Source organism: Furipterus horrens, unplaced genomic scaffold (assembly GCF_987537825.1).
Source record: "Furipterus horrens unplaced genomic scaffold, mFurHor1.1.pri manual_scaffold_8, whole genome shotgun sequence".
NCBI classification, from domain to species: domain Eukaryota; kingdom Metazoa; phylum Chordata; class Mammalia; order Chiroptera; family Furipteridae; genus Furipterus; species Furipterus horrens.
Window position 1 is genome coordinate 68,509,476 of NW_028327178.1, and position 72,089 is coordinate 68,581,564.

Here is a 72,089-nt window from a genome sequence, read left to right on the forward strand (position 1 = left end):
CACACACACCAAGGTTCCATCAAACAAAAATGCATAACTGGGCCATGGAGAGGAGCCCATATGGGAAATCTGCAGTGGAACCCCAGATTCGAAGGCCAGCCATAAAAGAAGATTTGAAACCCATGGAATTTTGACCCGGGGGCAGGGGGCTTGTCAAAAAAAAAGAAGACAGTGCCCAAAGGTTGTACTGGGAAAAAGCTCTTTCTTTCCTCTGTTCCCTATCTTCTCTCCCTTTTATTATTTTTCTTTAATTTTTTTGTTTGTAAGTTTTGTTTATCTTCCCTCTCCCACTAAATATATAACATATAACTGCTATATAAACCTAATACTATACACTTCTACTTTGTCATTTCATTCTGCATTCTTCCTTCCCTTTTTCAACATACAATGTAAATATGACTTACTGTCTTGCATAGTCTTGACCTTACCTGCTACTATTATTATTCTACCATCTTCCCTCTCAAAAATTATCTTTCTTTCAGTCAAAACAACTTTTATCTGTTTTTCACATAGTATAATAGTCTTAAACTCTTTACATCTATATTAATACTGGCCCATTTGCTGCTTACAGCATGATTTGTGGGTAGAAGATATTTTTGAGGGTGTGAGTTTCTTGCCTGGTTTGTATGTTTATGTTTTAACAGCATCTTCACAAAATAACTCAAGACAAGGTGGGCAGAGTGACTCTCAATCAACTAGCCAGAGGGAAAGTTCCATGAAAGAGTAACTCAAATGCAACCAGACAGCTTAAACAAATGGCATAAAAGGCATTCCAAGAGCATCAAGCTCAGGAGATCAAAGAGACTGCACCACTGAATTCCTCCCAGACATCCTATACAGAATCTTATACCATAAAGGTGGGAAATCAGAGCAGGCAAATCTGAGAAACAAAAACAAACAAAAAGCTTCCAACATGAGGGGACACAAAAACAACCTCCCAATGAAAGGAAAAGAGAAATCCCCAGAAAGAAAGCTAGATGGAACAGAGGTAAGCAAACTATCAGACATGGAATTCAAAATAATGGTTATAAGGAAGCTCAAAGAATTTGGCAAACTCAGAGAAAAGTACAATGAACTCCAGGGGAATTGCAAAGAACTCCATAGAAACTACAAAGAACTCCAGGGAAGCTACAAGGAACTTATAGACAACTATACCGGCATTAAAAAAGGACATAAAAACTATCAATAAGAACCAGGAAGAAATGAAGAATACAATTTCTGAACTGAAGAACACAGCAAAAGCAATCAAAAGCAGGCTAAATGAAGTAGAGGACTGGATCAGTGAGTTAGAGGATAATGTAGAAAAAAATTCCCAGAAAATACAACAAAATGAAAAAAGATTTTTTAAAAATGGAGAGGGTTTAAGAGAACTGCAGGACAACATGAAATGAAACAATACCCATATCATAGGGATATGATAAGGAGAAGAAGAGGAGCATGGGATAGAAAGCCTGATTGAAAAAGTAATGACAGAAAATTTTCCCAACTCGATGAGAGAAAAAGTCATGCAAGTCCAGGAAGCACAGAGGGTCCCAATGAAGATAAATCCAAAAAGGCCTACTCCAAGTCACATCATAATTAAAATGGCAACATTCAAAGACAAAAAGATAATTCTAAAGGCAGCAAAAGACAAACAGAAAATAACATACAAGGGAGCTCCAGTAATGCTATCAACCGATTTATCAACAGAAACACTGCAGGCCAGAAGGGAATGGCAAAAAATATTTCAAGCAATGAAAAACAAAGGCCTGCAACCAAGACTACTCTACCCAGAAAGGCTCTCATTCAAAATAGAAGGTGAAATAAGGAGTTTACCAAATAAAGGAAGACTAAAAGATACATCTCCACCAAACCAAGTGATGCTAAAGGGAATGCTTTAAGAAAAAGAAGAAAAAGAGAGGGAGAGAAACACAGGTACAAAGGCAAATAAATAAATACCTGTCAATAATAACCTTAAATGTAAATGGATTATACGCTCCAATCAAAAGATTGGAGTGGGAAGTGGAATGGATACAAAAACATGACCTACATACATGCTGTCTACAAGAGACACACCTCAAAACAAAAGATTTATACAGACTGAAAGTGAAGGAATGGAAAAAAGTATTCAAAGCAAATGGACATGATAAAAAGGTGGAGTAGCAATACTTATATCAGACAAAACAGTTTTCACAGCAAAGCCCATAAAAAGAGACAAAGAAGGGCATTTCATAATACTTAAGGGAACAATCCATCAAGAAGATATAACACTGATAAACATATATGCACCCAACATAGGAGCACCCAAATATATAAGGAAAATACTAGAAGACTACAAGAAGGATATCAACAGAAACACACTTATAGTAGGGAACACCCATTAACAACAATGGACAGATGTTTGAAGCAAAGAAACACAAAGGATATTGAGGCATTAAACAACACACTAGATCAAATGAACTTAATTCATAGATATAAAATTTTCACTGAAGAAGTTAAATGTACATTCTTTTCAAGTGCACATGGGACATTTTCAAAAATAGACCACATGGTAGGACACAAAACAAGCCTCAACAAATTTAAGAATATTGAAATTATATCAAGCATCTTCTCAGACCACTTGAAACTACAAATCAACCTCAAGGAAGAAACTCAAAGACATTCAAATTCATAGAGAATGAAGAACAGGATGTTAAATAATAAATGGGTAAACAATGACATCAAGGAAGAAATAAGGAAGTTTCTGGAAACTAATGATAATGAACACAAAACAGCCCCAAACCTATGAGACACAGCAAAAGCGGTCCTGAGGGAAAAGTTCATAGAAATATAGGCCTACCTTAAAAAAATAAAATAATCTCAAATAAAAAATATAACCCTACACATACAAGAACTAGAACAATAACAACAAACAAAGCCCAGAGCGAGTAGAAGAAAGGAAATCATCAAGATCAGAGCAGAATTAAATGACATAGAGACTAAACAAACAATTCAAAAGATCAACAAAATAGGAACTGGTTCTTTAAAAAGTTAAACAAAATCAACAAGCCTTTTGCCAGGCTCACCAAGAAAAAAAGAGAAGACCCAAATAAGCAAAATCAGAAATGAAAGAGGACAAATCACGACTGATATCACAGAAATACAAAGGATTGTAAGAAATAACTACAAAAACTGTATGGCAAAAAATTTGACAACCTAGATGAAATAGACACATTTCTAGAAACATAATCTTCCAAAAATGGATCAAGTAGAAAACCTGAACAGACCAATAACAAAGAGTGAAACTGAAATAGAAATCAAAAAATTCCTAGCACACAAAAGCCCTGGACCAGATGGCTTCACAGGTGAATTTTATAAAACATTTAGGAAAGATCTAATGCCTACCCTTCTCAAACTATTCCAAAAAAGTCCAAGGATAGGAAAAAATCCCAAACTCTTTCTATGAAACCAGTGTTACCATAATCCAAAAACCAGGTCAAGGCACAACAAAAAAAAGAAAACTACAGGCCAATATCACTGATGAACATAGATGCTAAAATCCTCAACAAAATATTGGCAAACCGGATGCAGCAACACATCAGGACTATTATACACCATGATCAAGTGGGACTCACCCCAGAGATGCAAGGATGTTTTAATACTCACAAGTCAATAAACGTAAAACACCACATAAACAAAATGAGAGACAAAAACTACATGATCATACCAATAGATTCAGAAAAAGCATTTGATAAAGTACAACACCGATTTATGATGAAAACTCTCAGGAAAATGGGAATAAAGGGAGCATACCACAACATAATAAAGGCCGTATATGAGAACCCTGAAGCCAACATCATACTAAATGGGCAAAAAAGGAAGGCATTCCCCCAGAGGTCAGGAACAAGACAAGGATGTCCATTGTCTCCACTCTTATTCAACATAGTCTTGGAAGTTCTAGCCACAGCAATGAGACAAGAAAGAGAAATAAAAGGCAGCCAAAATGGAAAAGAGGGAGTAAAACTGTCATTATTTGCAGATGACATGATAGTGCACATAGAAAACCATATAGATTCCATGAAAAAACTACTTGACCTAATAAGTGAATTTTGCAAAGTAGCAGGGTACAAAGTCAATATTCAGAAATTGAAGTTGTTTCTGTCCACTAACAAAAATATATCAGAGCTAGAAACTAGAAAAAAAATTCCATTTACTATAGCAGCAAGTAAAATAAAGTACCTAGGAATAAACTTAACCAAGGAGGTAAAAGACCTGCATTCAGAAAACTACATAACACTTAAGAAAAATTGAGGAAGATACAAATAAATGGAGCATATACAATGTTTATGGATGGGAAGAATCAACATCATTAAAATGTCCATACTGGCAAAAACAATTAATAGATTCAATGCAATCCCTATTAAAATAATAATGACATATTTCACAGACCTTGAATAAATAGTTCAAAAATTTATATAAAACCAAAAAAGACCCCGAATAGCAAAAGCAATCCTGAGGCAGAAGAACACAGCAGGAGGAATCACAACACCAGATATCAAACAATACTATAAAGCCACTGTGATCAAAACAGTCTGGTACTGACATAAGAACAGACATATAGATCAGTGGAACAGAATAGAGAGCCCAGAAATAAACCCAGGTCTATATGGTCAACTAATATTTGACAGAGGAAGAAGGAACATAAAATGGAGTGAAAAGAGCCTCTTCAACAAATGGTGTTAGGAGAACTGGACAGGAACATGCCAAAAAATAAAACTAGACCAACTTATACCATACACCAGAATAAACACAAGATGGATCAAAGTCTTAAATGTAAACCATGGCACCATAAAAGTATTAGAGGAAAACATAGGCAGGAAAATTTTAGATATCCTGCATAGCAACATTTTCACTGATATATCTCCTAAGGCAAGGGAAATAAAGGAAAGAATAAACAAATGGGACTACATCAAACTAAAAATTTTTGCTTAGCAAAAGAAAACATCAGCAAGATGAAAAGGGAACCAAACATATGGAATAATATATATGCCAATGATACCTCAGACAAGAAACTGATTTCCAAAATATATAAAGAACTTATAAGACTCAACACCAAGAATACAGACAACTCAGTTTAAAAATGGGCAAAATTCCTGAACAAATAGTTCTCCAAAGAGGACATACAAAGAGTCCATAGACATATGAAAGAATGTTCAACATCACTAGCCATCAGAGAGATGCAAATAAAAACCACAATGAGATACCACTTTACACCAGTCAGAATGGCCATCATCAACAAATCAACAAACCACTTGTGCTGGCAAGGATGCAAAGAAAAGGGGACCCTGGTGCACTGCTGGTGGGAATGCAGACTGGTGCAACAACTATGGAAAACAGTATGGAATTTTCTCAGTGACTAAAAAAAATGGAACTGCCTTTTGAACCAGCAATTCCACTGCTAGGATTATACCTGAAGAATCCTGAAACACCAATTCAAAAAAACTTATGCACCCCTATGTTCATAGCAGCACTGTTTACAATAGCCAAGTTCTGGAAACAGCCTAAGTGCCCAACGTAGATGAGTGGATTAAAAAACTGTGGTACATTCACTCAATGAAATATGATGCAGCAGAAAGAAAGAAGAAACTCCTGCTATTTTTGACAACATGGATGGAACTAGAGAGAATTATGCTTAGTGAATTAAGCCAGGCATTATAAGAAAAACACCACATGATACACCTAATACAGGAGACTAATGAACAACCCAAATAAATGAACAAATTTGAACAAGGAACAGAATAACAGTTTTCAGGGGAAGGGGGAGGCAGAGAAGGGGGCTAAGTAGGAGAAGGGTTTAGTAAAGGAACTAGTATAAATAACCCATGGACATTGACAACAGGGTGAGGAATGACTGTGGAGAAGGGGTGGGCTGCATGGTGGAGGAGCAAAGGGGAAAAAAATGGGACAAATGTAATAGAAAAAAAAATTGTTTTGGAACTTCCGGCCAAGTTTGAGGTCTAGACAGTCATGCTGCATCTCCCTCCACAGCTAAGAAGAAAAACAGCCACCTCAGAACTAGAGACAACCAGAAGTTCCGGAAAATCAAGCTGTATGGAATTCCAACAAACAAAAATATAAAAAAGAAATACTCATCTGGACAGGTAGGAGGGGCAAAGCCAGGGTGGAGAGGATTGTGGTGTGGTAGTGGTAGCAGCAGAAGAAGCGGTGGCAACAGCAAACTGACAGAAAGCACAGTCACATGTTTTAAAAAGTAGAAATGGAAACCTGGGGTGTGCTCCCAGCACCAGACCAGACCAAACAGCTCAACGTTCCAGCGCCAGGGAAAATAAAGCTTCATTACTTCTGACCATGCAAACCAGTGGAGGTTGGGCAGTGGCAGAAACTTCCAGTCTCTCAGCACAGTCTGCTTGTTTAAAGGGTGCTCATGGTCCTAGAATGTCTGCAGAGCCACCCACTCTGGGAACAGTGGCCAGGGCAACAGCTAGAGAGGTGCCAGTCCCATACGGAAGTGGGAGAAAAGCCTGGAAAAGGGTCCAGTGCTGAGCAAGCTGCACTTTCCCCCCTCAGACCCCTCCCCAACACACAGTGCCACAACGTGGTGAAAAGTGTCTCCCTGTATGGAGGAATAAGTAAGGCTCCACCCTTTACAACATAATAGGTGCAACAGCTCTATCTAAGACACAGAGGTGAACAAACATAGGAGCCTGTCAAGATGAGGAGATAGAGAAGTAAGGCCCAAAACGCAGAACGGATCAAAGTTCCAGTGGGAGAACTAAGTGATGAGGATATAGCCAGCATAATAAATGAGGAGATAGGTAACCTAATAGATGTAGAGTTCAAAACACTGGTGATAAAGTTGCTCACACACTTGACAGATATGCTTAAGTATGGCAAACACATAAGGGAAGAAGTGAAGGCTATGGCTAAATAAAACAAAGAAAAATCTACACAAAACCAGTGGTGAAGAAAAGAAAACTGGGGTTCAAATCAATAATTTGAAACATAAGGAAGAAAAATGTCAACCAGTAAAAAATGAGGAAACAAGAATTGAAAATAATCAGGAGAGTCTTAGGAACCTCTGGGACAACTTTAAACATACTAACACCTGAATCATAGGGGTGCCAGAAGGAGAAGAGGAAGAGCAAGAAATTGAAAACTTATGTGAAAAATAATAAAGAAAAACTTCCCAAATTTGGCAAAGGAAACAGAAGTCCAGGAAACACGGAGATTTCCAAAGAAGCTAGACCCAAAGAGGACCATACCAAGACACATCATAATTAAAATGCCAATGGTTCGCCCTGGCTGGTATGGCTCAGTGAATTGAGTGCCAGCCTTGGAACCAAAGGGCCACGGTTTGATTCCCAGTCAGGGCACATGCCTGAGTTGCGGGTCCGGTCCCTGGTTGGGGGCACACGAGAGGCAACCACGCATTGATGTCTCTCTCTCTCACTTTCTCCCTCCCTCCCCATCTCTCTAAAAATAAATAAAATCTCTTAAAAATTTAATAAAATGCCAAAGGTTCAAGATAAAGAGAGGATCTTAAAAGCAGCAAGAGAAAAGCATAGAGTTACCTACAAAGTGGTGCCTATAAGTCTATCAGCTGACTTCTCAAAAGGTATTTTGCAGGCAAGAAGGAACTGGCAAGAAGTATTCAATGTGATGAAAAGCAAGGACCTACAACCAAGATTACTCTATCCATCAAAGCTGTCATTTAGAATGGAAGGGCAGAAAAGTTCTTCCCAGAGAAGGTAAAGCTAAAGGAGTTCATCATCACCAAGCCATTATTATATGAAATAATAAAGGGACTTATTTAACAAAAAGAAGATCAACACTATGGAATAACAACAAACTCACAACTATCAACAACTGAATCTAAAAAATAAAAACAAATCCAACTAAGCAAACAACCAGAACAGGAAGAGAATCATAGGTGTGGGGATCATTTGCAGGGTTATCAACTGGGAGGGGGAGGGGGAGAAATGGGGAAATGGTGTAGGGATCAAGAAGCATAATTTGTTGGTACAAAATAGACAGGGGGAAGTTAAGAATAGTATAGGAAAGTGTGAAGCCAAAGAACTTTTGTGCAAGACCCACGGACATGAACTAAAGGGGATGGGATTGCTGGAGGGAAAGAGGGTACTGGGCAGAGGGGAGCAAAGGGAAAAAATTGGGACTACTGTAACAACATAATCAATTAAATATACTTTAAAAATGTTTCTAAAAATGTTTAATGATGTGGATTGTGGTTAAATGACTAAAAATAGTACAAATCTACATTCTTGTTTTATTAAAACTATATTGTAAAATGTAACTATTTGTGCATTTTAAACTTCAAACTTTCATATGTATAATTAATCCACTAATTAGAGTGATAATTGATTGTTGGTAGTATAATTTTGCCAGACACTACTCTAAGTGTCATTTCTTCAACATGACAACCCCATGAGATAGATGTAACTAACAGGATGAATAAAGCGTGGCTTATACGATGTAATCCTAAAGAGCTCCATTTGTACCACCGCCTTTTGATAGTTATTCCTTTGGACTTATTCTCCTGTTGTTCATAGATAAAAATTAGGGTGTCTTGTGCATTTTTTTGGCTACTTTTGTTCAATAGAATGCTGCCCTGGCTGGGTTACTCAGTTAGTTGAAACGTCCTCTCAGACACCAAGAAGGTTCTGGTTCAATTTTTGGTTAGGACACATAACAAAGTTGTGGGTTTGATTTCTGGTAATGGTGTGGATTTTCTCTCTCATCTCTCTCTCTCTCTCCCTCTCTCTCTCTCCCTCTCTCTCTCTCTCTCTCTCTCTCTCAAAATCAATAAACATATCCTCATATGAGGATTTTAAAAAGAATGCTCTAGTCAATAATTAATATCTCTAATCCAGGATGTAACCAAAACTTTACACATGATTCATGCTTACTTTTTTCTCTTCCAGCCTGGAAGAGTGAGCTCTGGGAGTAGGTGGAAAAAGTTGATTGGGGAGGAGGGAGTGGAAGAGGCAGAACAGTTGTTACTTATCACTGCCTAAAGTGGAGAGCTGATGTTGGCACTCTCTGGGTCAGCAGGTATTTAAAAGTTAACCTTTTCTTCAATGGCAATGTTGGTGAGTTCTCTCATTTCCCTTCAGATCTGAAGCCTTTGGTTCCCTTATTGTTGATAAATACATCTCTCTTCAGATGGTTGCTTATGATTCCTTCCTCAGCCAAAGGTATCTGATTGTATTTCTCTCCTTTTTAGCTGTGATTTTTTTTGTTGTTCTTGTTTGTTTCTCCATATGACTCCCAGGCAGCTTCTTGGATGATATCATGAAGAATCTCTTTCATGGATGACCTATGAGAAGTACACATGACTCCTATGTTCCTCCAGACTCTGGGAGTGAAAATCTTCAGTGCAGCCATCTCAGTTTGCCTCTGCCATCGGAACAGCTAACTTGTCCCTTGCTACTTTATGATCTCAGGCTCAGGTGAGACTAGTCTTCTATGTCTCCATGACTACAGGAGACTCACTATGCCCTCTGACTTTTCTGTAAAGGCTGTTGCCTTGACTTGAGGTGAATGGGAGATCACCCAACTCTTTCCATTGTGAGCATACAGAACGTAGAGCAGCAAGTACTCTTCCAAAATTTCTCTCCTTCCTTCTCCAATAGCCTCCAACCCTTTATTTCACTTCCATGGGTGAACAATTAAAAGTCACATAACCAGCCCTGGCTGGTGGGGCTCAGTGGATTGAAAGTGGGCCTGTGAACCAAAAAATAACCAGTTTGACTCCCTGACAGGGCACATGTCTGGGTTGTAGGCCAGGTTTCCAGTCAGGACGTGTGTGAGAGGCAAGTGATGGGTGATTCTCTCTCATATCGATGTTTCTCTCCGTCTCTTTCTCCCTCCCTTACCCCTCTTTAAAAATAAATAAATAAAATCTTAAAAAAAAAAAAAAGAGTCACATAGTCAGCATCCCTATCCTCCTTTGCAAAACCTACATCATGGTCTTGCAGCTCATTTGGAATGAGCATTGATTGTCTTGGGCTGAGAGCCATTTGAATATCTTGTTTTAAAGTTGAGAACTCAGGAGCAGAGAAGAATGAAATACTTTGTTAAAGGTAAGTGGTGGAAGTGGAATTCCAATCTGAACAGTCTGGCATCAGATCCCAGACTCTAAATTCTTCTTCTGAACTGAACCATATGCATGTGCAGGGAAAGAAAAAATCTGGGAATAAACTCATCAAGCTATTAAAGAATAGAGGGACTAATTTTTTAATTACTTTCATATATTTGTCTGTGTATTATACATTTTCCTAAATATATGTATGTATATAGATATTTTTAATAAGAAAAGATATGCTTTAAAGATTACTCTAGGGAAAGCATTGAGAGGTTATTTGGTGTGATGAGAAGTTAGAGACAATAATAGTAGATTAGATGATTTCAAAATAGTCAAGAAATAAGAACACACAATATCAATTATAGTTACACTCACTGAGTATTTGATGAGGGCCACTCAATTGATGCCATTCTAACTTGACCCTCTCAACAATCCATGACACAGGTACTCCTGTTATTCTAAATTTACAGTTGAGAATATAGATGTAGATAATCAAACTCTGTCTAATCCCCTCAATAGATTACAAATGCCTTGAGGGAAAGAACAAATCATATTAATTTTTTTCCTCAGTGCCTGCAATAGAGCTGGTACATTGTGTGTGCATGTTTGTTAAACGAAAGAAGACAAAGTAATGAAACTTAGAAGTGGAATTGATGACAGTAACTACATGGGAGGACCCTATGATGAAACCAGGCAGTTGGGTGAATGGTAGAACTAGAGATGACCACTACCACATTCAAAAACCAAATCTCTACCAAACCCCATACAAAAAAAAGAAGACTAAATAAAATTTTAAATTACTTGAGTAAGAATATAAGTAGACAGGAGCAAAGTGAAGAAAGATGATTTGACTTTGGATGGTGGGTACACAATGGAATATACAGATCATGTATCATAGAAATGTATACCTGAAATCTATATGACTCTGTGAACAAATGTCACCCCAATAAATTTAATTTAAAAACTATATGACTATCTTAAGAAAAGTACAGGGGTCCTGAATTTTTTTTTTTAATGCATGCTCAAAGGTTAAATAGTGGGCCAAAAATTTGATCTGAATTTTGTGCTGGTCAGTGTAAAGAAAGTGGAACCAGTCATGATTCACAATCTAACAAAAACTTCAAGTTCTTTAAGAGATTTCAGTTGTCTCTGGTACTGAAGCTAGAAACAATTTCCCATTCCTGACATTTCAGAGAACATCCTAACAATGTCCTTACAGCAGATGCAAGAACAACTGTTATGAAAGTTTTTCATGTGACTTCCTCCAACTTAGATTGATGTAGTAATGCCAAAGTACAACACAATAGAAGTTATTCTAGGATAATAAAAACAATTCATTTCTAGGGCATAGCTCTCTGCCACCTGATATTAAAGCAAAGAGATCACTTAGAGAATTCGGACATTGGATGGGTGACATAACTTTCAGGCATCCCTCTGTAAATATTGTTTGTATCAATCAAACCTTTCATAAATATTAAGAGGCAGGGAGTTCAAGGTTGCCTGGAGTAGTTTGAATGTAGCTAGTCACTATGTGCTAACTTTAGCAATCCGTTTAGTTGAGAGTAGCATAGTTATGCTTCTAGGTAGATCGATAAGCTTGATAAGGACACCTCTCTCTATTGTAGCAATCAATCACTGCCACAGTAATGCTGCATAACAAATCATTCCACCACCCATTGGTCTAAAACAATGATTTATTCTAAAAATATCCAAGTCTCAGCTGTGTTTAGTACTGAGCAGCAGTTAGGGTCTAGCTCTTCTCCACATCTCATCTCCCTGTTGGATCAGTAGATTAGCCAGGACATCTTGTCATGGTATTGACATAAGTGTTAGAAGGCAAGGCTCACTGCACAAGGGCATTATACACTTTTGCTTCCATCATTTCCAGTAATCGTCCATTGGCCAAACCAAATCATGTATTCAAGTCCAATATTAATGGGGTGGGGAAGTATACACTGTTTACCATTAGGGGATCATTAATATCCACCCTAAGCAATAATCCAAATTTTCCTTAAAGAGAAAATTTCCCACATTGATGAGAATGACTAAAATTAAAAAAGATGTAAAACCAAATGTTGGTAAGAAAACAGAACAACTCGAACTGTTCTATATCTATTTGTGGGGATGTAAAATGGCATAGTCATTTTGGAAAACAGTTTTTAAAAGTTAAACCACCAGGCATTCACTCCTAGGTATTAACCCAAGAGAAATAAAAGTGTGTATCCCTTTATATACACACAAAGACTTGTACATGAACGTTCATAGCAGCTTTATTAATAATAGCTCCTAAATATAAGCAACACAAATATTCATCAACAGGCAAGTGGGTAATCAAATTGTGATGTATTCAAACAATGAGATACTACTCAGTGTTAAATAGAACAAATTATTGATACATGCAACAAACGTATACGCCTCAGAAACATGTTGAGCAAAAGGAGCTAGACACTAAGGACTACATATTCTATGAATATGTTTACATCAAGTTCAAGAACAGACCAAACTAATCCAAAGTAATGGAAGTCATATCTGCTATTGCCTTTGAGTAAAAGGGGAGTGGGGGAACTCTTTGGGGTATGGAAAACATTCTCTATTTTAACTGGGATGTTGGTTGCATGGGGTATAGATATATCAATACTCATTGAATTATTTGTTTAAAATTATATATTTCCTTGTATGTAAATTTATCTCACTTTAAAACAAAATCCTGGCATTTTGAGCTTGATGTGGCACATACAGAATATTGAACTACCAAGGCCACGTTTTTAGAGCCATCAAGACTGGTTAACCCAGTGCCAATGTCAGCCATAAACTCTTTGCAAACAATGGTCAGTAGATCTTGAGTATGTTATAGTCTTCTAAGAAAACTGCTGTAAAATGCCTGTCTATACAGCTCTCTTACTGTGGGATTCTGAGAAAGCTGAGCCTGAGACAAGGACTTTGATGCAGGGGGTTTATCTGGGAGGTGAGCCCAGGAAGTAGAAGTGAGGGAGCAGGGAGAGTGAACCAGGAAAAGAAGGACTGCCAGCACAGTGAGACCATGCTGGAGGCAGCTGAAACTTGAGTTCACAGGGAGCTCTGAGAAGGACACAGAGTTCCTCCAAGAATTTTCCAGAATAGAATAGAGGCTAAGGCTCTACCACTAACTCTTATCTGTGTTGATTGGGAAGTTCTTTCCCCTGTATTTCCAGGTTGTGCTTATGAATTTGAACTGAGCTCCCCTGCCACTTTAGAAAAGGAGCCAAGGCAGAAAATGAAGGAGCCATGGACCATGATCTTGAAGGTGAAATGTTGTGTGTGTGATTCAAGTTCAAATGGAATGGTCTATTTTGGTGGCAGCTGACATGGAAGTAGGATGAGGGGATGTGATGCAAGACACTAAAAGTGTCTGCCTCAATCACTGCATTGCTTAATTTGCTGTAAGAAGCTGGCAGGTAAACTTGGGGAATCTGCTAAGCCCAAATGACAATGCTGGTATTAGAATCATTGATCTTTAGCTCTTGTTTTCAGAACTAATTATACAGCAGGATTAATTTCTTGTTATTACTACTATGACAGTATAATCTTAAGATGTACACGTAACAGAATACTTATTGTTCTGTTATTTACTAGATGGCAACTAAAAATAAATTTAGTTCATCCATAGGTATCATTCAGTCACTCAATGAATAAATTCAGTAGACAGTTGACTGTGAAGAACAGGGGCATGGTGAGGGGAGAGAAAGAAGAGGGAAAAACAGCTGTTTAAAAATGAAGTGGCTGGTGTTAGTTCCCTATGCAATGCCCCAGTACTGTGAGGGTTGGCTTCTCACAACACATAGACTTCCCTTCTCCAGAGCACTATCCTCAACAGATAGAGCCCTTTGCACAGGAGATACACCCAAGGCAGCTCATGGCCAATGACTGACTGCTATAACAACATAAGAAGCTTATTCTCTTGCCTAAAGATGAAACCAACTCAGCGGTAGAATTCATGCTCTGGAACCCTTGTGAGAACCATCTGAAGTTAGTCTTCACCTGAGACTACGTCCTTCCTTAGCTTATTTCTTTGGTTCCTTCTGCTCCCCTTCCTCCCCTTTCTTGAGAGCTCACCTTCAGTAAATCATTGGAACAAGAATCCTTGTCTCAAATTCTGCTTCTAGGGAATTTGAACCAAGATAAGTGGTGTTATGGGTTGAATTGTGTCCACCCCCAAAGATATGTTGCAGCCCTAGTCCCAAACCTGTTAATGTGACCTTACTTGGAAATAGAGTCTTTGTAGATTTAATCAGGTTAATGTGAGTTCATTATGGTGCATTCTAATCTAATGTGACTTGCCCTTGTAAAAAGAAAATGTCACATGAAAACAGAAATAGATGAGGAGAAGACAGACAGAGGCAGGATTAGAGCAATGTTGCCATAAGCCAAGGAACACCAGGAACCACAAGAAGCTGCGAGAATGCAAGGATGGATTCTAGTCACAGGGAGAATGGCCCTGCTGCCACTTTGATTCTGGTCTTTGAACCTTCAGAATTGTGAGAGAATAAAATTCTGAGGCTTTTACAAGACATTTCTTTGGTTATTTTTTTTAAATCTTTTTTTCTCTTTATTGAGCAAAAAGTACATATAGAAAGGGACAAATATCCTTCTACTGACTGGATGAATTTGTACAAAATGAACACTCTGTGTCACTAACATCTAGTCAAGAAATAAAACATAACCACCCCCAGGATGCCCCCTTGTGCCCCCTCCCAGTCATTAGCCCCACCAAGGGTAACCACTATCCCGATTCCTAACACCACAGACAGTTTTGTCTGTTTTGAACTTTAAGTGAAAACATACTGTATGTGTTCTTTTGTGTCAGCCACCTGTCTGTCAGCATCTTATTTGTGGGATTCACCTATGTGGCCATGAATAGTAGGTCTTTGTTCTCATTGTTCGAGTCTTTCACTGAGTGAATGTACTTCAAACTGTCCTCCTGTTGACAGAAGTGTGGGTTGTTTCCACTTTGGCACTATTATGGAGTAGTGCTGCTATTATGACGAACCAAGGACATGTCTGTTGGTGAACATGAGACACACTTCTGAAATGAGCATCTTAAATGTTCAAGTCTTTACTTGGAGTGGTTATGTCTGGGAGTCTGGGTGTGCAGTGGTCAAGATTGTAATTTCTGAGCCCAATTGGTTCAGTCTGAGTCATGGATGTGTCCTCTACTAGGCATTTTACCTAACTATCCCATGTCTTAGTTTTTATGTCTGTAAAAGGGGATAGTAATAATAGCTGGCTCAGACTTTAAGTAGGGATTGGATGAGTTAATGTCAGAGAAGGCTTGGCACATACAAGCACTAGCTGAGAATTCTTTAATATTGCCATTATGCTGGCAACTTGAACTCTAATTTACTGATGTGGGATTGTCATGGGTAGAAAATTGTGTGCAGTAAAAGGATTGGAAAGGCCCATGGTAGCATCCTGTCCATCAGAACTCTGCCTGACATAGTGAGAAATTTCCCACATGGACACCAGCCTGGGGAGTACATCCAAGCTCCAATCTCACTGCCTGTCTGGCATTGCATCTGGGATCTAGCTGCCTCCCAATTCCCCGCCTGCTCACCCACCCCTTCTTTGCATGCTGCTGCTGCTTTGTACCCTTTTAATATTCTCCTAATACCTTACCCATTGGGGATGTTTATACCCCGCATAGAATACAGATTCTTTCCGGCATGATGCCATTAGCAGAAACAAACCTGTAATAACTGACAGCTTAAAACTTCCCAGCTGCCTGAATTAGAGGCCACCACAAAGACCAAAAACAAGGCAGCAGTCTTATAAAATATAGTTTTGTTTGAATAAGACCAGTCCACATGGGATTAATTAAATACATCCACAGTGAGTGAAAAGATGCTTGTTGGTGGATTTGTTTGTCTGCCTTTCTTAGCACAGCTCTGGAAGCTTTAGCTTCTACTGCTTTTGTCTGCATGGGATTAAGAAGGAGGAGGTTGGACGGGGTTATTAAAAGAAAAAAGATTATGCCCAGTGACCTAACTCCCTTCTGCATCTTTATCATGTACTGGGATGTATAAATCTCCATATGGGACAACAATGCAAATGAGATTTACTGGAGAATAAAACATTTGAGACAAAAAAGAAACATTAGTTTGTCATACAATATCACTGCAACAGATAATGCTCAGACTTTTGAAAAATGACATTCTATTATGGAGTTTTATTTCCTGTCCTGTGGGCAGCCAACCATGCATAGCAATTCAGAATTCAAATACTGTACAACAATATACAGTAACTACGGTTCTCTGAGGATTTGAGCAAATGTCAGAAAACCAAGCCCCAAGTCAAATTTATTAGTTGATGCTGATATCTAACAATATAACGTAGACACTGGTAAGGCCATCTGGGAATCCCTTTCATAATTAAGTGATTTAGAGGTCCCAACAGAAATGTCCCTGTCTGCTACATTTTGTAAAACAACATACCCCTCCATCCACAATAGCAAACCATGCAAAAACAGCAACATCAATTATTTACTTTTTTCAATGGACACATTTTTCTTTAAAAGCTTATTTCTATAAGAAATAAAAGCCACAGATAGAGGGATTTCTCGTGAAATTTGTCAAAACCAGAAGGAGAGATGTGAATGCAATTTTAAAATTTCAGGACAGGGCTAAAAAAAATTGTTTTCTTTCAGACTTAACGCTTCTCCCTAGCTCATGCTTCCAGTTTGATCCCTAAGGTTTAACCAGAAAAAAAGTTCTTACTAATGGATGAAAGTTTCTGGCTCCATCTGGACTAAGCTTAGCTCTTGAAAGTAGCAGAAAGAGAGGCTGAAAGAGGTCTGGAGGTTGGTGATCAGTGCTCTAGCCTGGACTGGCCACTGATAGACTCAATGGACTTGGACAAGGAGCTAATTAGTCCAGGGCTCCATGTTCTCAACATGTATGCCACATGTGGAGCAACTGAGTTCAAACATTTCTTTATGGATCTAAAATAGGATTTTGAAACTTGGGCCCTCAGTCCCACCCCCATGCTTTCTATTCCTATCTTCCTGTAGCTGACATACCCCCTCTATTGCTTCCTTCAGAGAAAGCAGCCACTCTATTCACCACTCTAATATTGTCTTCAACCTGTTACTGCCAAATTTTTCCTCCACCCACACTAGTAATGTGAAGTGAATGACAAAATGTAGGGATTTTTTCCTGCTATTGTTAGCTTGAATATTTTTGTAGTTTGAAAATGACCTCAAAATTTGGAAATATTTTTGAAAAGCTGGATCAACAACCTTTTGATTGGTAGTCAGGACAGAACAGGCTCTGGAATGTAAAGCCGAGATCGCTACTTCAGGAAGTGTGTAGGCAGCTCAGGGAGAGGGATGGGAAATGGGTGACTTCATGCCTGCTGCAGTGCTCTGACAGAAGCCCCCAGGACAGTTTCTAATGCAGCCTGGGGGAGTTCAGGGGTGGCTTCTTGTCCAAACTAAGTCTTAAAGGATCAGTAGGAACCAATTAGATAACAAATATGGCAAATGTGAGGAGGCTCTGGAAGGCTTGGGTAAGAGTAGAGACTTTCAGGGAGCTGTAAGTAGTCAGGCACTTCTAGGGTATAGATTACAAGAGGAATTGTTAGTCAGAGGAGTCTTCTAAGATGCTGGGGGACTTGATCTGTATTCTATACTTAACAGGGCAGACTTTTAGAGAGAAGAGGAGGTGCAGAGTTAGATTTCCATTTTCATTACATTGCCGTGATCTTTTGAATGGGTAAAGGGCAGGTCTATGAGGGTTGGGGAGGAGGAAGACCAGGTCAGAAACTATAACAATAATGCAGCGATGGCCCCACATCTGAACTTCAGTAGTGACAGTGGGATTTGTGTAATAATCGGGACCACATTGGCAGCCATAACAAACAAACCCCCAAATATCAGTAGGCTTAGTACCATGAAAAGTTTTTTTCTTATTTATATCACAGTTCATTGGAGTGCATTCTGGTGAGTTGGAGGGCTTTCCTCCATATGGGAGTGCAACAATCCAGATTGTTTCCTTCCTGGACCTTCACAGTCCTGAGGCCTCAGATTCCTCTGCACAGACAGAATGGGGCAGGAGAAAAGGGAAGATGCCCACCCATTTCTTGGAGCCCTTTGCCTGGAAAAACATACATCACCACCATTTCCATAGATGAGAAATGATTGTGTGACCCACTCAGATACAAGGATAGATGGAACATGTAGCTTTGACTGGGCAACACTTTCTAGAAGGATGTGAAAGTATGAAGTTTTGGAGGATAGTTAAATGTCCCTGCAACAATGAGAGAAAGGCGTGATGCTGAGAAACATGGAGGAGTTGTGTGGTTGGAATTTGGGGAGCATTTCTGTTTGGTTGAAAGTAGCTTGTAAATAAGGGATGGTATGACACCTTTTCTGTCTTAGACAGTGGTGATACCCATTGAGAATTGAAATATAAAAGAATAAACTGTTCCCAGGGGGAAAAGCATGGCTTTTGCTTGTTGTATATATTAGGCCAGGTTTGCTGGAAATGGACCTTGAGATGAGGATTTGTATGTATGTAACTTATATAAGTGTGTTTTCAGAGGAGACAAGTAAGGAATGAGGAAGCAGGACAGCCAAGGGAATCACTGAGCAGGGATAATATGTCAGGTCAGGTCAGGTCCCAGCCTCAACCTGGTCCTTCAGGGGAATTCTGGCACTTCAGCTATATGGGTATGGAGGCAAATTTCTAGCAGCCTGGTGTGGGCAGGTAGAAGCAGGACCACAATAGAAGCTGGAGAAGGAGAACACAAAAATAATGAAAGGAATCTGAGGGCATTTTGACAGAGCATCAAACAGTGTATGCTACAAAGTCCCTGTGGGACAACTCAGTAGAAAATGTGAGCAGACAATGAGGTACCTGAGTCTGGAGCCTGATTATCAGGACCAGGGATGCAGATCCAAGATTGCACACAGGTGGAGGTTAAAATCACAGCAGTGAATGAGACCATGATGAGCGAGAGTATGCCAAATAAAAAGGTAAAAGGACTAGAACTTTGGGAAGCACCAACGTTTAAGCGTTGAGAAAAAGAAGACACAATGAAGAAAATTGAGAATGAGTGACCAGGAAAATAGGGGGTCACCTGTCTCAGGCAACTTTTATAAAGACAAGAACCAAAATTAAATCTGACATTAGGAGCTCATTTCCTATTCTTGCAAGAGCAGATTCTGTTTTATTCTACCAAACACCTCCTGCTTTCACCTTAAAAAAAATGTATAAGTTTGTATTTTATTTGACAATGAGCATTGGGAGTTTATATCAAAATACCATAAGGAAAGAGTTAAATGAATATTTTGGCTTATTACACAGGGGAAAAATTTTTAACAAAATTCCTGTTGAGTTCCATTTTTCAGCTGTTTTAGACTCAAATAGGCATGCTGATTTAAAAACTGCAGTTAGTTTTCCTCTATCACGTCAAGGTTTTCTCTACAGCTTATCTTAATGTGAACACTCTAGGCTGGATCGAGCCTGAATTGAGGGAAGCACTAGAGCCCTCCTATTGGCTGAGAGCAAACCTCCCTTGAGTGGGGAGAAGTGGGGGATGACCGTGGAGACCAGTGACAGGTTCATACTTGTCTAGGCTATTTAGTTACACATGAGACAGTGTGGCGAGGGGTTGTGGGCCGCTCTATGTAGTGAATCATATTCTGAAGTGTAGTCCAAGTTCTTATCTGTATACAAGGAGTTAGCAAATTTATTTTTTTATTTACATATGTACTTATTTGCCTTTCCTTTAGATCATGTCTGCTTCTGCTATTTCTCATCATAAGTGCATAAGTGATTTGTTTTGTTCTATCTGTGGCAGTTTCACCATTCCCAGTCAAAAGAAAAACATCAGTGCATTTGTCAGGCAAGCTGTTTACATATTTTAAAGTAAAACTTGGTGATCAAGATAAGTCTTGCACCCCTCACAAGGTGTGCAAGCAGTGTGTTGAGAGTTTATGGATTTGAACAAAGGGAATAAGTGATAAATTGCCATTTCGTATATCTATGATTTTGTGAGAGCCCAGAGATCACTCAAGTGACTGATACTTTTGTATAGTGAAAATGTCAAAATACAACAAGAAAAATAAATGTAAAATACAGTATCCTAGTCTACCATCAGCTATATGTCAAGTGCCTCATTCAGCTGAAATCCAAGTGCCAGTTTTCATTGGACTACCTTCTTTCAAAAAACAGGAGTATGGTGAAGAACTAAGTGACAGCAACAATGAAGATTTTGAAATTGAAGATGACTCAGTTTGTAAGGGATTTGATCAGCATGAGTTGAATAATTTGGCACAAGATTTGGGACTATCCAAAAAGTCTTCAAAACTCCTAGCATCAAGACTGCATCAGAAAAACTTGCTGAAAAAGGAACAAAGGAATCCTTTTTTTGATCAAGAGAAAGCACATTCTTGCAGTATTTTCAAAGTGATGGTGGCTTTGTGTATTGCTATAACATACAATGGAGGAATTGGGAATTACAATCTAGAACACTATTGAATGGTGACTGTTCATCGACAGCTCAAAGTGGAGATTGAAGTGTGTCCTCCTCCACAATGACAATTGATTTGGTGCAGTCCCCATTGGCCATTCAGTGTGTTTTCGTAAAGACTATGAAGACATAAAGAGAGTCATTGATCTGTTGCAATATCAAAAGCACAATTGGATCATCTGTGTAGACCTTCAAATGGTATGATTCTTTCTTGGACAGAAACATGAATACACCAAGCATCCCTGTTTTCTGTGTATATGGGACAGCAGAGCTCATGAGAAGCATTGGGTGGAGTGAAATTGGCCTCCAAGATCAGACCTCAAACCTGATGATCTAAACATTCTACATGAACCACTTGCTGACAGAAAGAACATTATATTCCCACCTCTGCATATAAAACTGGGCCTCATGAAGCAATTTGTTAAAGCTTTGCCAACTGAAGGAGGCTGTTTCAAGTATCTCATTTTGGCATTTCCTAGCTTGTCATTTGAAAAGATATAATAGCTTAATATGTATGTTTGGTAGCAGAACTTTACTACTTGTACACAATTTGACTTACGGTAACAATATATAGCCTTTATATGAATAAAATAACTCTAAATAAACAGTATATTCAGGTAATATTTTTCTTTATTTTCCTTCATATGTACATTTTGTATAATTCTGGGGACAAAGGGAGGATATTCTGTACCTTAAAAAGTTGATGTGATAGAGGATCCAAGATGGCAGAGGAGTAAGTGGAAGCTACACTAAACTCCTCCCAGGACCAGTCTGGATTTACAACTTAATTTTGGAGAAATCATCTGGAATAACCAAACGAACACTAGCCAGAAAGAAGTCTTATAACCATGGAGAGACAGAAAAGACCACTACATCACAACGTGACCAGTAGGGAGTGCGGAGAGGCAGAAGGGCTGGCTGGGCTCCCACGGGTGGCAGCTGAAGGGACTGAGAAACAGCTTAGCAGCTGGGGGTTTTCCCTGAGAAGGGCTGGGTCTAAACTGCCAGCTGGGCTTCCCAGCCTACAGCAACAGAGTGGAAAGTAAAACAGTATCCAATGGTGAAAAGCAAAAAGCCACAGGGTTTCTTGCTAGCCAGAGAGAAACAGCTGGAGAAAAAGAGCTCTTAAGTGGATCACATATGGAAATATTTTGGCCCCCACATACCCTGGGCTCAAGCAGAGGGAAGGCAGAAAGGATAGGAGAAACTAGCAGAGAATTTGGCACCGTGACTTTGAGGGGAGAACTGAGGGAGCAGCAACCGGGTCCCAGTGCTGACTCAACCCCAGTACTGCAGGCAGACCATTCCCCTCCAAGTGCTGTCAGCCTGAGAGGAAGCAAAAGCCCTGCCTACAGGAATTAAGCTGCCACACCCACGGTCCTAAAGCCTGATGGCTACTCACAGATTGAATAGATTACCAACTAAAGGAGTCAGACAAAGGCAGTAGATCCCTGGAAGTCTCCAACAGGCTGCTAGACCCAGACTGGTATAGGATCTGAGGCCACCAGGGGCAGATCCAGGAAGTGCAGATCATTCTAAGAAACACCAACAAAAAATAGGAGTCACAAAAATGGGGAGACAGAGAAACAACTCCCCATCGAAAGGAAAGGTAGAGTCCCCAGAAAGAGTGCTAAATGAAATAGAGGGGAACAAACTATCAGATATGGAATTCAAAACATGGATTATGGAGAAGCTGAATGAGCTCAGTGGAAACTACAAAGAACTCCAGAAAAACTACAAGGAACTCCAGAAAAACTACAAGAAACTTACTGAGAATTACACCAGCATGAAAAAGGACATAGAAGCTATCAATAAGAGCCAGGAGGAAATGAAGGATACGATCTCTGAATTGAAGAACACAGTAGAAGGAATTAAAAACAAGCTAGAGGAAGCAGAAGATTGGATCAGCGAGCTGGAGAACAACGTACACAAAAACTTCCAGACAATGCAACAAAATGAAAAAAGACTGAACAAGACTGAAGAGGCTCTAAGACAGCTGCAGGTTAACATGAAACATAATATCTGTATTATAGGAATTCCAGAAGGAGAGGAAGAGCAAGGGATAGAAAATCTCTTTGAAAAACTAATGACAGAAAACTTCCCTCACATGAGGAGAGAAAGAGTCACGCAAGTCCAGGAAGCACAGAGGGTCCCAATGAAGATGAATCCCAACAGGCCCACTTCAAGACACATACTAATTAAAATGCCAACATTCAAAGACAAAGAGAGAATCCTAAAAGCAGCAAGAGAGAAACAACTAATAACATACAAGGGAGCTCCAATAAGGCTATCATCAGATTTCTCAGCAGAAACACTACAAGCCAGAAAGGAATGGCAAAAAATATCCCAAGCAGTGAAAAACAAAGGCCTACAACCAAGAATACTCTACCCAGCAAGGCTGTCATTCAAAATGGATGGTGAAATAAGGAGTTTCCAAGACAAAAGAAGGCTAAAAGAATACATCTCTACCAAACCAGCATTGCAAGAGATGTTAAAGGGTCTGCTTTAAGAAGATGAAGAAACAGAGAGAGACAGAGAGGAACACGAGTACAAAAAGGGAAATTGACAATGAATAAGTACTTATCGGTAAAAACCTTAAGTGTAAATGGATTAAATGCTCCAATCAAAAGACATAGGGTAGCTGAATGGATTAGAAAGAATGACCCACATATATGCTGTCTACAAGAGACCCACCTTAGAACGAAAGATCTACACTGACTGAAAGTGAAGAAATGGAAAAAAAGTATTTCAAGCAAATGGACATGAAAAAAAATATGGGGTAGCAATACTTATATCCGACAAAACAGATTTCACAGCAAAGGCCATAAAAAGAGACAAAGAAGGCCATTTCATAATACTTAAGGGAAAACTCTATCAAGAAGATATAACTCTTATAAATATATATGCACCCAACTTAGGAGCACCCAGATATGTAAGGAAAATTTTGAAAGACTCCAAGAAAGATATAGACAGCAACACACTCATAGTAGGGGACTTTAAGACCCCATTGCGAACAATGGACAGATCTTTGAAGCAAAGAAACACCTAAGATATTGAGGCACTGAACAACACACTAAACCATTTGGACTTAACTGATATATATATAGAACTTTTCACCCCAAAGAAGCAAAATATACATTCTTCTCAAGTGTACACGGAACATTTTCAAAGATAGACCACATGGTAGGACACAAAACGAGCCTCAACAAATTCAAGAAAATTGAAATTATATCAAGCATCTTCTCAGATCACAATGGCTTAAAATTGGAAATCAACCTCAAGGAAAAAACTCAAAGACATTCAAACTCATGGAGAATGAATAACATGCTATTAAATAATGAATGGGTTAACAATGACATCAAGGAAAAAATCAAAAAATTTTGGGAAACTAATGATAATAAACACACAACAACCCCAAACCTATGGGATACAGCGAAAGTAGTTCTGAGTGGAAAGTTTATAGCAATACAAGATACCTAAAAAAGCTAGAAGAACCTCTAATAAAAAATTTAACCCTACAGCTACAAGAACTAGAGGAAAAACAACAAGCAAAGCCCAGATCAAGTAGAAGGAAGGAAATCATCCAGATCAGAGCACAATTAACTGACATAGAGACTAAACTAACAATTCAAAAGATCAACATAAGTAGAAGCTGGTTCTTTGAAAAGATAAACAAAATTGACAAGCCTTTAACAAGTCTCATCAAAAAAAAAAAATAGAGAGGACCCAAATAAATAAAATCAGAAATGAAAGAGGAGAAATCACAGCCGATATCACAGAAATACAAAGAATTGTAAGAAATTATTAGGAACAACTGTATGGCAAGAAATTGGACAACCTAGAGGAAATGGAAAAAATTCCTAAGAACATATCGTCTTCCAAAACTGAATCAAGAAGAAGCAGAAAGCCTGAATAGATCAATAATAACTAGTGAAATTGAAACAGTAATCAAAAAACTCCCAGCACACAAAAGCCTTGGACTGGATGGCTTCACAGGTGAATTTTACAAAACATTTAGTAAAGAACTAACTCCTATCCTCCTCAGACTATTCCAAAAGATCCAAGAAGTGGGAAGACTTTCAAACTCGTTCTATGAAGCCAGTATTACCCTAATCCCAAAACCAAGTCAAGACACCACAAAGAAAGAAAACTACAGGCCAATATCGCTGATGAACATAGATGCTAAAATCCTCAATAAAATATTGGCAAATCGGATGCAGCAACACATTAGAAAGATCATACACCCTGATCAAGTGGGATTCATCCCAGGGATGCAATGATGTTTTAATATTCGCAAATCAATAAACGTAATACACCACATAAACAAAATGAAAGACAAAAACCACATGATCATATCAATAGATGCAGAAAAAGCATTTGATGAACTACAACACCCATTTATGATGAAAACTCTCAGGAAAATGGGAAAAGAGGGAGCATACCTCAACATAATAAAGGTCATGTTCAAGAAACCTGAAGCCAACATCATACTCAATGGGCAAAAACTGAGAGCATTCCCCCTGATGTCAGGAACAAGACAAGGATTTCCACTCTCTCCACTCCTATTCAACATAGTCTTAGAAGTTCTAGCCACAGCAATCAGACAAGAAAGAGAAATAAAAGGCATCCAAATTGGAAAAGAGGAAGTAAAACTGTCATTATTTGCAGATGACATGATAGTGTACATAAAAACACCTACAGACTCCACAAAAAAACTACTCAACCTCATAAGTGAATTTGGCAAAATAGCAGGGTACAAAGTCAATATTCAGAAATCGAAGACATTTCTGTACACCAACAATAAAATCTCAGAGATAGAAACTGAAAGAAAAATCCCATTTACCAAAGCAACAAGAAAAATAAAGTACCTAGGAATAAACTTAAGAGATGAAAGATCTGCACTTGGAAAACTATTTAACACTGAAGAGAGAAATTAAGGAAGATACAAATAAATGGAAGCATATACCATGCTCATGGATGGGAAGAATCAACATCAATAAATGTCCATACTACCCAAAGCAATTTATAGATTCAATGCAATCTCTATTAAAATACCAATGACGTATTTCACAGACCTAGAACAAATACTCCAAAAATTTATATGAAACCAAAAAAGAGCCCGAAGAGCCACAGCAATTTTGAGGAAGAAGAACAGTAGGAGGAATCATAATACCTGATATCAAACTATACTACAAGGCCACGGTAATCAAAACAGTCTGGTACTGGCATAAGAACAGACATATAGATCAATGGAACAGAATAGAGAGCTCAGAAATAAACCCATGTCTATATGGTCAACTAATATTTGACAAAGGGGAAAGGAACATCAAATGGAGTGAAAAGAACCTCTTCAACAAATGGTGTTGGGAGAACTGGACATGGACAAGAAAAAAAATGAAACTAGACCACCAACTTAGACCATACGCCAGAATAAACTCAAAATGGATCAAAGACTTAAATGTAAGCCATGACACCATAAAAGTCCTAGAAGAAAAAATAGGCAGGAAAATTTCAGATATCCCACGTAGGAACATTTTCACTGATATATCTCCTAAGGCAAGGGAAATAAAGGAAAGAATAAACAAATGGGACTACATTAAACTAAAAAGTTTCTGCTCAGCTAAAGAAAACATCAGCAAGATGAAAAGGAAACCAACCGTATGGGAAAATACATTTGCCAATGACATCTCAGAAAAGGGATTGATCTCTAAAATATATAAAGAACTCATACAGCTCAACACCAAGAAGACAGAAAAGCCAATTAAAAAATGGGCAAAGGGCCTGAACAAACACTTCTCCAAAGAGGACAGAGAGAGGGTCCATAGAGATATGAAAGAATGCTCAATATCACTAGCCATCAGAGATATGCAAATAAAAACCACAATGAGATACCACCTCACACCAGTCAAAATGGCAATCATCAAGAAATCAACAAACAACTTGTGCTGGAGAGGATGCGGAAAAACGGGAACCCTGGTGCATTGCTGGTGGGAATGCAGATTGGTGCAGCCACTGTGGAAAACAGTTTGGAATTTCCTTAAAAAACTAAAAATGGAACTGCCTTTTGAATCAGCAATTCCATTGCTAGGATTATATCCAAAAAATCCCGAAACACCAATTCAAAAGAACCTATGCACTCCAATGTTCATAGCAGCACTATTTACAATAGCCAAGTGCTGGAAACAACCTAAATGCCCATCTGTAGATGAGTGGATCAAAAAACTGTGGTACATTTACACAATGGAATTCTATGTAGCAGAAAGAAAGAAGGAACTTCTACCATTGGCAACAACATGGATGGAACTAGAGAAAATTATGCTTAGTGAAATAAACCAGGCAACAAAAGAAAAATACGTTATGCTGTCACCTATTACAGGAAACTAATGAACAACACAAACAAATGAGCAAAATTGAACCAGAGGTATGTAAACAAGAAGTAGACTAACAGTAACAAGGGGGGCGGGGGGGAGGAAAAGAAAGGTGTAAGGGGATGGGTCAAGTTAAAAAATATATATATATATGAATGACCCACAGACAGGTGCAACTGAGTGGGGACTAAATGAGGGGGAGGGGAGGGACAGGGTGCAGGGAAACAAGAGGGCTTAAGAAGTGAGACAACTGTAATGGAAAAACAAACAAAAATTTCTTAGTGGGGGAAAAATGAAAATATGAAGAATGGAAATGCCAGTTCAGTGAATATTAGGACAAAGATTTTCCTTCACGTTGTATATTTTTCTCCCTATTTGATCCCTCCAGAGTTTGGCATTCTAAACAAGTAATGACATAAGTTCCTTTGCATAGAACTAATAAGACCAGTTGTCAACTGAGGTTCTTTTTTTTTTTTGACCAAGTCTTTGACTGGAATGTCAAGCCTAAAGGAAACATACTTGGGCTCAGATTGTTACCAGAAAGCCCTGAGGAACTGGGAATGACTTTCAAAGGTAATAAAAGCCCATGAGATAAAAAGGCCTGGTACCATGGTTGGTTGTGCGGTCCACAGCAATCTTTCCAGGGAAGGAACGAAGGTTGTTTTCCTGAAAGATGGCTAGAAGGGACCTTAAGGCACAAGGAAAGACCAGAAAGACTTGGAAAAAACAGGTGTGTACAGGCAAGGATGAATGCCAGATATGTGGCACAGCTTCTGTGCCCTGAAGAACAGACTGAAGGTCACCCCAAATATTCCTTGGGTAAGTTCCAGCAAAGCAGAACTAAAGATCATAAGTGATCATTTGCTGCTCTTGTTATGTTTATGCAAACGAACAGGATAAATTAAAAATGGACTTAATGTAGTCCCTTTAAAGACAAGGAGGGTAACCTTAGGGAGAAAAATTATTATTCAAGGAAAATCACAATGATCAGTAGTAGAGTATAAAACAGGGCAACTAACCGTCTTAAAAGTTTCTTCTCCAGATTTAGAGACTTGTTTGTGGGTTATGTTACATAAATTAACACGTGTTTTTTGTTTTCAAAGGACATAAGCCTATGATCGCATTACCTGAGTGATTATCTGTACGCATAAGCCTCACTTAATCCCCTCTGCAGCGCTGCCTCCTGAGACTCAATGGTTTGGCTGAACTAAATGGCTGGGTTGGGGAAGAATGGGGTGGTCTGTGGACTTCACTTTAAAACGGGTTTCTCTTTTCTATCCTAATGGCTTGGACAGAAAAGGCCCAGAGGTCTGAGAGGGGGAAAAACCTAAACTATTTACCTCAGCCCAAACTAAGTATAATGGGCAAAAGGGTTTTGGACAGGCGAGATGTGCCTAGCACACCTTCTTACAAAGAAGCCTTTTTTTTTTTTTTTTCTTTCCCTAATATGGAACATTGAAAAATTAATCCCTGCCTTCTGTCATCTAGTAGTTATGGATTGAATGATGTCTTTTAACCCTTTTCGCCAAATCTGTTGCCCCCAGAACACAACAAGGACACCAGCCTGTTAAACCAAGCACGCCGTTGACCGGAGACAGCCAACTGACCTGGAGTCTGCACGATCCTTCCCCATGTGGGAAGGCCACCCTCCCCTCCACACCCCCACTCATATTAGGGTTTTCTGGACCCAAGGGTAGGTAGGACGACGACCATGTCCAGCTTGAAGCAGCTAGAGGAGCTTGAGACCTTCGCCCATTGTCCTTTACAAGATTACAAAGGGTCCTAATATTTGAGAGGGGGGATAGTTAATTTTTATGAACCAGGGGTATGGACTTGGGGGGGATTGCTGGGGGAGGGGGGTGCTGGGTGGAGGGAAACAAGGGGGAGAAAATTGGAACTGTTGTAACAATATAATCAATAAAAACATAAAAAAAAAAAAAGGAAAGGAAACCAACCGTATGGGAAAATACATTTGCCAATGACATCTCAGAAAAGGGATTGATCTCTAAAATATATAAAGAACTCATACAGCTCAACACCAAGAAGACAGAAAAGCCAATTAAAAAATGGGCAAAGGGCCTGAACAAACACTTCTCCAAAGAGGACAGAGAGAGGGTCCATAGACATGTGAAAGAATGCTCAATATCACTAGCCATCAGAGATATGCAAATAAAAACCACAATGAGATACCACCTCACACCAGTCAGAATGGCCATCATCAACAAATCAACAAACAACATGTGCTGGCGAGGATGCACAGAAATGGGAACCCTGGTGCATTGCTGGTGGGAATGCAGACCACTGCAGCCACTTTGGAAAACAGTTTGGAATTTTCTCAAAAAATTAAAAATGGAACTACCTCTTGAACCAGCAATTCCATTGCTAGGATTATATTCAAAAAATTTTGAAACGCCAATTTAAAAGAACCTATGCACCCCTATGTTCATAGCAGCACTATTTACAATAGTCAAGTGCTGGAAACAACCTAAGTGCCCATCTGTAGATGAGCGGATCAAAAAACTGTGGTCCATTTACACAATGGAGTATATGTAACAGAAAGAAAGAAGGAACTTCTACCATTTGCAAAAACATGAATGGAACTAGAGGGAATTATGCTTAGCGAAATAAGCCAGGCAATGAAAGAAAAATACCTTATGCTATCACCTATTACAGGAAACTAATGAGCAACACAAACAAATGAGCAAAATTGAACCAGAGGTATGTAAACAAGAAGTAGACTAATAGTAACAAGGGGAGAGCGGGGAGGGAGAGAAGAGGGTAAGAAAGGGAAGCGTCTAGTCAAAGAATATGTATAAATGACCCACGAACATGGACAACTGAGTGGGGACTAAATGTTGGAGAAGGAGGGGACAGAGTGCTGGGAAGCAAGAGGGGGATAAAAGTGGGCCAACTGTAATGGAAAAACAAAGAAAAAAATTTTTAGTGGGGGAAAAATGAAAATATGAGGAATGGAAATGCCAGTCCAGTGAATATTAGAAGGACAAGGATTTTCTTTCACACTGTATATTTTCCTCCCTATCTGATCCCTCCAGAGTTTGGCATTCTAAAGATGTAAGTAATGACATAAGTTTCTTTGCATAAAACTAATAAGACCAGTTGTTAATACAGGTGTTTTTTTTTTTACCAAGACGTTGACTGGAACGTCATGCCTAAAGGAGACATGCCTGGGCTCTTGTTGTTACCAAAAAGCCTGGAGGAACAGGGAATGATTTCTGAAGGTAATAAAAGCCCACGAGCTAAAAGGCCTGGTACCTTGGTTGGTTGTGCGGCCCGCGGCACTTTACAGGGAAGGAATGAAGGTTGTTTTCCTGAAAGATGGCTAGAAGGGACCACAAGGCACAATGGAAAACTAGAAGGATTTGGAAAAGACAGGAGTGTACAGGCAAGACTGAATGCCAGGTGTGTGGATCAGCTTCTGTGCCCTGAAGGGCAGACTGAAGGTCACCCTAAATGTTTCTTGGGTAAGTTCCAGCAAAGCAGAACTAAAAATCATAAGTGATCATTTTCTGCTCTTGCTGTGTTTATGCAAATAAATAGGATAAATTAAAAATGGACTTAATGCAGTCACTGTAATGACAAGGAGGATAATCTTAGAGAAAAAAATCGTTATTCAAGGAAAATCACAATGCTCAGTGGTAGACTATAAAGTAGTGCAGCTAACCATCTTTAAAGTTCCTTTTCATTTAAAATATGTTTTCACTTGAAAGTTAAACTATGTTTGTGGTATCATCAGAGATATTTAATTTACAGGCAAGAAGAATGTGAAATGCCTTGAAACTGGGTGTCTTTCCAATAAGACAGTCCTACAGATTTAGAGACTTGTATGTGGGCTATGTTACATAAATTAACATGTGTTTTCTGTTTTCAAAGGGCATAAACCTATGATCTCATTACCTGAGTGATTATCTGTACATATAGGCCTCACTTAATCCTGTCTTCAGTGCTGCCTACTGAGACTCAACTCTTTGGCTGAACTAAGTGGCTGGGTTGGTGAAGAATGGGGTGGTCTGTGGGCTTCACTTTAAAACTGGTTCCTCTGTTCTTTCCTAATGGGTTGGACTGGAAGGGCCCAGAGGTCTGAAAGGGGGGAAACCTAAAATATTTCCCTCAGCCCATACTAGTATAATGGGCAAAAGTGTTTTGGACAGGTGAGATGTGCCTGGCACACCTTCCTCCAAAGAAGCCCCCCCCCTTTTTTTCCCTAATGTGGGACATTGCAAAATTAATCCTTGCCTTTTGTCATCTTGTAGTTATTGTCATCTAGTAGTTATGGACTGAATGGTGCCTTTTAATTCTTTTGCCAAATCTGTTGCCCCCAGAATACAACAAGGATGCCAGCGTGTTAAATCAAGCACGCCGTTGTCCAGGGACAGGCAACTGACCTGGAGTCTGCACGATCCTTCCCCATGCAGGAAGGCCACCATCCCCTCCACATCCTCCACTCTTATTAGGGATTTCTGGACCCAAGGGTAGGTAGGATGACGACCATGTCCAGTTTGAAGCAGTTAGAGGAGCTTGAGACCTTGTCCCATTGTCCTTTATAAGATTATAAAGGGTCTTAATATCTGAGAGGGAGGGATTGTTACTTTTTTTGTTAAAATAATTAATTAATCATTTATTTATTAAAAAAAGAAGTATATATAAAAGAGTGAAGCAGGAGAGCTTGTATGTATGAACCATGGACATAGATTTGGTGGGGGATTGCTGGGGGAGGGGATGTGCTGGGTTAAGGGGAACAAAGGGGAAAAATTGGAATTATTGTAACAATATAACCAATAAAACATAATTTTAAAAAGTTGATGTGATAAATAAAAACTGACATCATTTTTGAATTCAGATGCCAAAAGTTAGACAAAAACAAGTGTCATATCTAACTCAACAAAAATAGTATTCTCCAGCAATTAATACCCAAAGAAACTCACTTTTTACTCACTTTCACACCTAAGATATTTTATCGTCCTGAGCGATAGGGACTCCTCATTTTAATTAGTGGAAAGCTCACCATTAGCTAATTAATTAATCCTGTTCTCTTACGTCGGTTTTCTAATTACAGTTACCATTGAGATTTTTTCACCCATGTGGCCAGTGATGCTGTGGATTTATTTTAAATTTAGTTTGTCATAACAAACACCTAATTAATGCTCATAAACATAATAAAATCCCTTCTGATGAGTTGTGGGTATTGTATATACTAGCAATCGGTTTATTAAAACATTAATTGCAGTTGGATTTGTTTTGGATTCATACATAATCCATTTAGTTTATAGCAGGACTAACTAATTTTGAAGGGATTACGAATGAAATCCTCCAAAAGTCTTCTGTTTAATTTACACTGTAGTCAAGAAAGGGAAAAGTTGCTTTCAGAAAATTTTGTGGCTCTTTAGGGTTCTTCAATATGGTATTTCATTAATTTATTTCTTCATTCATTCATTTAGTATTTATCAAGCATCTATTATGTATATAGCTCTGTGAAGATAACCAAAGCATGTTCATAGAGCATGCTGATAAAAACTGCAGAACTCTACCACTTCTGACTAGAGTGTAGACTGGTACCTCCATTTTCAAAAACTGAGAACATTTTCTAAAGCTGAATACATCCCTAACTTTTGACAGCGATTCTAGTGATAAGTATATATGCAACAGAAATATGTCCACATGTTCACTAATAAAAAAATAGAATATTTATTGCAGCACTATTTGTAATAGCCCCAAACTGAAAATTATATGAATACTCATCAGCAGTAGAATGGATAAATTATGAGATATTCACATAATGGACTACCATATAGCAATGAAAGTCAACAATCTACAAAGTTCAAAAACAAGCAAAACTTTGTATTTCTCTGATGATTAGTGATGTTGAACATCCTTTCATTTGTCTATTGGCCATCTATCTGTATGTCCTCTTTGGAGAAGTATCCATTTAGGTCCCTTGCCATTTTTTAATTGGATTGTTTGGTTTTTTGATGTTGAGTTTTATAAAATCTTTATAAATTTTGGAAATTAACCCCTTATCAAATGTATCAACAAATATAATCTCTCATTCAGTGGGTTATCTTTTTATTTTGTTTATGGGTTTTTGGTTTTTTGGGTTTTTTTGCTGTGAAAAATAATTTTAGTTTGATGTAGTCCCATTTTTTATTTTTTATTTTATTCCTCTTGCCTGAGGAGATATATTGGAAAAAATATTTCTACAAGAAATGTCAAAGATTTTGTTAAAACCACAACAAGATAGCACCTCACACCAGTCACAATAGTTATCATCAATAAACCAACAAACAACAAGTGCCGGCAGGGATGTGGATAAAATAGGACACTTTTCCACTGTTGGTGGAATGCAGATTGGTGCAGCCACTGTGTAAAGAAGTATATAATTGCCTGAAAAAATTAAAAGTGAAACTGCCTTATGACCCAGTGATTCCACTTCTGGGAATTTATCCAGAGAAACCCAAGTCATTAATTCAAAAGAACACAAGTACCCCTATATTTATTGAAGCATTATTTACAATTGCCAAGGTATGGGAACAGCCCAAGTGCTTATCAGTAGATGAATAGATAAAACAATTATGGAACATTTACACAATGGAATACCACTTGGGCACAGTGAAAAGAAAATTTTACCATTTGCGATATCATGGATGAACCTAGAGAACATTATCCTAAGTGAAATAAGCCAGTGAGAGAAATAACAAATACCATATGATTGCACTCACATGTGGAATCTAATGAAGAAACTGAGCTAATAAGCAAAATAAAGACAAAAATCATAGAGAGTACGCTGACAGTTCTGGGGATGAGGTTAGGGGATGGAGAGATTGAGCAAAAAGGAAAAAGGACTCACAGACATAGACAAGAGTGGCAACTGTAGGCGTGGAAGAGGGCATAAGGGAGATAAACAGTAATAGAAAAATACAATAATAAATTAATTAATTTTAAAACAAGTGATTTACAACTTCTGGCTGAGATGGAGGCCTAGACAGACACGCTGCATCTCCCTCCACAACTAAGAAGGAATACAACTACTAAAAACTAGAGACAACCAGAAGTTCCAGGAAATGAAGCTGCATGGAAGTCTAACAAACAAAGATATAAAGAAGAAATACTCATCCAGACAGGTTGGGAAGGCAGAGCTGGGGCGGAAAGGATTCGGTGTGGTAGCAGCAGCAGTGGTGGCAGTGGAGGGTGTCAGAAAGCACAGTCACACATTTTAAAAAGTCAGAAGGGACATCTGGGGAGCACTGTCGGCACCAGACCATGGTCCCAGTGCCAGGGAAAATAAAGTCTCCTTGCTTCTGACTGTGCAAACCAGTGGGGGTTGAGGCAGAGGAAGAAACAGCCAGTCTCTCATAAGAGTCCACTTGTTTAAAGGGACCTCATAGTCCTAGAATGTCCACAGACCCACCCTCTCTGGGAATGACAGCCAGGGCAATAACTAGGGAGGCACCAGTCCTATATAAAGTGGGAGAAGTGCATGGAAAAGGGGTGATTGCTGAGCAAACGACATTGTTCTCTCTCAGACCCCTCCCCCACATACAGCGCCACAACATGGTGAAACAGGTTGCCCTCTACTAATGAAAAACCTAAGGTTCTGTCTCTTACAATGTAACAGGAGCGACAGCTCTACCTAAGACACAGAGGCAAACAAACACAGGAACCTGTCAAGAGGAGGAGATAGAAAAATATGGCCCAAAAGAGGGAACAGATCAAGGTTTCAGTGGGAGAACTAAGTGATGAGGAGATAGCCAACCTAACAGATACAGAGTTCAAAACACTGGTGATTAAGTTGCTCACACGCTTTACAGATATGCTTAAGTATGGCAAGTGTATAAGAGAAGAAGCGAAGGCTATGCTAAATGAAACGAAAGAAAATCCACACAAAACCAAGGGTGAAAGGAAAGACACTGGGGTTCAAATCAATGAGTTGGAATATAAGGAGGAAAACAACAGTCAAACAGTACAGAATGAGGAAACAAGAATTGAAAAAAATCAGGAGAGGCTTAGGAACCTCTAGGACAACTTTAAACATGCCAACATCCAAACCATAGAGGTGCCAGAAGAAAAAAAGAAAGAGCAATAAATTGAAAGCTTATGTGAAAAAATAATGAAGGAAAAATTCCCAAATTTGGCAAAGGAAATAGATATACCAGCCCAGGAAGCACAGAGAGTCCCAAACAAGCTAGACCCAAAGAGGACCACACCAAGACACAGCATAATTAGAGTGCCAAAGGTTCAAGATAAAAAGAGAATTTTAAAAGCAACAAGATAAAAGCAGAGAGTTATCTACAAAGCAGTTCCCATAAGACTGTCAGCTGATTTCTCAAAAGAAACTTTGCAGGCAAGAAGGGACTGACAAGAAGCATTCAATATGATGAAAAGCAAGGACCCACAACCAAGATTATTCTATCCAGCAAAACTATCATTTAGAATGGAAGGGCAGGTAAAGTGCTTCTCAGACAAGGTAAAGCTAAAAGAGTTCATCATCACCAAGCCATTGTTATATGAAACGTTAAAGGGACTTATTTAAGAAAAGAAGATTGAAACTCTGGACATTAGAATACAACAAACTCACAACTATCAGCAACTGAATCTAAAAAATAAAAACAAATCCAACTAAGCAAACCAGAATAGGAACAGAATCATAGGTATGAGGATCATTTGGAGGGTTATCAGCTGGGAGACGGAAGGGGGAGAATGGGAAAATGCTGCAGGGATTAAGAAACATAATTGGTTGGTACAAAATAGACAAGGGGAAGATAAGAATAGTATAGGAAAGGGTGAAGCTAAAGAATTTGTATGCACAACCCATGGACATGAACTAAGTGGGGTGGGGTTGCTGGGGGCAAGGTGGGTACTGGGTGGAGGGGAGCAAAGGGAAAAAATTGGGACTACTGTAACAACATAATCAATAAAATATACTTAAAAATAAAATAAAAATAAAAACAAGCAAAACTGATCTGTGGTGCTAGAAATCAGGATAGTAGCTATCTTTGGAGGTAGGTAGTAAATGGAAGCTTGGGGTTCTGGTAATGCTGCCTTTTGATCTGGGTTCTGGTTACATAAATGTGTTTAGTTTGTAAAAATTTATTGATTATGTTTGATGCTTTTTTGGTATGTTATAAATATTTTAGTGAAATTTGCAAAACAAAGAAAAATTCAATTTGTTAACTAGAGACTTGTCTGTTTTGTGAGTGTGTGTGTTTGTGCCCATTCTAAGATAAGTAGATCATTCATTCCACAAGCACTTTTGAAATATCAAATTAATTTGTGATGCTGGTGGGGGTGAGTATAAGACATAAAAACATGAATCATAGTCTCTGTCCCTAAGATTTTACACAAAGCATTGGTGGAAAGAATCATGTAAAGCAACTATAACAGCACAGTGTGGTGAATGCTAAGATCACAGAGGAAGGATGTTTAGTTCAAGCTGGGGTGGGTGTAGGTTAGATGCTTAAGAAAGAAGTAAAGGGCATTTGCTGCCTTATGCTCCTCAGCAGCTGCTCACCCTATTTATATAGCAGCTCTGAGTTTTATTTGTGGACCAATCTATTGGCTATTGGTTCAAAGGAGGCCCAAGCACCTGACCCCAGGGTTAGAGCATATGACCCAGGCCAAAGACAACAGCATAGTTTTTCCTCCAGCTACATTGATTGGTTCAGAGATAAACATGTAGCCACAGCTGGTCTGGTGCTAGAAAAATTCAGGATTGTTTAAGGGCTGCTGGAAAAAAATCTCTTTCCTCTTTCTTGAAACTGAAAAGATAGTGGGTTAGAGCAGAACCAACCATCTTGTCATTATTTGGAGACTGAAAATGCAGTCACTACATGGAGATAAACAAAGCTGAATTCTGAGGCCAAGAGAAATTATGTTCTGGTTACATCAATTGAAACTTGGTCAAGCTGAGCCTGAAGCCTACTCTACCACAAGATTTTGCAGTTAAATCAGTCAATAATTTCTTTTCTATTTAAGCTCATTTGAATTGAATTTTTTAAAACATGTAACTGAAAGGGATTTAACTGATACTGAGTTTCTAATAAGAGGTAATGTTTCAAACTGACTTTTGACGGTAAAATGAGTTAAAATGGTGAAAAGGGAAGAAGCCTGAATAAGGCTAGAAGGCAGGGATGCTGAACCTCGCAGGCACAGGCAAAGAGCCAAAGATATCTGATACAGCTGTGGGTTTGAGTAAGGGAAATGAGATAGGAGTTGCTCATAGGGGCTAGATTACGTTGTCTGTGGTACACACTGCCCGAACTCTGCTCAGAGTCCTCACAGTTTCTGTGCTGTGACAACTTTCTCACATGCGCCTGCCTGTCTGTGGAGGTACGTGCGGACTGTCTGATGCTGTTCAACAGCATCTCCAAGAGGCCCCTGCACAAGAAACTGCTCATCAGAGCATCCAGCATTGATTTCCTTTAATCATCTATTGCTGTGCAATAAGCTTCCCTCCCCAGACATCAGGGCTTATAACAATTATCTTATTTCTCCTCAGTCTGAGGGCCAAGAGTCTAAGCAGGACTCAGCCACGCAGTTTTGCAGCTCCACTTGGTGTTGACCAGGGTCATGCTTCTGCTGTGTTCAGCTGGCTACAGTGCTGAACTGGAAGGTCCAGGCTGTTTCTCTCATGTCTGGCACCTTCATGCTGCTCCACATGGCCTCCCTTTCCTGTGGTGTTCCATTGTCTATGGTACAGCCCCAGCTGCAGTACAGCTGAATGGCAAGATTTCTCAGCAGAGAGGAAGCAGAAGTTGCCAGCTTGAGTTTGGACGTTCTATAAGGGCACTTCTACCACAGATGCTGGTTGGGGCAGTTACAGAGGCTTCCCAGGTTCATGAGTGGGGTGTTGACCCAGGGAGGGGAGGGGTGTGGTGGATGTCTTTGGAGATAATACAAAGGCCTGACTCCCCCCATTGGCATTTCCTGGGGTTACCTCTCAAATACACTAAAAGATTTGTCTCAGGCTCTGCTTCTGAGAACCCCAATCTCAGGCAGCCCAATGTTGTTTATACTTTATTCTTTATTTTGCTAGTATTTAATCCCAACTTTGGAAGGCACATGTTTTTATTTTTTTAAAAAAGTTTAGCATAATATACAATCTCTAAGGTGGAGGGAGAGTTTGCCATGAATATATGAACAGAGTCAAGTGACCTGGGCTCCTAACCACTGACATACTTAGAATATATCTCCAAGGCAGCTCCCCTGAAACCTCTGCCCCTCTGAGCATTTAAAACAGAGTGAGTCTAATTTTCTGATAGTGGGATTTATTTTTTCTTCAGTTAACTTTGCTAGAAGTGTACCAATCTTATTAGTCTTCCAATAGCCAGCTTTTGACTTTACAAATTGTATAAATGTTTGTTTCTTGTTTCATTGATTTTTGTTCTTGTCTATTATTTAATTTCCTCAACTTTGTGGTTCTTATGGATTCTGGAGATAGTAGCTATGATCATGGAGTGTCAGTCCTTCTCTAATATATAAATTGAGGGCTTAGCTGCATCCTGAAAGTTTGATATATCTCGGTTTATCTTAAATGCCAACAAATGGGAAACAAAATGGCGGAGGAGTAAGTGGAAGCTACACTAACCTCCTCTCAGAACTAGTCTGGATTTACAATGTAATTTTGGAGAAATCATCTGGAATAACCAACCGAACACTAGCTGGAGAGAAGTCTTATAACCACGGAGAGACAGGAAAGGCCGCTACATCACAACATGACCGGTAGGGATGGCTGGGCTCACACAGGTGGCAGCTGAAGGGACTGAGAACCAGTTCAGCAGCTAGGGATTCCCCCTGAGAAGGGCAGGGTCTAAACCCCCAGCTGGGCTTCCCAGCCTACAGCAACAGAGTGGAAAGTAAAATAGTATCCAGCTGAGAAAAGCGAAAAGCCACAGGGTTTCTTGCTAGCCAGAGAGAAACAGCTGGAGAAAAAGAGCTCTTAAGCGGATCACATAAGAAAATATTTTGGCCCCCACTTACCCTGGGCTCGAGCAGAGAGAAGGCAGAGAGGACTGGAGATGCTTGGGGAGAGTTTGGTGTGGTGGCTTTGAGGGAAGAACTGGGGGAGCAGCTGAGCAGGTCCCAGTGCTGACTCATACCCAGTGCTGTGGGCAGACCATTCCCCCCCATCCAAGTGGCGTCAGCCTGAGGGTAAGCAAAAGCCCTGCTTACAGGAATTAAGCTGCCACACGCACGGTCCTTAAGCCTGACGGCTAATCACAGATTGAGTAGATTAACAACTAAAGATGACAGACAAAGGCAGTAGATCCCTGGAAGTCTCCAACAGGCTGCCTAGGACCAGACTGGTACAGGATCTGATGCCACCAGGGTCAGATCCAGGAAGTGCAGATCATTCTAAGAAGCACGAAAAAACAATAGAAGTCACAAAAAAGGGGAGACAGAGAAACAACCCCCCATCGAAAGGAAAGGTAGAATCCCCAGAAAGAGTGCTAAATGAAATAGAGGGGAGCAAACTATCAGATATGGAATTCAAAACATGGATTATGGAGAAACTGAATGAGCTCAGCGGAAACTACAAAGAACTTCAGAAAAACTACAAGGAACTTACTGCGAATTACACCAGCATGAAAAAGGACATGGAAGCTATCAATAAGAGCCAGGAAGAATTGAAGAATATGATCTCTGAATTGAAGAACACAGTAGAAGGAATTAAAAGCAGGCTAGAGGAAGCAGAAGATCAAATCAGCAAGCTGGAGGGCAACTTAGACAAAAACTCCCAGACAGTGCAACAAAATGAAAAAAGACTGAACAAGACTGAAGAGGCTCTAAGACAGCTGCAGGTTAATATGAAACATAATATCTGTATTATAGGAATTCCAGAAGGAGAGGAAGAGCAAGGGATAGAAAATCTCTTTGAAAAACTAATGAGAGAAAACTTCCCTAACATGAGGAGAGAAAGAGTCACGCAAGTCCAGGAAGCACAGAGGGTCCCAATGAAGATGAAGCCCAACAGGCCCACTTCAAGACACATCATAATTAAAATGGCAACATTCAAAGACAAAGAGAGAATCCTAAAAGCAGCAAGAGAGAAACAACTAATAACATACAAGGGAGCTCCAATAAGGCTATCATCAGATTTCTCAGCAGAAACACTACAAGCCAGAAGGGAATGGCAAAATATATTCCAAGTAATGAAAAACAAAGGCCTACAACCAAGAATACTCTACCCAGCAAGGCTCTCATTCAAAATGGATGGTGAAATAAGGAGTTTCCAAGACAAAAGAAGGCTAAAAGAATACATCTCCACCAAACCAGCATTGCAAGATATGCTAAAGGGTCTGCTTTAAGAAGATGAAGAAACAGAGAGGAACACGAGTACAAAGGGGGAAAATGACAGTGAATAAGTACTGAAAGAAAGAAGGAACTTCTACCATTTGCAACAACGTGATTGGAACTAGAGAGAATTATCCTTAGCGAAATAAGCCAGGCAACAAAAGAAAAATAACTTATGCTATCACCTATTATGGGAAACTAATGAACAACACAAACAAATGAGCAAAATTGAACCAGAGGTATATAAACAAGGAATAAACTAACAGTAACAAAGGGGTGATGGGAGGGAGAGAAGGGGGTAAGAAGGGGAAGGATATAGTCAAAGAACATGTATAAATGACCCATGGACATGGACAACTGGGTGGGGACTGAATGTGGGAGAAGGGGGGGCAGGGTGCTGGGAAGCAAGAGGGGGAAAAAAGTGGGACAACTGTAATGGAAAAACAAACAAACAGAAAAATTTTTAGTGGGGGAAAAATGAAAATATAAAGAATGCAAATGCAAGTTCAGTGAATATTAGAAGGGCAAGGATCTTCCTTCACATTGTATAGTTTTCTCCCTATCTGATCCCTGCAGAGTTTGTCATTCTAGGGAAGTAAGTAATGACATAGGTTTTTTTTGCATAAAACTAATGAGACCAGCTGTTAATAGAGGTTTGTTTGTTTTTTAACTAAGACTTTGACTGGAATGTCATGCCTGAAGGAGACATGCTTGGGCTTTGGTTGTTACCAAAAAGCCCCGAGGAACTGGGATTGACTTTCAAAAGTAATAAAAGCCCACGAGATAGAAGACCTGGTACCTTGTATGGATGCGCGGTCCATGGCAATCTTTCCAGGGAACAAATGAAGGTTGTTTTCCTGAAAGATGGCTAAATGGGACCTTAAGGCACAATGGAAAACCAGAAGGACTTGGAAAATACAGGTGTTTACAGGTAAGGCTGAATGCCAGGTATGTGGTTCTGCTTCTGGGCCTTGAAGGGCAGACTGAAGGTCACCCTAAATGTTCCTTGCATAAGTTCCAGCAAAGCGGAACTAAAGATCATAAGTGATCATTTTCTGCTCTTGCTATGTTTATGCAAATGAACAGGATAAATTAAAAATGGACTTAATGCAGTCCCTTTAATGACAAGGAGGGTAATCCTAGGGAGAAAAATTGCGATTCAAGGAAAATCACAATGCTCAGTGGTGGACTGTAAAGTAGTGCAGCTAACCATCTTTAAGGTTTCTTTTCATTTAAAATCTGTTTTCATTTGAAAGTTAAACTATGTTTGTGGCATTATCAAGGATGTTTAATTTACAGGCAAGAAGAATGTCAAGTGCCTTGCAACTGGATGTCTTTCCGATAAGACAGTCCTACAGATTTAGAGACTTGTATGTGGGTTATGTTACATAAATTAACATGTGTTTTCTGTTTTCAAAGAGCATAAGCATACGATCTCATTACCTGAGTAATTGTCTGTACGTATAGGCCTCACTTAATCCTGTCTGCATTGCAGCCTCCTGAGACTCAATGGTTTGGCTGAACTAAGTGGCTGGGTTGGTGAAGAATGGGGTGGTCTGTGGGCTTCACTTTAAAACTGGTTTCTCTTTTCTGTCCTAAAGGCTTGGACAGAAAGAGCCCAGAGGCCTGAGAGGGGGAAACCTAAAATATTTCCCTCAGTCCAAACTAAGTATAATGGACAAAAGGGTTTTGGACAGGTGAGATGTACCTGGCACACCTTCCTCCAAAGAAGCCCTTTTTTTCCCTAATGTAGGACATTGAAAAATTAATCCCTGTCTTTTGTCATCTAGTGGTTATGGATTGAACGACGTCCTTTAACCCTGTTGCCAAATCTGTTGCCTCCAGAATACAACAAGGATGCCAGCCTGTTAAATCAAGCATGCCATTTTCCAGGGACAGCCAGCTGACCTAGAGTCTGCACCATCCTTCCCCATGTGGGAAGGCCACCCTCCCCTCCACATCCCCAACTCTTATTAGGGATTTCTGGACCCAAGGGTACGTAGGACTACAACCATGTTCAGCTCGAAGCAGCTAGAGGAGCTCGAGACCTTTGTCCATTGTCCTTTATAAGATTATAAAGGGTCTTAAGTCTGAGAGGTAGGGATTGTTATTTTTTATTGTTAAAAATAATTAATTAATTAATTAATTAATTTTTAAAAAAGAAGAAGAAGAATATATGAAAGGGTGAGTCAGGAGAACCTGTATGTATGACCCATGGGCATGGACTGTGGGGTGGGGATTGTTGGGGGAGGGGGGGTGCTGGTCAGAGGGGAGCAAAGGGGAAAAAATTGGAACTATTGTAACAATATAATTAATAAAATATACTTAAAAAAAATTAATGCCAACAAATGGGATTTAAGTCTCCCAAAGCAGTTTTCTGTGTAATAATTTTCCCACACATATTATAGTTCTTTAGGCTCAAAGCTAGAGGACTCCAAAGGAGGTTTCCTTGTCCTACTTTCAGAATGGTACACCATAACATAGATCACAGCTAATCCATAAAACCCACAATAGTACCATCTTTCATCTATGTAGCACTTATCTTTTCAGGTTATTTTTACACTGACTTATCTGACTTTATTTTAGTTATTCTTTGTCATGGTCTGGCTCAGTTTGGTCACCAGCCATTCTGCATTGTTCCTGCCTCAGCCTAGGCTACTGATTTTGGAGGGTTCTGTGCTGCCCTCTCAGGTTCACGATAATCTTGACTTGTGGCCTCATCTCTGCCTAGAGCCGACTTGTATCTGCTCTTGACTTCCTTCCTTGTCACCAATCCCTCTTTACCCCTGTGATGACAGTGCTCATGACTGTCCTTTTAATACCCTGCCTGGCCCTCCCTGGCTCAGCCCAGCCTCCTGGACCTTATCCCTGAAAAGTTCCATGTAGGTCTCCCTTAGTTCAGTCCAGTCTTGCTAGGTGGTCTCAGATAAAGGCAATCCTATAAAATACATGGGCCAGAAATTAAAACTCATTTAGGTTGGGTTTTCTAGAGTGCCTGAGGCGGGGACTCAGATGCATATGAATTGCTGAGGGAAAGCTTTCAGTAACGAAGGGGCAAAGCCAAACAAGGCTGGGGAAGGAGCTCACCAAAGAACCAGGGAATAGGAATGGGACTGCAGAGCATTATCATGCTGCAAAGCTGCACCACTTGGGAAAAGGAGTCTGGCCTTTTGTACTTCTTTGGCAGTCAGTCATTAGCTGGGGACTACAAGGGTGGAGGAGGGGACTGTAACTTCCCAGGTGAGGCAGATTCATCAGTGGAGGGAATTTCTTCAGAGAAGATGGGCATCTGTAAGCCCTTGGAAGCCTACACTTCCAACAGCTTTGAAAATTGGTGTGCTGGCCCAGGGCACCAACAACATCTAGCATATAAGCCTGTTGAGAGCAAATCAGAAATTCACTGACTGCCCTAATCACAAGGTTAGTAACTTATATAGTTGGGAGTATAAACTATGTCTTCAGATTCATACTACAGTACACTACTTTGCCTGTAACCGTCACCAACAGCACCGGGCTACAGGCATGTCAGTTTGTTTCATTCACTCTGAAAACATATCATCATCCTTTTAGTGGTATGCATTGCCAAGCTGCTTTGGTTTTCATGATGTAAAATGTCACCATCAATTCAAAATTAATTGTAACTTGGATGTCCCTAGGTTTCACTAAGCTGTAGACACAAATGAGGTCACATTGACATTACTAGACAGTTAAGCTAGCTTGTTAAGCCCCTCCTCTTTAACTGCACCACTATGTGCCAAGGTCAGTTATTTTGGGGGGTTCCAAGGAGTGTCTCATATGTGCTTTTAAAAACCTCCAACTATCCCTGCTGAACTTGTGACTTACGGTTAATGAATAACCCTATTGCCATTGGAACCACAGTCAATTGGTTGCATTTGATGTTAATCTTTCATTGAAGTTAAAATGAAAGTGAAACAGTGAAGACCTATTTTGAGACTTTACTGATTTCATTGGTGACATGAGCAACTTCTTTCTGAATCAAATATCAGTTTCTGAATGATGGAATAATACTTCCTTCATATTTTATGTAATGGCTACAGAAACAAGAAAAGTTTAATCTGCATTATTCACATTTTTTGAACTACTCTTCAAAGTTTAAGCCCTGATACAAGCCACAATATTTTTTCCCTTCTGTCTTACTTTGTCACACAAATGTTTCTTATTATTTTCATTTTAATCTTTTCTGTTATAGCTGCTGGATTTGTGTCACCAGTAGAAGAGTCTCACCTCCTCTGAGGTTATTAAAAATCCTATTGTATTTTTTGTAGTATTTCAAGTAAAAACAACTTTTTAAAAACACTTAAATTTTGACTTACTTGGAATTTATTCTGCTGTGTGCAAGGTGAGGAATAGATTGAGCTTTATTTATTTTCAAATGGCTACTCAGATGTTAAAATATTGAATAGTTCACCTATTTCCCATTGATTTGAAATGTTTACTTTATCAGATACTAGTTTCTTTTATATTTTGGGGTATGTTACTGGGTTTTCTATTCTGTTCAAATGATCTGTGCACCAGTGTCACACTATTTTAATTATTGAGTCTCCATAAGATAGTAAACACTTTGTGCTCTGATTCCCCATTAATATAGTACTTTTAAACATCATTCCTCACTATTTTAAGAATTATTTTTCCATAAGAGCTTAAGAACTAACTGGATCATCCAGTTTTTAAAACCTTAATATTTTTATTTGTCTTTTGTTAAATGTCTAAGTTAATTTGAACAGAAAAAACATCTTCATAACATTGACACTTCCTGTCCAATGATATGGTATGTCTTTCCATTTGTTAAGTTTTCTCTTTACCTTAGAGTGACGTTTTAGAGTTTTATTCATATAGACTGTGCTCATTTACTTTAAAAGCATTTGATCAAGACTGATGTTTGTATAGACACGACCTTCTGTTTGTTTTTGATCTGGTTATTTGTATTTATATAAGTTGCTGGTTCCTTTGGTTTGATTTTGTGTCTCTGCTGCTGAAATTTTGTATTGTTTGTAGTTTTTCAAGTGATATTTTTTAAGTTTCTTAGGGAAATAATAATATCATATGTTAAAGAGTTCACATAGGAGCAAAAGCAAAGCCACCTGGAAATGGCAGAAGGAAGCTGGATAAAGCCTGCACCACTTCCCAGGCCCCAGCATGGGAATGTTGAAAGAGAGTTTTGTGGAAAGGAGTATCTTTGGTGGAAAATCATGTATCTGTTAAGGCATGAGGAAGAGGAGGGTGGTGTGGGTGGGTGGTTCTAGGAGAGGCCAAGTGTCCTTGAAATTGGACATTCAAAGGGCCCATCATAAATTAAGGACAGGGAAGTTGTGAGTGGGCAGTAACTATGGGATTAGGAAGCATGGGGCATCAGAGAAACAAAAAGATGGGCATCTGGAGGAGCTTGTATCTTAGCTGTGGACACTATGAATGAAACACAAAGATTTAGCTGGTCCCAAGGTGTTGAACAAAATGGGCTTAGGTGGTTTGTGTGAGAAGTTTAGCATATGTTCAGATGTATTTGTTCCATCACCACTTGTAAGTAGTGCCCAGGCCTGGCCAGAGGGACATGTCAGCAGCAGCTATGTAATTCTGATGTCCTCTTGGACATGGAGAGGGGCTCTAGAGCATGAACTGTAGCAAAACTCCCTATATAGTTTTGAGGCACCTTTACCCACTTTTGCCCACTCAGAAAGATCACTATGGGAGGCAAAGCGAATGCTTCTATTTTGATTTTGACTCTTGATTTTTGTAGCAGATGCTGTCAATGCTTAATCTTTATCCTACTGGCCCATTCCAAAAATCACCAGAAGCTTGAATAAATTGTTCATGATGACTTCCTTCACCCCAGGAACAGTCCCTCCTTGACAGCTTATTTTGCAGTGTCCTCAGAAGGGTGAAAGTGCACCAGTGGGTTTGGAAAGGAACATGTGGCTGGCTATAAGAAAGAACTTTCTAACCACCAGAACCTTTTGGCAATGAAATTTACTGCTCCATCTTCATAGAGCACCTTGGGACTCTTAGGCCCTCAAATTTATTTACAGGAATCTTGGAGGCTTTGCAGCATTGTGCTGTGCTGTGTAGGGACTGAACTGCAAGATCTTTCTTATCTCAAAAGGTTTGTGAACATTTATATTCACTTTCTTGACAATGATGTTTCCAAAGCCTTTTCATGTTCCTTAGATTCTTTCACCTACTCTCAGAAGATGTGTTGTTTCCTTCTTGATGAAGAAAATCAGTCAAGGTACAAGGGCTCCAGCTCCTCACCTCTCTGCCTCAGGAGATTCCCCTGTCGTGAATTTCTTCCTTGCTTCTTTTTAAAAAAAAATTATTTATTTGTTTGTTCGTTTATTTATTTATTTTTAGAGAGAGGGGAAAGGAGAAAGACAGGGAGAGAAACATCACTGTGTGGTTGCCTCTCACTCGCAACCCCAACTGGGGACCTGACGTGCAACCTAGTCATGTGCCCTGACTGGGAATTGAACAACCGACACTTGGCTCACAGGCCGACGCTCAATCCACTGAGCCACAGCAGCCAGGGCCTTCCTTGCTTCTTGATTAAGAGGAATTGAAAATCATAGATGATTGGCTGGAACTTGAAATAGTTCAATCAAAAATGGGAGTGGAAAATGGAAAAAAAGGACAAGTTGTATAAAGAAAATGGCAAGTATCAGGAAGCAACCCTCTTACCTGACAGAACTCAAATTCAGTAAAAAATATTATTGGTTTAGAAATTTTAAGTGAAAGAAAAAAAAGTTCACAAAAATAGTACATATAATCTAAATGCTATAAAAATATAATCTTATATAAATTTATTTATCTATATATCCATAAATATATATTAATAATTATTCCTGCATTAATCTAACTGTACTTAGATATTAAACAAAGATTAAATAAATATACATAATATTCAATTATAAATACTATGAAGAAAAGAAAAAAATTTCAGGAAGCATAGTAGGGGGAAGAACCTAAACCATACTGGGGTGTGGGAGAGGCTTATGGATTTGCTGTTGAGCATAGACATAAAGCGTGAGTGAGATTAATTGGTAGCTTTTAATTGGTTTCTTATCAAATACACTATTAGTAAACTCTTTTTCTCATTCTGTGTGCTTGTCATTTTATTTTTTGGTAGCCTTTTGACACAAAAAGTTTTTTGTTTTTGTTTTTATAAAGGCAATTTCTTTTTTCTTTTGTGTCGAGTGCTTTTGGTCTCATATAAGAAACCATTACTGAGACAAAGGCAGTAGATCTCTGGTAGTCTCAAACAGGCAGCCTAGGGCCAGACTGGAACATGACCTGAAACCACCAGAGGCAGATCCAGGAAGTAAAAAAAGTGCACCCCTAACAACAGTATACAAGATGTGGTGGGAAGAGTGACTCTCAGTAAGATAGCTGGAGAAAAGGACCCAGAAAGGGGCAGCACAACAACCAACACCCAAGTATAATCAGACAGCACAGATAAATGGCATAAAGGGCATCCCAAGAGCATCAAGTTCAGGAGATCGGGGAGACTGCACCACTGAGTCCCACAGGTCTCCTAACAGAGAAGATCACAACACGAAGACAGGAACTCAAAACAGATCAATCTAAGAGGCAGAAACAAACAAGAAGAGTCGCAAAAAATTGGGCAATGAAGAAACAACCCCGCATCAAAAGGAAAGGAGGAATCCCAGAATGAGTGCTAAATGAAACAGAGATAAGGAGACTATGAGACATGGCATTCAAAATAATGATTATAAGGAAGTTCAATGAACTCAGCGAGCTCAAAGAAAACTACAACGAACTCCAGAAAAGCTACAATAGTCTTACTGAGAAGTACACCAGCATTAAAAAGGACATGAAAATTATCAATAAGAGCCAGGAGAAAATGAAGAATACAATTTGTGAATTGAAGTACACAGTAGAAGGAATCAAAAGCAGGCTAGAAGAAGCAGAAGATCAATCAGTGAGTTGGAGGACAACATAGAAAAAAATTTCCAGACAGTGAAACAAAATGATAAAACACTGAAAAAGAATGAAGAATTTTCAAATAGCCAAAGGACAACATGAAAAATAATAATATCCATATCATAAGAATACTAGAAGGAGAAGAAGAGGAGCAAGGGATAGAAAACCTCTTTGAAAAACTAATGACAGAAACTTCATTAACTTGATGAGAGAAAAAGTCACACAAATCCAGGTAGCATGGAGGGTCTAAATGAAAATGAACCTAAACAGGCCCACTCCAAGACACATACTAATTAAAATGGCAAAACTCAAAGACAAAGAGAGAATCCTAAAAGCAGCAAGAGAGAAATAGCTAATAACATACAAGGAAGCTCCAATAAGGCTATCATCAGATTTCTCAACAGTAACACTGCAAGCCAGAAGGGAATGGCAAAAAAATATTCCAAACAATGAAAAACAAAGGCCTACAACCAAGACTATTCTACCCAGCAAGGCTCTCATTCAAAATGGAAGGTGAAATAAGGAGTTTCCCAGACAAAAAAAAGGCTAAAAAAGTACATCTCCACCAAAGCAAAATTGCAAGATATGTAAAGGGGTCTGCTTTAAGAAGATAAAAAAAAAAAAAATACAAGAGTAACACAAGTATAAAGGGGAAAATGACAATGCATAAGTAGCTATCAATAATAAACTTAAATATAAATGGATTAAGTGTACCCAAAAAAGTCATTGGGTAGCTGAATGAATTAGAAAGAATGACCCATATATATGCTGTCTACAAGAGACCCACCTCAGAACAAAAGATCTACGCAGACTGAAAGTGAAGGGATGGAAAAAATATTTCAAGAATGCTGACACGAAAAAAGTATGTGGGGTAGCAATACTTATATCAAACAAAAGAGATTTCACAAAAAAAGGCCATAAAAAGAGATGAAGAAGGATATTTCATAATATTAAAGGAAACAATCCATCAAGAAGATATAACCCTGGTAAACATATATGCAGTCAACATATGAGCATCCAAATATACAAGGAAAATACTAGAAGACTTCAAGAATACCAACAGTAACACACTCATAATAGGGGACTTTAACACCCCATTGTCAACAATGGACAGATCTTCCAACCAAAGAAACACCAAGGATATTGTGGCACTGAACAACACTAGAGATTAAATGGACTTAATTGATATATACAGAAACTGTCACCCCAAAGAAGCAGAATATACATTCGTTTCAAATGCACATGGAACAATTTCAAAGATAGCAAAGATAGACCACCTGGACTTCCAGCCAAGATGAAGGCCTAGACTGACATGCTCCATCTCCCTCCACAACTGAGAAGGACTACAACTACCACAAAACCATAAATAACCAAAAGCTACAGAAAATAAATGGAAGTCCAAAGTATAAAGTTATAAAGAAGTGGTGCTCATCTGGACGGGTAGGAGGGGCGTAGCTGGGGTGGAGAGGTCAAGCTGTGCTGGCAGCTGCAGTAGCAGTGACAGCAGTGGGACAGCAGTAAACACAGACACCTGTATTTAAGGGGAGGCGAGAAGCACCTCAGGAGCACCCTCAGCTGCAGACCAGACCTGTCAGCTTACGATTCCAATGCTGGGGAATGCAGACCCCCATTGCCTTGGACTGTGAGGCCAGGAAGGGGTGAGGAAAAAGGTGGAGCCTTCTGGTTTCTCATCAGAGAGTGAGCGACAAGAATTCATCTTGGACCCCCACCCCCACAGAAAATGCCACACCATGGTGAGAAGGGTAACCCGGTTGTGATGAGTACACAGGGCTCCACCTCTTATAGCGTAGGAGGTGTGACAGCCATCCCAAGAAAGCAAACATAAACATAAAACTGTCAGGTTGGCACAGATCATGATAAAGATCCCGGTGATGCAGCTGACCAGACAGCAAATATCTAATGTAGTGAAGAAGCAGAGAGGAAATCTTTCTGAGGCACAGTTCAGAGCTTTGGTTATAAAAATGCTTACAGACCTAACAGCAGATCTTAAAGATGATGGGGAAGGAATGAAGGCTAGTCCTGCTGAAACGAACAAAATCACATACCAAACTAGTGGTGAGGGAAAGAAAACCAGAGACCAAATCGACATATTGGAACATAAGGAAGGAAAAAAGACTCAACCAGTGCAAAAAGAGAAAATAAAAAGTGAGGAAAATGAGGAAAGGCTCAGAAACCTATGGGACAGCTATAAGCGGGCCAACATCTGAATCATAGGATTGCCAGAAGGTGAAGAAGAAGAACTAGAAATTGAAAAATTATGTGAAAAAATAATGAAGCAGAACTTCCCTAACTTGGGGAAAGGAAAGGGACTTACAAGTCCAAGAAGCACAAAGAGTTCCAAAAAAAACTGTACCCAGGGAGAACCACACCAAGACGCATTATAATCAAAGTGTCAAAAATTAAGGATAAAGAGAGAATCTTAAAAGCAGCAAGAGAGAAGAAGACAATTACATACAAAGGGGTCCCAATAAGACTATCAGCTGATTTCTTGAAAGAAATTCTGCAGGGGAGAAGGGACTGGCAAGAAATATTCAGAGTAATGAAAAGCAAAAACCTACAATCATGATTACTCTACCCAGTGAAGCTGTCATTAAGAACAGATGGGCAGAGAGTGCCCCAAGGGGCACAGGGAGGGCCCACTGGGCATGCAGAAGACCCTGCGCAGACACCCCTGGCCAACTCCAGTGGGTGCAAGGCCGGAGTTAAGACCACTTGTGTAGGCTCTGCTCATGCCCGCCCAGGTGGGTGCGGAAATTTCAGGCGGCTGCGGCGCAGGAACAGTGGGCAGTGGCAACTCACATCACAGACACTCACTTCCACTGTGCACAAGTGTCCAGGGCCCCACCTGAGATTAGCACGAAGGCCACTCCAAACACTCCAGCCAGCTCCAAAAGGTGCTAAAGGAACGCCAGCCACCACAGGCACACAAAACTGCTGCAAGGAACAGGAACCTTCGGCCTGCCTCAATAGACCAGCTGTGGATCCAGAAAAAAAAGACGACACACAAAGGCGGAACTGAGTAAAAACTTTCCTTTTATATATATTTTTAATTTTTATTTCTATTTTAGTTCGTTATTTCTATCTTATTAAATTTTAATTTGTTGTTTTTAATTTTAATTTTTACTTCTTTTTTAATTTAAAAAATACATATCTCTTTAATTTGTTTCATACCATCTCTCCTCCTCATCCTTCCACTTTAATTTTTGTTTATTTGTTTGTCTGTCTAGTTTCACGTCCCTTTCACACTAAATAAACAGAATATAACTACTATATAAGTCTAATACTATACAATTCTACTCACTATACTCTGCATTCTTCCCTCTTTTTCTTTTAATATTATTAACATACAATGTAAATATTACCTACTGTCTTGCATAGTCTAAACACTACTTGCTACTATTATTACTCTATCATATCCTCTCTCAAAAAAACATATTTTTCCTCTTTAAAAACAACTCTTATCTATTCTTCCTATAGTATAAAAGCCCTAATCTCTCTACATTTATATGAATACTGGCTAATTGGCTAACGATAACGGGATAGAGGGTGGGGGATATTTTTGAGGGTGTGGGTTTCCTGCCTGGGCTGTGTGTTGTATGTTTTTCATAGCATATTCACAAAAGAACTCAAGACAAAGTGGACAGAGTGACTCACAGTCAACCACCAGACGGAAGATCCCACCAGAGAGCATCTGAAATATAACCACACAGCATAAACAAATGACATAAAGGGTACCCCAAGAACATCAGGCTCAGGAGATCAAATAGACTGCACCACTGAAACCCCCAGGTCTCTTATAAAGAATCTCCTACCACAAAGGTGGGAAGTCAAAGCAGACAAACCCAAAAAACAAAACAAACAAGAAGAAACCAACATGGAAAGAAGCAGAAACAACCTCTCAATGAAAAGAAAAGAGGAATCCCCAGAAAGAGAGGTAGATGGAATAGACATAGCCCAAATGTGAGACATGAAATTCAAAACAATGGTGGTGAAGAAGCTTAATATACTCGACAACTTCAAAAACAAATACGGCAACCTCCAAGGAAGTTACCAACAGCTCTAAGAAAATTATAGGGAAGTTATGGAGAATAGCACCAGCATAAAAAAGGGGCATAAAAACTATTAACAAAAACCAGGAAGAAATGATGAACACAATCTCTGAACCGAAAAACATTAGAATCAATCAAAAGCAGGCTAAACAAAGCAGAAGACCAGATTAGTACGTTAGAGGACAATGTAGAAAAGAATTCCCAGGAGAAACAAGATGGGGAAGGAGTAAGTGGAAGCTACACTAACTTCCTCCTAGAACTAGTCTGGATTTACAACGTAATTTTGGAGAAATCATATGGAATAACCAACCGAACACCAGCTGGAGAGAAGTCTTATAACCAAGGAGAGACAGAAAAGGCCGCTACATCACAATGTGACCGGTAGGGAATGCGGAGACGAGGAAGGGGCTGGCTGGCGTCACATGGGTAGCAGCTGAAGGGACTGAGAAACAGCTCAGCAGCTGGGGATTCCCCCTGAGAAGGGGAGGGTCTAAACCCCCAACTAGGCTTCCCAGCCTACAGCAACAGAGTGGAAAGTAAAATAGTATCCAGCTGAGAAAAGTGAAAAGCCACAGGGTTTCTTGCTAGCCAGAGAGAAACAGCTGGAGAAAAAGAGCTCTTAAGTGGATCACATATGAAAATATTCTGCCCCCACTTACCCTGGGCACAAGCAGAGGGAAGACAGGGAAGACAGGAAATGCTTGGGGAGAGTTTGGTGTGGTGGCTTTGAGAGGAGAGCTGGGGAAGCGGCCGGCCGGGTCCCAGTGCTGACTCATCCCCAGTGGAGCAGGCAGACCATTCCTGGCCAAGTGGCATCAGCCTGAGGGTAAGCAAAAGCCCTGCCTACAGGAATTCAGCTGCCAAACCCACGGTCCATAAGCCTGACAGCTAATCACAGATTGAATAGATTAACAACTAAAGGAGTTAGACAAAGGCAGTAGATCCCTGGAAGTCTTCAACAGGTTGCCTAGGTCCAGACTGGTACAGGATCTGACGCCACCAGGGGCAGATCCAGGAAGTGCAGATCATTCTAAGAAGCACCAACAAACAATAGGAGTCACAAAAATGGGGAGACAGAGAAACAACCCCCCATCGAAAGGAAAGGTAGAGTCCCCAGAAAGAGTGCTAAATGAAATAGAGGGGAACAAACTATCAGATATGGAATTGAAAGCAGAGATTATGGAGAAGCTCAATGAGCTCAGCGGAAACTACAAAGAACTCCAGAAAAACTACAGTGTACTCCAGAAGAACTATAAGGAACTTACTGAGAATTATACCAGCATCAAAAAGGACATGGAAGCTATCAATAAAAGCCAGGAGGAGGAAATCATCTGGAATAACCAACGGAACACTAGCTGGAAAGAAGTCTTATAACCACAGAGAGACAGAAAAGGCCGCTACATCACAACGTGACCGGTAGGGAGTGCGGAGACGCGGAAGGGCTGGCTGGGCTCACACGGGTAGCAGCTGAAGGGACTGAGAAACAGCTCAGCAGCTGGGGATTCCCCCTGAGAAGGGCAGGGTCTAAACCCCCAGCTGAGCTTCCCAGCCTACAGCGACAGAGTGGAAAGAAAATAGTATCAGCTGTGAAAAGCGAAAAGCCACAGGCTTTCTTGCTAGCCAGAGAGAAACAGCAGGAGAAAAAGAGCTCTTAAGTGGATCACATACGAAAATATTTTGGCCACCACTTACCCTGGGCTCAAGCAGAGGGAAGGCAGAGAGGACTGGAGACACTTGGGGAGAATTTGGCACGGTGGCTTTGAGGGGAGAACTGGAGGAGTAGCTGACTGGGTCCCAGTGCTGACTCATCCCCAGTACTGCGGGTAGACCATTCCCCTCCAAGTGGCGTCAGCCTGAGGGGAAGCAAAAGCCCTGCCTACAGGAATTAAGCTGCCACACCCACAGTCCTTAAGCCTGACAGCTAATCACAGATTGAATAGATTAACAATCAAAGAAGACAGACAACAGCAGTAGACCCCTGGAATTCTCCAACAGGCTGCCTAGGGCCAGACTGGTACATGATCTGACGCCACCAGAGGCAGATCCAGGAAGTGCAGATCATTCCAAGAAGCACCAACAAACAATAGGAGTCAAAAAAATGGGGAGACAGAGAAACAACCTCCCATCAAAAGGAAAGGTAGAATCCCCAGAAAGAGTGCTAAATGAAATAGAGGGGAGCGAACTATCAGATATGGAATTCAAAACATGGATTATGGAGAAGCTGAATGAGCTCAGCGGAAACTTCAAAGAACTCCAGAAAAACTACAAGGAACTCACAGAAAATTATGTGAGCATGAAAAAAGACATAGAAGCTATCAATAAGAGCCAGGAGGAAATGAAAAATACGATCTCTGAATTGAAGAACACAGTAGAAGGAATTAAAAGCAGGCTAGAGGAAGCAGAAGATCGGATCAGCGAGCTGGAGGACAACCTACACAAAAACTCCCAGACAATGCAACAAAATGAAAAAAGACTGAACAAGACTGAAGAGGTTCTAAGACAGCTGCAGGACAACATGAAACGTAATAATATCCGTATCATAGGAATTCCAGAAGGAGAAGAAGAAGAGCAAGGGATAGAAAACCTCTTTGAAAAACTAATGACAGAAAACTTTCCTAACATGACGAGAGAAAGAGTCACGCAAGTCCAGGAAGCACAGAGGGTCCCAATGAAGATGAACCCCAACAGGCCCACCTCAAGACACATCATAATTAAAATGGCAACATTCAAAGACAAAGAGAGGATCCTAAAAGCAGCAAGAGAAAAACAACTAATAACATACAAGGGTACTCCAATAAGGCTATCATCAGATTTCTCAGCAGAAACACTACAAGCCAGAAGGGAATGGCAAAAAGTATTCCAAGCAATGAAAAACAAAGGCCTACAACCTAGAATACTATACCCAGCAAAGCTCTCATTCAAAATGGAGGGTGAAATAAGGAGCTTCCAAGACAAAAGAAGGCTAAAAGAATACATCTCCACCAAACCAGCAATGCAAGAGATGCTAAAAGGTCTGCTCTAAGAAGATAAAGAAACAGAGAGAGACAGAGAAGAACACGAGTACAAAGGGGAAAAATGACAATGAATAAGTACTTATCGGTAATAACCTTAAATGTAAATGGATTAAACGCTCCAATTAAAAGACATAGGGTAGCTGAATGGATTAGAAAGAATGACCCACATATATGTTGTCTACAAGAGACCCACCTTAGAACAAAAGATCTACACAGACTGAAAGTAAAGGGATGGAAAAATGTATTCCAAGCAAATGGACATGAAAAAAAAGCTGGGGTAGCAATACTTATATCAGACAAAACAGATTTCACAGCAAAGTCCATAAAAAGAGACAAAGAAGGGCATTTCATAATACTTAAGGGAAAAATCCATCAAGAAAATATAACCCTTATAAATATATATGCACCAAACTTAGGAGCACCCAAATATGTAAGGAAACTTTTGAAAGACTCCAAGAAAGATATAGACAACAACACACTCATAGTAGGGGACTTTAACACCCCATTGTCAACAATGGACAGATCTTCGAAGCAAAGAAACACCAAAGATATGGAGGGACTGAACAACACTCTAGATCAAATGGACTTAGTCGATATATATAGAAGTTTTCACCCCAAAGAAGCAAAATATACATACTTCTCAAGTGCACATGGAACATTTTCAAAGATAGACCACATGGTAGGACACAAAACAAGCCTTAACAAATTCAAGAAAATTGAAATTATATCAAGCATCTTCTCAGATCACAATGGCTTAAAATTGGAAATCAACCTCAAGGAAAAAATTCAAAAACATTCAAACTCATGGAGAATGAATAACATGCTATTAAATAATGAATGGGTTAACAATGACATCAAGGAAGAAATCAAAAAGTTTCTGGAAACTAATGATAATGAACACACAACAACCCAAAACCTATGGGATACAGCAAAAGCAGTCCTAAGAGGAAAGTTCATAGCAATACAGGCCTACCTAAAAAAGTTAGAGGAATATCTAATAAAAAATTTAACCCTACAGCTACAAGATCTAGAGGAAGAACAACAAGCAAAGCCCAGGTCAAGTAGAAGGAAGGAAATCATCAAGATCAGAGCAGAATTAAATGACATAGAGTCTAAACTAACAATTCAAAAGATCAACAAAAGTAGGAGCTGGTTCTTTGAAAAAATAAACAAAACTGACAAGCTTTTAAGCAGGCTCATCAAGAAAAAAAGAGAGAGGACCCAAATAAATAAAATCAGAAATGAAAGAGGAGAAATCACAACTGATACCACAGAAATACAAAGGATTATAAGAAATTATTATGAACAACTGTATGGCAAGAAATTTGACAACCTAGAGGAAATGGACAGATTCCTGGAAACCTATAGTCTTCCCAAACTGAATCAAGAAGAAGCAGAAAGTCTGAATAGACCAATAACAGCTAGTGAAATTGAAGCAGTAATCAAAAAACTCCCAGAAAACAAAAGCCCTGGACCGGATGGCTTCACAAGTGAATTCTACAAAACATTTAGGAAAGAACTAACTCCTATCCTTCTCAGACTATTCCAAAAGATACAAGAAGAGGGAAGACTGCCAAACTCATTCTATGAAGCCAGTATAACCCTAATTCCAAAACCAGGTCAAGACACAACAAAGAAAGAAAACTACAGGCCAATATCGCTGATGAACATAGATGCTAAAATCCTCAACAAAATATTGGCAAACCGGATCCAGCAACACATTAGAAAGATCATACACCACGATCAAGTAGGATTCATCCCAGGGATGCAAGGATGGTTTAACATTCGTAAATCAATAAACGTAATACACCACATAAACAAAATGAAAGACAAAAACCACATGATAATATCAATAGATGCAGAAAAAGCATTTGATAAAGTACAACACCCATTTATGATAAAAACTCTCAGCAAAATGGGAATAGAGGGAGCATACCTCAACATAATAAAGGCCATATATGAGAAACCTGAAGCCAACATCATACTCAATGGGCAAAAACTGAGAGCATTCCCCCTGAGATCAGGAACAAGACAAGGATGTCCGCTCTCCCCACAACTATTCAACATAGTCTTGGAAGTTCTAGCCACCGCAATCAGACAAGAAAGAGAAATAAAAGGCATCCAAATTGGAAAAGAGGAAGTAAAACTCATTATTTGCAGATGACATGATAGTGTACATAGAAAACCCTATAGACTCCACAAAAAAACTACTCGACCTAATAAATGAATTTGGCAAAATAGCAGGATACAAAGTCAATATTAAGAAATCAAAGGCATTTTTATACACCAACAATAAAAACTCAGAGATAGAAACTGAAAGAAAAATTCAATTTACCATAGCAACAAGAAAAATAAAATACCTAGGAATAAACTTAACCAAGGAGGTAAAAGACCTGTACTCAGAAAACTACATAACATTGAAGAAAGAAATTAAAGAAGATACAAATAAATGGAAGCATATACCATGCTCATGGATGGGAAGAATCAACATCATTAAAATGTCCATACTACCCAAAGCAATTTATAGATTCAATGCAATCCCTATTAAAATACCAGCAACATATTTCACAGACCTAGAACAAATACTTCAAAAATTTATATGGAACCAAAAAAGAGCCCGAATAGCCACAGCAATTTTGAGGAAGAAGAACACAATAGGAGGAATCACAATACCTGATATCAAACTATACTACAAGGCCACGGTAATCAAAACAGTCTGGTACTGGCATAAAAACAGACATATAGATCAATGGAACAGAATAGAGAGCCCAGAAATAAACCCAGGTTCATATGGTCAACTAATATTTGACAAAGGGGGAAAGAACATCAAATGGAGTGAAAAGAGCCTCTTCAACAAATGGTGTTGGGAGAACTGGACAGGGACATGCAAAAAAATGAAACTAGACCACCAACTTACACCATACACCAGAATAAACTCAAAATGGATCAAAGACTTAAATGTAAGCCGTGATACCATAAAAGTCCTAGAGGAAAAAATAGGCAGGAAAATTTCAGATATCCCACGTAGCAACATTTTCACTGATATATCTCCTAAGGCAAGGGAAATAAAGGAAAGAATAAACAAATGGGACTACATCAAACTAAAAAGTTTCTGCTCAGCTAAAGAAAACATCAGCAAGATGAAAAGGAAACCAACCATATGGGAAAATATATTCGCCAATGACATCTCAGACAAGGGATTGATCTCCAAAATATATAAAGAACTCATACGACTCAACACCAAGAAGACAGACAACCCAATTAAAAAACGGGCAAAGGACCTGAACAAACACTTCTCCAAAGAAGATATACAGAGGGCCCATAGACATATGAAAATATGCTCCACATCACTAGCCATCAGAGAGATGCAAATAAAAACCACAATGAGATACCACCTCACACCAGTCAGAATGGCCATAATCAACAAATCAACAAACAACTTGTGCTGGAGAGGATGCGGAGAAACGGGAACCCTGGTGCATTGCTGGTGGGAATGCAGACTGGTGCAGCCACTATGGAAAACAGTTTGGAATTTCCTCAAAAAACTAAAAATGGAACTGCCTTTTGAACCAGCAATTCCATTACTGGGATTATATCCGAAAAATCCTGAAACACCAATTCAAAAGAACCTATGCACTCCAATGTTCATAGCAGCACTATTTACAATAGCCAAGTGCTGGAAACAACCTAAATGCCCATCTGTAGATGAGTGGATCAAAAAACTGTGGTACATTTACACAATGGAGTTCGATGTAGCAGAAAGAAAGAAGGAACTTCTACCATTTGCAACAACATGGATGGAACTAGAGAGAATTATGCTTAGCGAAATAAGCCAGGCAACGAAAGAAAAATACGTTATGCTGTCACCTATTACAGGAAACTAATGAACAACACAAACAAATGAGCAAAATTGAACCAGAGGTATGTAAACAAGGAGTAGACTAACAGTAACAAGGGGGGAGGGGGGAGGGAGAAAAGGGGGTAAGAAGGGGAAGTGTAAAATCAAAGAACATGTATAAATGACCCACAGACATGGGCAACTGAGTGGGGACTGAATGTGGGGGAAGGGAGGGGCAGGATACAGGGAAGCAAGAGGGGGAAAAAAAAAAAAAGTGAGACAACTGTAATGGAAAAACAAACAAAAAAATTTTTTTTAGTGGGGGAAAATGAAAATATGAAGAATGGAAATGCCAGTTCAGTGAATATTAGGACAAAGATTTTCCTTCACGTTGTATATTTTTCTCCCTATTTGATCTCTCCAGAGTTTGGCATTCTAAACAAGTAAGTAATGACTTAAGTTTCTTTGCATGGACCTAATAAGACCAGTTGTTAATAGAGTTTCCTTTTTCTGAACAAGCCTTTGACTGGAATGTCAAGCCTAAAGGAGACATGCTTGGGCTCATGTTGTTACCAAAAAGCCCTAAGGAACTGGGAATGACTTTCAAAGGTAATAAAAGCCCGCGAAATAAAAGGCCTGCTGCCATGGTTGGTTGTGCGGTCCACAGCAATCTCTCCAGGGAAGGAACGAAGGTTGTTTTCCTGAAAGATGGCTAGAAGGGACCTTAAGGCACAATGGAAAACCAGAAAGACTTGGAAAGGACAGGTGTGTACAGGCAAGGATGAATGCCAGGTATGTGGCCCAGCTTCTGTGCACTGAAGAGCAGACTGAGGGCCACCCTAAATGTTCCTTGGGTAAGTTCCAGCAAAACAGAACTAAAGATCATAAGTGATCATTTGCTGCTCTTGTTATGCTTATGCAAATGAACAGGATAAATTAAAAATGGACTTAATGTAGTCCCTTTAAAGACAAGGAGAGTAATCTTAGGGAGAAAAATCAGTATTCAAGGAAAATCACAATGATCAGTGGCAGACTGTAAAGTAGGGCAGCTAACCGTCTTTAAAGTTTCTTCTCATTTAAAAAATGGTTTCACTTGAAAATTAAACCATATCTGTGATATCACCAAAGAGATTCAAGTTGCAGGCAAGTAGAATGTCAAGTGCCTTGCAACTGTATGTCTTCCCAATAAGACAGTCTTACAGATTTAGAGACTTTTTTGTTGGTTATGTTACATAAATTAACATGTGTTTTCTGTTTTCAAAGGGCATAAGCCTATGACCGCATTACCTGAGTGATTGTCTGTATGCATAAGCCTCACTTAATCCTCTCTGCAGCGCTGCCTCCGGAGACTCAACAGTTTGGCTGAACTAAATGGCTGAGTTGGTGAAGAATGGGGTGGTCTGTGGGCTTCACTTTAAAACTGAATTCTCTTTTCTATCCTAATGGCTTGGACAGAAAGGGCCCAGAGGTCTGAGAGGGGGGAAACATAAACTATTTCCCTCAGCCCAAACTAAATAAAATGGGCAAAAGGGTTTTGGACAGGAGAGATGTGCCTAGCACACCTTCCTCCAAAGAAGCCCTTTTTTTTTTTTTTCTCCTAATGTGGAACATTGAAAAATTAATCCCTGCCTTTTGCCACCTAGTAGTTATGGATTGAATGATGCTTTTTAACCCTTTTCGCCAAATCTGTTGCCCCCAGAACACAACAAGGATGCCAGCCTGCTAAACCAAGCACGCCGTTGTCTGGAGACAGCCAACTGACCTGGAGTCTGCACAATCCTTCCCCATGTGGGAAGGCCACCCTCCCCTCCACACCCCCACTGTTATTAGGGATTTCTGGACCCAAGGGTAGGTAGGACGACGACCATGTCCAGCTTGAAGCAGCTAGAGGAGCTTGAGACCTTCGCCCATTGTCCTTTACAAGATTACAAAGGGTCTTAATATCTGAGAGGGAGGGATAGTTATTTTTTACGAACCATGGGTATGGACTTGGGGGGGGATGCTGGGGGAGGGAGATACTGGGTGGAGGGGAGTAAAGGGGAAAAAATTGGAACTACTGTAACAACATAATCAATAAAATATACTTTAAAAAAAAAAAAAAAGCCAGGAGGAAATGAAGAATACAATCTCTGAATTGAAGAACACAGTGGAAGGAATTAAAAACAGGCTAGAGGAAGCAGAAGATCGGATCAGCGAGCTGGAGGACAATGTAGACAAAAACTCACAGACAGTGTAATGAAATGAAAAAAGACTGAACAAGACTGAAGAGGCTCTAAGACAGCTGCAGGACAACATGAAATGTAATAATATCCGTATCATAGGAATTCCAGGAGAAGAAGAAGAACAAGGAATAGAAAACCTCTTTGAAAAACTAATGACAGAAAACTTCCCTAATATGAAGAGAGAAAGAATCATGCAAGTCCAGGAAGCACAGAGGGTCCCAATGAAGATGAACCCCAACAGGTCCACTCAAGACACATCATAATTAAAATGGCAACATTCAAAGACAAAGAGAGAATCCTAAAAGCAGCAAGAGAGAAACAACTAATAACATACAAGGGAGCTCCAATAAGGCTATCATCAGATTTCTCAGCAGAAACACTACAAGCCAGAAGGGAATGCCAAAATATATTCCAAGTAATGAAAAACAAAGGCCTACAACCAAGAATAATCTACCCAGCAAGGCTCTCATTCAAGATGGATGGTGAAATAAGGAGTTTCCAAGACAAAAGGCTAAAAGAATACATCTCCAGAAAACCAGCATTGCAAGAGATGCTAAAGGGTCTACTTTAAGAAGATGAAGAAACAGAGAGAGACAGAAAGGAACACGAGTACAAAGGGGGAAAATGACAATGAATAAGTACTGAAAGAAAGAAGGAACTTCTACCATTTGCAACAACGTGATTGGAACGAGAGAGAATTATGCTTAGTGAAATAAGCCAGGCAACAAAAGAAAATTACCTTATGCTATCACCTGTTACAGGAAACTAATGAACAACACAAACAAATGAGCAAAATTGAACCAGAGGTATGTAAACAAGGAATAAACTAACAGTAACAAAGGGGGAGATGGGAGGGAGAGAAGGGGTAAGAAGGGGAAGGGTCTAGTCAGAGAACATGTATAAATGACCCATGGACATGGACAACAGGGTGGAGACTGAATGTGGAAGAAGGGGGGGCAGGGTGCAGGGAAGCAAGAGGGGGAAAAAAGTGAGACAACTGTAATGGAAAAACAAACAAACAGAAAAATTTTTAGTGGGGGGAAAAATAAAAATATAAAGAATAGAAATGCAAGTTCAGTGAATATTAGAAGGACAAGGATTTTCCTTCACACTGTATATATTTTCTCCCTGTCTGATCCCTCCAGAATATGGCATTCTAAAGAAGTAAGTAATGAACTAAGTTTCTTTGCATAAAACTAATAAGACCAGTTGTTAATACAGGTTTTTTTTTTTTGGTGTTGTTTGTTTGTTTTTAACTAAGACTTTGAGTGGAATGTCATGCCTAAAGGAGACATGCTTGGGCTTTGGTTGTTACCAAAAAGCCCTGAGCAACTGGGAATGACTTTCAAAGGTAATAAAAGTCCACGAGATAAAAGGCCTGGTACCTTGGATGGATGAGCGGTCCATAGCAAACTTTCCAGGGAAGGAATGAAGGTTGTTTTCCTGAAAGATGGCTAGAAGGGACCTTAAGGCACAATGGAAAACCAGGAGGACCTGGAAAAGACAGATGTTTACAGGCAAGGCTGAATGCCAGGTATGTGGCTCAGCTTCTGTGCCCTGAAGGGCAGACTGAAGGTCACCCTAAATGTTCCTTGCGTAAGTTCCAGCAAAGCAGAACTAAAGATCATAAGTGATCATTTGCTGCTCTTGTTGTGTTTATGCAAATGAACAGGATAAATTAAAAATGAACTTAATGCAGTCCCTTTAATGACAAGGAGGGTAATCTTAGGGAGAAAAATCACAATTCAAGGAAGATCACAATGCCCAGTGGTAGACTATAAAGTAGTGCAGTTAACCGTCTTTAAAGTTTCTTTTCATTTAAAATTTGTTTTCATTTGAAAGTTAAACTATGTCTGTGGCATTATCAAAGATGTTTAATTTACAGGCAAGAAGAATGTCAAATGCCTTGCAACTGGATGTCTTTCCGATAAGACAGTCCTACAGATTTAGAGACTTGTATGTGGGTTATGTTACATAAATTAACATGTGTTTTCTGTTTTCAAAGGGCATAAGCCTACAATCTCATTACATGAGTGATTGTCTGTACATATAGGCCTCACTTAATCCTGTCTGCATTGCAGCCTCCTGAGACTCAATGGTTTGGCTGAACTAAGTGGCTGGGTTGGCGAAGAATGGGGTGGTCTGTGGGCTTCACTTTAAAACTGGTTTCTCTTTGCTATCCTAATGGCTTGGACAGAAAGAGCCCAGAGGCCTGAGAGTGGGAAACCTAAAATATTTCCCTCAGTCCAAACTAAGTATAATGGGCAAAAAGGTTTTGGACAGGTGAGATGTACCTGGCACACCTTCCTCCAAAGAAGCCCTTCTTTTCCCTAATGTGGGACACTGAAAAATTAATCCCTGTCTTTTGTCATCTAGTGGTTACAGATTGATGTCCTTTAACCCTGTTGCCCCCAGAATACAAGGATGCCAGTCTGTTAAACCATGCATGCCATTGTCCAGAGACAGCCAACCAACCTGGAGTCTGCACGATCCTTCCCCTTGTGGGAAGGCCACCCTCCCCTCCACACCCCAACTCTTATTAGGGATTTCTTGACCCAAGGGTAGGTAGGACGACGACCACGTCCAGCTTGAAGCAGCTAGAGGAGCTCGAGACCTTTGTCCATTGTCCTTTATAAGATTGTAAAGGGTCTTAAGTCTGAGAGGGAGGGATTGTTATTTTTTATTGTTAAAATATTTAACTAATTAATTAATTATTTAAAAAAAAAGAAGAAGAATATATGAAAGGGTGAGACAGGAGAGCTTGTATGTACGACCCATCGGCATGGACTTGGGGAGGGTATTGTTGGGGGAGGGGGGTGCTGGGCGGAGGGGAGCAAAGGGGAAAAAATTGGAAGTATTGTAACAATATAATCAATAAAATATAATTTAAAAAAAAGAATTCCCAGGCAATACAACAAAATGAAAAAAAGATTTAAAAAATATGAACAAGATGTAAGGGAATTACAGGATAACATGAGAAGAAATAATATCAGGATCACCAAAATAAGAGCGGGAGAAGAAGAGGAACGTGGAATAGAAAAGCTGATAGGAGAAGTATTGACAGAAAATTTTCCAAACGTGACAAGAAAAAAGTTATGCAAGTTCAAGAATCACAGAGATTCCCAATGAAATAGAACCCCAAAAAACCCATTCCAAGGCACATTATAATTAAAATGGCAACATTCAAAGATAAAGAGAGAATTCTAAAAGCAGCAAGAGAAAAACAGCAAATAACATACAAGGGAGCTCCAATAAGGCTATCAACCGATTTCTCAACAGAAACACTACAAGCCAAAAGGAAACGGTCAAAAATATTTCAAGCAATGAAAAATAAATGCCTACAACCAAGGATATTTACCTAACAAGACTCTCATTCAATATGGAAGGTGAAATAAGGAGTTTCCCAGACAAAGGAAGACTAAAAGAATACGTGTCCACCAAACCAGCATTGCAAGAAGCTAAAGGGAATGCTTTAAGAAAAAGAAGAACAAAAGAGAAAAGGAACACAGGTACAAAGGGAAATGAATAAATACATGTCAATAATAACCTTAAATGTAAATGGATTAAATGCTCCAATTAAAAGACATAGGGTAATGGAATGGATAAGAAAACAGGACCCACATATTTGCTGTCTACAAGAAACACAACTCTAAACAGAAGATTTACATAGACTGAAAGCAAAGAAATATTAAAAAGTATTCCAAGCAAATGGACATGAAAAAAAAGCTGGGGTAGCAGTCCTCATATCAGACAAAACGGATTTCAAAGCACGGGCAATAAAAAGAGACAAAGAAGGACATTTCATGATACTTAAGGGGACAATCCATCAAGAAAATATAACACTGATAAACATATATGCACCCAACATAGGAGAACCCAAATACATAAAGAAAATACTAGAAGATCACAAGAAGGATATTAACAGCAACAAACTCATAGTAGGGGACCTTAACACTCCATTATCAACAATAGACAGATCTTCGAAACAAAGAAACACCAAGAATATACAGGCATTGAACAACACATTAAACCACATGGACTTAACTGATATATATCGAACTTTTCACCCCAGAAAAAAATATATATTCATTCTTTTGAAGGGCACATGGGACATTTTCAAAGATAGACCACGTGACAGGACACAAAACAAACCTCAAGAAAATTGAAATCATATCAAGGACCTTTTCAGACAACAAGACCTTGAAACCAAAAATCAACCTCAGAGAAAAAAAATCAAGGACACCCAAACTCATGGAGAATGAATAACATGGTATTAAATAATGAATAGGTTAACAATGACATCAAAGAAGAAATCAAGAAATTTCTGGAAACTAATGATAATGAGCACACAAAAGCCTAAAACCTATGGGACACAGCAAAAGCAGTCCTAAGAGGGAAGTTCATAGCAATACAGGCATATCTTAAAAGAATAGAAGAATCTCAAATAAAAAATCTAACCGTAAAGCTACAAGAACTAGAACAAGAAAAAACAAAGCCTAGGGCAACAAGAAGGAATGAAATCATGAAGATCAGAGCAGAATTAAATGACATAGAGACCAAACAAACAATTCAAAAGATCACTGAAACTAGGAGATGATTCCTTTAAAAAATAAACAAAATCGAAAAGCCTTTAGCCAGGCTCATCAAGAAAAAAAAGAGAGAAGACCCAAATAAACAAAATCAGAAATGAAAAAGAAGAAATCATGACTGATATCACAGAAATACAAAGGAGTGTAGGAAATTATTACAAACAACTGTATGGCAAGAAATGTGACAACCTAAAGGAAATGGACAAATTTCTAGAGACATATAACCTTCCAAAACTGAATCAAGAAGTAGAAAGTCTCAACAGACCAATAACAAAGAAGGAAATTGAAACAGTAATAAAAAATCTCCCTGCACGCAAAAGCCCGGGACCAGATGGCTTCACAGGCTAATTTTACAAAATATTTAGGGAAGAACTAACTCTTACCCTACTCAAATTATTCCAAAAAATCCAAGAAGAGGGAAACATCCGAAACTTTCTGTGAAGCCACTATTACCCTAATCCCAATACCAGGTCAAGACACAACAAAGAAAGAAAACTACAAGCCAATACACTGAGGAACATAGATGCTAAAATTCTCAACAAAATATTGGCAAACAGGATCCAGCAATACATTAAAAAGACGATACACTACGATCAAGTGGGATTCATCTCAGGGATGCAAGGATGGTTTAATATTTGCAAATCAATAAATATAATACATCACCTAAACAGAATGAAAGACAATAACCACATGATCATATCAATTGATGCAGAAAAAGCATTTGATAAAGCACGACACCCATTTATGATGAAAACACTCAGCCAACTGGGAATAGAGGGAGCATACCTTAACATAATTAAAGCTATACATGAGAAACCTGAAGCCAACATCATACTCAATGGACAAAAATTGAAAGAATTCCCCCTGAAATCAGGAATAGACAAGGCTGCCCACTATCTCCACTCCTATTCAACATCGTGTTGTAAGTCCTCACCACAGCAATCATACAAGAAAAAGAAATAAAAGGCAAACAAATTGGGAAAGAGAAGTAAAACTATCATTATATGCAGAAGACATGATAGAATACGTAGAAAACCCTATAACTCCACTAAAAGACTATTCGATATATAAGTGAATTTAGCGAAATAGCAGGGCACAAAATAAATATACAGAAATCTAAGGCATTTCTGTACACCAACAATAAAATATCAGAGACAGAGAAAAAAAAGAAAATACCGTTTACTATACCAACAAATAAAATAAAGTACTTAGGAATAAACTTATCCAAAGAGATAACAGGCCTGTACACTGAAAATTATGTAACATTGAAGAAAAAAATTAAAGAAGATACAAATAAATGGAAGGAAATAACATGTTCTTGGATGGGAAGAATCAACATCATCAAAATGGCCATACAACCCAAAGCAATTTACAGATTCAATGCAACCCCTATTAAAATACCAATTACATATTTCACAGACCTAGAACAATACTTCAAAAATTAATATGGAACCAAAAATACCCCGAATAACAAAAGCAATCTTGAGATAGAAGAACGCAGCAGGAGGAATCCCAATACTGAACATCAAACAATACTACAAAGCCACTGTGATCAAAAGAGTCTGGTACTGACATAAGAACAGACATATAGATCAGTGGAACAGAATAGAGAGCCCAGAAATAAATTCAGGAACATACGCTCGACTAATATTTGATAAAGGAGGAAGGAACATAAAATGGCATGAGAAAAGCCTCTTTAACAAATGGTGCTAGGAGAACTGAACAGGGATGTGCAAAAAAATGAAACTAGACCACCGACTTACACCACACACCAGAATTAACTAAAGGTAAATCAAAGACTTAAATGTAAGCCGTGATACCATAAAAGTCCTAGAGGAAAACATAAGCAGGAAAATTTTAGATATCCTACGTAACAATATTTTTAAGGATACATCTCTTAAGGCAAAAAAAAAAATAAAGAAAAAAATAAACAAGTGAGACTACATCAAACTAAAGAGTTTCTGCTCAGCAAAAGAAAACATCAGCAAGATGAAAAGGAAACCAGCCATATGGGAAAACATATTTGCCAATGAATGATACCTCAGACAGGGGACTGATCTCCAAAATATATAAAGAGCTTATACGACTCAACATCAAGAAAACAGACAACCCAATTAAAAAATGGGAGAAAGGAACTGAACAAACACTTCTCTGAAGAGGACATACAGAAGGTCCATAGACACATGAAAAAATGCTCAATATCATTAGCCATCAGGGAGATGCAAATAAAAACCACAATGAGATACCATCTTACACCAGTCAGAATGACCATCATCAACAAATCAACAAGCAATAAGTGCTGGCATGGATGTGGAGAAACAGGAACCCTACTGCACTGTTGGTGGGAATGCAGATTGGTGCAGCCACTATGGAAAACAGTATGGAATTACATCAAAAAACTAAAGACGGAACTGCCTTTTGAACGAGCAATTCCACTGCTGAGATTATACCTGAAAAATCCTAAAACCCTAATTTAAAAGAACTTATGAACCCCTATGTTCATAACACCACTGTTTACAATAGCTAAGTACTGGAAACAGCCTAAGTGCCCATCTGTAGATGAGTGGATCGAAAAACGGTGGTACATTTACACAATGGAATACTATGCAGCAGAGAAAAAGAATGAACTCCTGCTATTTGCAACAACATGGATGGAACTAGAGAGAATTATGCTTAGTGAAATAAACCAGGCAAAGAAAGGAAAATACCATATGATATCTCCTAATACAGCAAACTAAAGAACAACATAAACAATCAAACTAAATAGGACAAGGAGCAGAATAACAGTTAATAGAAGAAAGAGGGGAGAGGGGAGGCAGAGAAGGGGATAAGTAAGGGAAGGGTTTAGTCAAGGATGTGTAAAAATGACTCATGGACATGGATAACAGGGAGAAATATGATTCTGGGAGAAGGGGTGGGCTGTGGGGGGAGCAATGGGAGAAAAATGGGACAACTGTAATTGAAAAACTAAAAAATAAAATTAAAAAAAAAAAAGAATAGATGTGCACAGAAAGTGCTTCCAGGACAAAGTAAAACTGAAGCAGTTCATTAGATCCAAACCACAGTTATATGAAATGTTAAAGGGACTTGCTTAAGAAAAAAAGAATCAAAACTATGAACATTAAAATGAAAACTGTATCACAACAACCAACAACAGAAGCTAGGGAATTGAAACAAAGCCAAACTAAATAGGCAACGAGAGTGGAAAAAAACTGTAGGTATGGGGAACATTATCGGGAAAGGTGAGCAAGAAAAGGGAAGAGTGGAAAGGGAAGGAGTTGGTATAGGAATTAAGAAGCATAGTAGGAGGGAATGGAGTAGACAGGAAGATGGTGAGAACTATATGCACAAGAGGGGGAACAACTGGAGGTATGTGAGTCACTGGGTGGAGGGGAACAAAGGGAAAAGAAAATGGGACAACTGTAACAGCATAATCAATAAAATGTATTAAAAAAAGAAAAAAAGAAAGAAAGACCATCTGGTAAGACACAAAACACGCCTCAACAATTTCAAGAAAATTGAAATAATATCAAGCATCTTCTCAGACCACAATGGCCTGAAACTAGAAACCAACCTCAAGGAAAATATCAAAAACACTTAAATTCATGAAGACTGAATAACATGCTGTTAAATAAGAAATGGGTTAACAATGACATCAAGGAAGAAATCAGAAAGTTTCTGGAAACAAACGATAATGAACACACGACTCCCCAAAACCTATGGCACCCAGCAAAGGCAGTCTTGAGAAAGAAGTTCATAGCAATACAGGCCTACCTAAAAAGGAAAGAAGAATCTCAAATAAAAAATCTAACTTGACAGCTACAAGAACTAGAGGAACAATAAAAATACCCAGAGTAGACTTCCGACCAGGATGGAGGCATATATAGAAACACTTCATCTCCCTTCAAAACTAAGAAGAAATACAACTACCTCAAAAACTAGAAACAACCAGAAGTTTGAGAAAATCGAACTGCATGGAAGTCCAGCAAACAAAGATAGAAGAAACAATCATCCAGACAGATAAAAGGGGCCGAGCCGGGGCAGAGAGGATGCGGTGTTGTGGCGGCAGCAGTGGCGGCGATAGCAGCAGGCCAGCAGAAAACGCAGTCACATGTTTTAAAAAGTCAGGAGGGACACTTGGGGAGCATTCGCAACTCCTCACTGAACCTTGCAGCACATGATCCCAGCACGGGGAAAATGAATCTTCATTGCTTCTGACTATGCAGGACAGTGGGGGTTGAGGTGGAGGCAGAAACTGCTAGACTCAGCAGAATCCTCTTGTTTAAAGGGCCCCCACAGTTCTAGAATGTCCACAGACCACCCACTCTGGAAACGATGGCCAGGGAAGCAGCTGGAGGGATGACAGTCCGGTGCGGAAGTGAGAGAGGTGCCTGGAAAGGGGTGAGTGCTGGGCAGGCAGCATTGTTCCCTCTTGGACCCCTCCCCCACATACAGCGCAACAACGTGGCAAAACAGACTGCCCTGTACTGATGAATACCTAAGGTTCTGCCCCTTACAACATAACAGGAGTGACAGCTCCACCTGGGACACAGAGGCAAACAAACACAGGAGCCTGTCAGAATGAGGAGACAGAGAAGTATGGCCCAAAAGGAGAACAAATCAAGGTTCCAGTGGGAGAACTAAGCAACAAGGAGATAGCCAACCTAACAGATGAGGAGATAGATAACCTAACAAATGCAGAATTTAAAACACTGGTGATAAAGATGCTCACAGCCTTGACAGATATGCTCCAGTATGGCAAACATATAAGAGAAGTGAAGGCTATGCCAAGTGAAACAAAGGAAAATCTACACAAAACCAATGGTGAAGGGAATGAAACCAGGGTTCAAATCAATGATTTGGGACATAAGGAAGAAAAAAGTCAACCAGTGCAGAATGAGGAAGCAAGAATTGCAAAAAATGAGGAAAACTTCCCAAATGTTGTGAAGGAGATGGACATACAGGTCCAAAATCACGGAGGGTCCCGGGCGAGCTGGACCCAAAGGAGACAACACCAAGATGCATCATGATTGAAATGCCAAAAGTGAAAGATGAACACAGAGTCCTGGGGGCAGCAAGAGAGAGGTAGAGAGTTGCTTACAGGGGGGTGCCCATAAGGACAATCAGATGATTTCTCAGAGGACACTTTTCAGGCAGGAAAGGAATGGCAAGCAGTATTCAACGTGATAAAAGACAACCTGCAACCAGAATTACTCTATCCAGTAAAGCTATTATTTGGAATGGAAGGGCAGATGAAGTGCCTCCCAGATGAGGTGAAGGTAAAGGAGTTCATCATCATCAAGCCATTACTATATGAAATATCAAAGGGAATTACTTAAGAAAAAGAAGATCAACACTATGAACACTAAAATGACAACAAACTCACAACTATCAACAACTGAATCTAAAAAATAAAAACAAAGAAATCCAACCAAGAAAACCAGAATAAGAACAGAATCATAGGTATATGGATCATTTGAGAGTTATAAGCTGGGAGGGAGGAGGGGGAGAAATGGGGAAATGGTGCAGAAACTAAGAAGCATAATTGGTTGGTACAAAATAGACAAAAGGATGTTAAGAATAATATAGGAAAGGGTGAAGCCAAAGGACTTATATGCACAACCCATGGACATGAACTAAGAGGGGTGTGATTGCTGGAGGGAAGGAGGGTACTGGGTAGAGGGGAGCAAAGTGGAAAAAATGGAACTACTGTAACAATGTATTCAATAAAATATACTTAAAAACAGATACCCAGAGTAAGAGGAAGGAAGCAAATAAGATAAAAGCAGAATTAAATGACATAGAGGTTAAGAGAACAATTCAAAAAATCAATAAACCCAGAAGCTGTTTTTTTAAAGACAAAAAGAATCAACAAGCCTTTAACCAGACTCATCAAGAAAAAAGAGAGAAACCAAATAAATAAAATTAGAAACAAAGTAGAAGATATCACAAGTGATACCACAGAAATACAAAGGATTTTAAGAAATTACTACACTACAAACAACTATATGACAAGATATTTGACAACATGGATGAAATGGACAAATTTTTGGAAACATATAATCTTCCAAAACTTAATTAAGAAGAAACAGGAAGGCTGAATAGATCATAACAACTTGTGAAATTGAAGTAGTAATCAAAAA